This window comes from Panicum virgatum, chromosome 2K (assembly GCF_016808335.1).
Source record: "Panicum virgatum strain AP13 chromosome 2K, P.virgatum_v5, whole genome shotgun sequence".
In the NCBI taxonomy this organism is placed as follows: Eukaryota; Viridiplantae; Streptophyta; class Magnoliopsida; order Poales; family Poaceae; genus Panicum; species Panicum virgatum.
The window spans coordinates 42,148,724-42,217,820 of NC_053137.1; the positions used below are offsets into that span (position 1 = coordinate 42,148,724).

A 69,097-nucleotide genomic window follows, 5' to 3' on the forward strand; every position below is an offset into this window, starting at 1 on the left:
TGATTAATCCGAGGCAGTTATTTTTAAAATGACCGTCTCGGTTAATATTGATTAACTGAGGCGGTTGTTCTAACGCAAAAGCCTCGGTTAATCGATCTATAGAGGCGGTCGCCTTAAAATCCCCGCCTCGGATAATATTGGTCCATCTTGGAGCCCATCTAGGCCCAATATCACCCACTGAATATATATACGGCAACTAGAGTTTCTCCTCTCACTTCTCCCTCCTCAAGCGTCGGCCCTCCCTCCCTCCCCCTCCTCCATCGGGCCGCTCCTCTCCCTCCCTCCCCAAGCACGACGCCAGCGCCCCTACTCCTCCTCCTCCTCCTCGCCACCCGCACCGCTGGTGCCTCCTCCTCCTCGCCACCTGGGCCGCCGGCGCCCCTCCTCATCCTCCTCCTCGCCACCCGCACCGCACGGCGTGTGCGGCAGCCGTGGCGCATGGCGGCCCACCAGCGGCGGATCCAGCCAGGAGCGCCCCCCCCCCCCCCCCCCCCCGTGGCGACGAGCGAGGCCTAGCGGCAGCGAGCGAGACCGAGCGGTGGGGCGGGCCTCTGGCTCGAATGGCGGCAGATCCGGCGAGCAGGTGCCGGATTCGGCCTCCCAGTGGATGGGCTCGGTGGGCCCCTGGATGGGCTTGGTGGGCCTATCCACGGGCTTCCTACTTTTTTTGTTTTTTAATTCGATTAATCGAAGCGGGCAGAGCAACCGTCTCGGTTAACATCACGATTAACTATGATGTTTGCTACTAGGCGGTTGCAAAAACCACCTCGGTTAATACTTTTTGCTCGCCTCGGTAAAGATTTTTGTAGTAGTGTCTGCAAGAAAACACCCACCTCCTCCTCTCTCTTTTTCCATCTGGTGAACTGTGCTGTGCTATACTGGTACTCGCCGGCTCCTCTCCTTGTCATGCACCGAGGAGAAGGGTGGGCGGTATCTACGAACCGTTGTCGTCTTGAAGCCTGTACGAGGGGCAGCAATAAGGTCAGCGCAACTACGCGACCGCTCGAGTTCGATCGACTACATTTTGTGCTGCCTCAACTATGATCTGCACGGTGTTGCTTCTTCAGGAGGACGGAGCGATGATCAGTATGTGCAATGGAATTTTAGATTGTGGCTCTGTGTCAGCGTGAAAAGATTTTTTCAGACACATTTGCAGATGCAGTACATGGTCTGTTTTATGTCTGTTTTAGACACATCTGCGTGAAAAGATTGTGGCTGTGTGTCCGCGCGCGCAATTAATGTCTGTTTTATGTCATTGTAACAAATAATGTTTCTCCTAGCATATTTTCCCAAGATTTTTATTAGATGCAAAATAAAAACCATCGACAGTAGTATTATAGCAGATACTCCTATATTTTAGTCCACCATTTGCAATGGTCCTTTGCTGTTGACTCTTTTTCTTTTTGTCGTCTACTGTGTGTAGAGTGGACAAGAGCCTTCAATTAATTAATCGGCCATCACATTAAACTCCGCATCTGGCACAGTGGCTCACCGCGTCCAATTGGCGGATCAAGCTGCCACCAGCCCACACCCGTGCGCGTGGTCGTTTTCTTGTCCGCTGCTCAGTTTGGACGAACCCAAATGGCACAGCTGCGCCTTGGTCCTTCTGCCCAGAAAACTTTTGGCCAAGAGCCCAAGACCGATGCGTGCGTCTTTGGCGTCTTCATCACCCCGCACAATCCACCAGCAAGACTCCATTTCACGGGTCCACCTCCGCCTCCGTACGCGCGCCCCACAGGCCACAACAGCTCGGCGAGAGGACGGCGACGTCTGTACACGGCCAATGGAGTTGTGTGGACGGTTTGCACGTACGGTGTGGACAGTTGTTGTCTCGCCCGCCTGCTGCCGTGCTGCGGCGAGCGCCTACGAGACACCCCCCGGCCCGGCGCGCAGGGATGTTTACGCCCGGGACATGTGGGATGCATGGAAGCGCAGCTGTGCGCGCTCCGACTCCTCCGAGAGAGCTGCCAGAGGGCGAGGAGCACCTGTGTGCGGCCTCCGGTAGGGTGCCCTAGTGCCCGGTCCTAATTATCGTGCACAGTGAAGACTAACGACTAGTTCAAGGCACATTGTAGGAATGCATGGTAAAGGGGCTAAGTTGGAGTAGGACTGAAACTGGGTCGCAAGTCTGTTGTGCTGTCACACTCGATTTTAAGAACAAAACCGAATGCATATCATATGTGCGCCAAGATCAAGTTTACATACATATGATCGACATCATAAATGAATATATCAAAAACAGTGTCCAAAACATAGGTAAGAGAGAGTAAATAACTTTATTACACTACGATAAATTATAAGCATTCCACCGATAACCTAAACGAGTACTGTAGCAGTGTCTTCTTCCACAGTCAGTCGACTGGTGAACGCACGCCTAGAACTCCTTGAAGTTGTCGTAGTTCTCCACTTCTGTGTTCTCTTCTGAGCGGCAAGTAGGCAAAGATGAGTATACTTATGGTTGGTACTCAGCAAGCGGGGGAAGAATGCAAGGCCATCAAGAGAGGCTAGGGTTTACAGCAGTTAGCATTTTAAGTTAGTCATATTTTATTAGCAAGCACCTATTTACTAGGTATAAGTTTATACCAACCCAATTAAGCATAAAGATATATCATCATAACAAAATCATAGAAAACATGGATTAAATTATTCTTCAAATTCAATTACCATGTGAGGGTCCAGGCCGCTCATGACCGTGAGCACGGTTGATATATCAGTTTTAAACACTCTGTAGAGGTTGTACACTTTACCCACAAGTTGCGTAAAAGTTCAAAAGAACTTTGAACCCAACCACGCTGTGCTGATCAGGCACAATACCACACTTACGAGGCGTGGCTGCATAGGGACGCTACGAGGCCTTTACAAAGATTCCCTAATAAGTGACAATCCGCTAAGGTTTCAAATCAAAGCAGAGCATAAATCTTCCTAATGGTCAGCACCTTAGCAAAGGCTGCTGCCCCAAGAGGACCGGGCTATACTCCATATATGCTTCCCTTCTTGCCCTTTCGGTAAGACTGTCACAAGCTAGAGTTTCTAGTTAATTAGCCAAGACCAGAGCCATGTGGTCCTTGTGGTCGTAATGTTTTCCTGGGTGGTTCTCCATGTTCCAATTAAAGTCAGATGATCTTGTAACATTAACCAAGGTAACACATAAAGCATGCTTAATATTTCTCAAAAGTTCATTAATTTACCATCCCAAGATAAAGCAACTAAGCATATCTACCCAACAAGATTTATTAAACCCGACATTCAAGGTTTTGCGGTAAAAGACTAGGTAATATCCTTAATCGGTGTCCCCTTCAAGTTTATGCAACTTTAACAATGAAGTAAAGTGAATTATCATGCTATTATTAGGACAAAATAGAATCTACAGGAGGAGAAGTCAACTTGTCTTCCTTGCCAAACTGTTGATTCTCTTCCTCATATGCTTGTTCTTGATTTCCCTCGAATGACGCGTTGTCTACACGTTCACACAAACGAAAACAAGAAACAAATAAGAAACAACACAACAAATAGTAAAAGCAGAGAAAGGTATGGTGTTAAAGATGTTGCGCGCGTTGCAAGGATCGCGTGAGCGCAAGAATCGCTGAAAACGGAGCTAGAACGAGAAAGATATAGCTAAAACAATGTTCAGGGGCTTATTTGCGAAGAAACAGAACTTTCAGGGGCTAACTTGAAGAAACCAAGGGCTAAAACCTAATTAAACATAAAACTCAGGGTTAGATTTGAAAGCAGAGGGGTCTTGGACTGCGGGTTCTATTTTTAGAAAGATCAAGGGCCAAACCGAAAGAAAAAGGGCCGTTTTGTAAATACTTTTGAATTGCGGTGGAGTGCGGGTTGATTTATGAAAACCGAAGGGACTCTTTAGCAAAACGGTCCAGGGTTGACTGGTAGGGTCTGGGTTGACTCGGGTTGGGATGGTTCTAATCCATTGGATCTTGATCCAACAGCGAGAGATGGCTCTAGGCGGCTCGCGGCTCGGCTCGGCTCGCAATGCAGGTGGAGGCGCGGCTCGGCGGCTCGGCGGCTCTGCTGGTGGCGCAAAGTGCCGGCGGCATGCGAGCGCGGCGGCGGACGGCCGGACTCGGCCGGAATCGGCCGTTCGGGCTCTGTTTTGGCACGGGGAAATGCCGGGGAGGTTGAGGAGGCAACGGCGAGCTCGATGGGGGCGTCGGGGCGGTGATTTGGTGCGGCAAAGGTGGCGCACGGCGGTGAGGGGTGGGCGTGGCTCTCAAGCGAGGAATTCCCGCGGCACCGGTGCGGGAGAGTGAGGGGAAACGGGTTGGAGACGACGCTCACCACCACGCTAAGCTCCGACTGCGGCTTGACGTCGAGGAAGAGCGGCGGTGAAGGAGATCGACGGCGGTGGTGGTCCGGACTTGGCTCGGCGGCGCTGCAGAGCAGAGGGAGGGGGCGCGAGGTGCGGGAGCATATAAAGGAGCGAGGCGGGGCTTGGGCGCGCCTTTTAAAGGGTTGAGGAAGGGGAGAGGGAAGGCCGGTGGGGAGGGGATGGGGCGCGACACATGGGCGGTGGCCAGCCATGATGGCCAAGATGGTGGCGGCCGTTACTGGCCGAGGAGGAGGGGAGGCGAGGGGACTGCGGCGGCATTGCTGGCGGCATTGAAGGCGGGCTCAGGTGGGGAGGGAGCCGAGTGGCCGCGGGCACTCAGGCGACCGGCGGCGCGAGCAGCATGGGGGAGGAGACGAGCGGCTGGAGGTTGGGGATGACCCCGACAGGTGGGGTCCGCCTGGAAGTGAGAGAGGGAGAGGGAGAGGTGGGATGGGCCGGTTCTTTTGGACTGACTGGGTCGCGCGGAAAAGAAAAGAGGGAGGGAGAAGGAGGTGGGCTGGGCTGGAGAGAAAAGAAAGTTTTCTTTCTCTTTTTTTTAACTCAAACACCATTTGAACAAACTCATTTTTGAAATCAAACCAAATTTAAATTTTGGGTGTTACATGTGCGGAGAAATATTCAAAAGCACATCTATATAAATTATAAAACTGATCGGGTTCCTCTTCTTTGTCACGAAAATTGACCAAGGCGAGAGATGTCACCTTGCCCATCTCCCTTGGGCTCAGGTGGACGCGGCCTCCTGAACTAGAGATCCAATGGTTGTGAAACACATCACTAACGGATGGATCTTCTTCCTTTCATGCCTCGCATTACAATGCAAGCACAAGAATAAAGTAGAATATATACCCAACTATAATGGATTATTCTTTATTATCGGGATATTAATGATTTACAATGAAATCTCCCTTATATATAGTCCCAACTAAGTCTAGAATTTTGGTAAGAATCCATACACACTCGGAGTACACTACCGAAAACGGCGCGGTTGCCGTGTGCGAAATCTTTGTTGTGTGCTCAAAGTCGGGCACACGGCAAAGGGACTCTTTGCCGTGTGCTGCAAAAGAAGCACACTGCAGAAACGAAGCTCATGACAAAAGGCTATTTTGCCGTGTGCCTGGCCCAAGGCACACGGCAAATATGGACACATTGACGCCGTTTGAGCTGGCCGTTAGGGTTTGTCGTGTGCCAGTCTAGGCACTCGGCAAATCAACCAATTTGTCGTGTACTATAGGTGTTTGCCGTGTGCTGGAGTTGTAGCACACGGCAAATTTTTTACGAAAAAATTGATTCCGCACCAACTTTTTCTGGTATACACGTATTGTACATGATTCTTTATGTTAACATCTTTTTGGTCTCGTTGCTATATTTAATTATTTATTTTCATTAAACATATTTGTTGGGGTTAAGTCCAATTTGAACTGCAAATGTAGATCAATATATAGTAGCTTAGAAGTTCTCATAACAGGTTTAATTGATTCAGGAGTTTGATTTGTGTGAGATGGAAGTTGTACAGAGATCAATGAATTTTATTTAGGGTAAAGTCTATTTTTGGCCATCCAACTCTTGCCCGAGTTTGATTTTGGCCATCCAACTCTAAAACCGGGTATTCTTGATCATCCAACTCTCAAAATCGGTCACATTTAGCCATCCTAGTGATTTTGATTGGGGTTTTGCTGACGTGGACGCCACATGGCGGTGGGGCCCACATGTCAGCCCTTCTTTCCCCCTTCCCTCTCTTTCTTCTCTCCTCTCCCCCTCCTCTCACCCTGCATCAGCCGCCGCCCTGCCCCCGCGCGCCTCGCCAGCCGGCGGTGCGGGCCCGCGGCGGAGTTCGAGCGGTGCTGGCAGGGCAGGCAGGGCAGGCCGCCGCCACGCGCCGAGCCCCGGCCATGGCCTGAGCTCGAGGCTGCCCCGTCGCCGCCGCCGCTCGGAGGGGCCGCCCGCTCGCCTTCCCGCGCGTTCCTCGAGGACCTCGGGGTGCCGTCCATGCGTCCCTGCCCCTGCTCGCCCCGCGGGCCACCCTGCTCCTCTATGCCACCGTCGATCCCGGGAGAGCAGGGGGCGGTGGCGGCGCAACCTTCTCCCCCACCGCCGGCCGCCCTCAATTCGTTGTCTCCGGTGAGGTTCCCTTCAATTTCTTGCGCAGGGAGCTTCCCCGTCCTCTCCTCGCCCGATTCCAGTCCTCACCCAGTCGATTCCCCTACCGCAGGTCGTCCTCAGCGGAGCTCCATCGCCACCGCCGCCGGACGTCGTCGACCCACCTCCTCGCCGCCGCTCCCCACGCTGAGCTTGGCCGGTGAGCTTCACCGTGCCCTTGGCCAGCTCCACTAGCCTCCTGGCCGCCTACCCCCGCCGACCGTCGCGCCAAGCCGTCGCGGCGTCGCGCCGCGCGTGCGCCGTGAGCGTGGGTGCTGCGCCACGGGCCGCGCTCACTCGCTGGCCGGACACTACTCTCGCGGCAGCCTAGCGGGCAGCGGCGCCGTTCTGGGCTCCGAGAGGAGCTCGGCTTGGCTCTGGGAGGGAAGAGGGAAGCGGGAGGCGTCGACGCGAAGCGAGGGAGGGGAGAGCTGGGTAGGGGAGGGCGCGGGGTGAAGGGCGCAACGCTCGTCGTGGTGGCCGGCAAGGCCGCGTGCGGCGCGCCGGGAGGGCTCGCGCATGGCCGAGATGTGGCCGAGGCGATGGGACGGGGCGGTGGCGGGCGCAGGCTGGTCGGGGCGTCGTCCTTGGCGTGGCCTGGCCATCAGGCATCGCCGGCCACCTGTGCCGGCGGCCTCTGCCGCGGCACAGAACAGGGGAGGGTGAGGGAGAGGGAGAGGAGAGAAGAAAGAGAGAGAAGGGGGAGAGAAGAGAAGAAAGAGAGAGAAGGGGAGAGGAGGGCTGACAGGGGGGCTCCATAGCCATGTGGCGTCCACGTCAGCAAAACCACACTCAAAACCACCAGGATGGCCAAATGTGACCAGTTTTGAGAGTTGGATAGTCAAGGCTACCCGGTTTTGGAGTTGGATGGCCAAAATCAAACTTCGGCAAGAGTTGGATGGCCAAAAATGGACTTTACTCTTTTATTTATTACGACTTGTCACTTTACAAAATTCAATTGCACAGCCCAGAACGAAAGAATGAGTTAGAACGCGGATCTACGAAGCAGGACACCTCGATGTGTATCTCTCGCGAGAGTTCTCGCACGTTGTCATGCGTGCCGCCCATCAGACCAGCCGCTGGCCACTCCTCGCTCCGTGGCGTTAATCGGAGCGCGCGCGCAGCACGCAGAGCTGGGACTCCCAAACGTCCCTCGCGACACCAGCGCCGCGCCTCAACGCGCCCCCGCCGCCAGCCCTCATGCCGGCGTCGTACCGGGCCTTCCGCGCCGGGTCGGAGAACGTCTCGTACGCGCGCCGCAGCTCGAGGAAGAGCTCCGTGGACTCGGCGCGCCGCGACGGCGGGTACACGTCGGGGTGGCACCGCAGCGCCAGCCGCCGGTATGCGCGCTTGATGTCCGCCGGGCCTACGTCCGCCCGGTGCTCCAGCGACAGCAACTTGTAGTAGTCGCTCATTCTGGTCTCCGAGCAGAGACTTGACCTCGCCGACGCCGTCGTCCCTGCCGCCGCCGCCGCCGCCGCCGCCGCCGCCATCCCCTTGCACCAGCTCCTCCGGCCAACGGCAGCAGTGGTGTTAATCCTGCGGCTGGGGAATCTCGCCATGGGGACGATGGTGCCGGCCGTGTTCATGGCTAGCTTAGCTACCTGAGATCTAGCGCACCAAGCAAGTTAGCTTTTGTAGGTGGAGATGTTGTGACAGAACCGCAAAGTTAAACGGCTTAATTAAACGTAATGGTCATCATTTGAACACATCAGGCGCATTAGCTTAATTAAGTATAACCTGACAGCCTGTTTCCAACCCACACGCCGACCGAAACACACCAGAAGTCTCGCATAACGGCGGGCGCAGACGGTACCGGCATGATATAATTTCACAAAAATAGATAACATAAAAATTTACAAAAACAATTCTAAATTTAGAATTTACATAAAATAAATGACAGCAGCGGAAGAGAATATGACCTGAGAAAAGGAAATTTTATGGAGAACCAATAAAACAAAACAATAACTATTAACACGTGAGCACGTCACATCGAGTCCACTGATGCGAATCCTGGTTAGCTTCTATACCTGAAACAGGGTAAACAACAAACCCTGAGTATACTAATACTCAGCAAGACTTACCCGTCTATGGGTATACTTAGCCCACATATCTAGACATGCAAGGATTTTCTGGCCGGTAGTTTGTTTTGCAGAAAAGCATCTAAAAGTAGATCCTTAATTTCAAAATTTTAGCTCCAGATTATAGCTATAAATTTGCTACACATCTATGATTTGTATATCTATAACAATCAATGTGGAAACATAATTGATTAAATAACATCAACGTATATCATATCATTTCGTTTCATTTCCTTACTACGATGTGACTCGAAGATCAAGGTGCTCATGTCCGAAAGCGACTGACGGCGAATCGATCCGATTTAACCTTGCAAGGTGAACCTAACCAACACGGCACGTATTAGCCCCGTCGGATCATACGGACCAATCATTTCCCTCCCCACTTCGAACTACAGAACCGCCCCACCTACATATAGTCAGCCGGGCTCAACGAGAGACCACCAAAAGTAAACATATGCTTCTCAATTCTCCGCGACTACCCGACTCGCTCTAAGGGGTCGTGATGAGGTTCTGTACTTTCGAAACAAGACAGTACTAGGCTTACCAGTTTCGACTACCTCCTACTCCCGGCATGCAGTTAGTACAGTTCAAACATGATCAGCAGGGCCAACAACGGTACGGTCCTCAGTCGACACAGACGAGGCTAAGACACCAGAAACCCAGTCCTGCTGCCATACATATATCTCATCATCATTCTCCCGTCCGGTCTCAAATTTCCATTCATTCCATATTGTATTCCATATCTCATATACTGGAATATAAAGATAACTATAAATCTCGCGAGTAACCGGAAATTACTCGACTTCTAAACATCTTATATCTCACGAGTGACAAGAAATCACTCGACTTCTACCGGGAACCATTAAGCATAGCATTTCTATCGTCCTATACATACTAGTATAACTCAAGGAAACCTAGGGATCATGCAACTAGGGTTCCAAACAACTCTTCAACCGTACTGCACAAGTAATAATATATATAGTGAGTCATAATTTAAAATAATAGGACATGCACCGAGGCTTGCCTGGGATTAACACTAAGTCAGTGTTAGTTAGATGATACTCGCTTGGCAAGTACCTTCCTTTGGGTCATGCACATCGGGATCCATTCATCCATCTTCTAGATGTGTCCACCATTCACCGTCTTCTGACTCGGCTCCAAAATCATGTGCTTCACCTCCATGCGTTGTACATCTAGCGTACCTAGATGAGATGCACCAATGCGGATGTCTGAATGCATGGCAGTGTAGTAGATGATACAGCAAAAAGGACAAGCGAGGCTGGCACAATGTCACGATTACATGGGCACGAGCATAATGCCATATAATGCGATACGATTAAAAGAAAGACATGACTGGCAATCATTTATCGAGTAAACACGACAAACAAACTCAAAAGACAATTGGGTTGGTGCTGAAATACTAGAGTTCATTTAATTTATTTTAGCCTGAAGTATTTCCTTCTAGAAAGCATTACTAAATTTATTTAGAAAAGCCAAGCAATACGATAAAGCAAGAAGGATTAAACTAGAACTTGATGTAACAAGCGAGCAAGCATAAGCAAGGTAAATAAAGACAAACCACCTTCTGATATATCAGATTTAACATGATTTATACATGAACAAGAATTTAATAACTGAATTTACCATTCAGTATAGTATTTATAAAGAAGTTTGCACAACTAGAGAGCAGACACAGGCAACATACAGAGAGATGCTTATCAATAGTTGCATCAACCCTACACTAGCTTAACACACAAGCACTTCATACAACCAACAGGTCAGAGGTAATTAAAGTGTTTCAAAATTTTGTTAGACAGCTCATGAAAGCTAGCTCCGATGACTAATCACCAATCATGACATCATATGTACAAAACAAATGTTTATTTTCTTCTAAACCTAATATCCATGTTCTTAATATTAAACAAGCCTATTATGTGGTAAAATAGTAACTCGGGATATGAAATTCTTACCTTAAACTACAAACATTATCACTAGTTTACCATGAAATTTCTAAAGCATTTGAATGGTTACAACTTCATTTAAGGAATTATTACAAATTATCCACATAAAGCATTAACAAGCAATTATTGATTTCCAACAAAACATTAAACTAAAACATGTCATATTATCTACCCAAAGCACATATCTAGTTGTGAGGAGCATAATAAAATAAGTTTCGTCACATATGGTTCAAACTATAATTTACTAGACATTAAACAAGTTTAGCACATTTTCTATTTTTACACCTCTCTATTGTTCATAATAATTTATTAAGCACTATCCAACTTAAATCAATAACTCAGTCATGCATGCATCAATAATTCTGAAATTTTTACCACAGAACATACATCACATGAATAACCTACCATAAAAATTTCATAGCAAAAGGAGCAACATAACTACATATATGATTTTATCCCTAACAAACATGGATAATATTCTAGGACAATATTTCTCTACCAAAACATGTCATATTATAGGTTTATTGAATATATCTAATCACAAGGATTCCAAAACATCTTTATTTTATATTTTATGATTTTTCCATGATTTACTATGCATTTTCAAAGTTTACAGCCACTTAAACTAATATTTAAACTAGAGAAAAACTATTTAGAAACTAAAGATCAACTTGTAATAAAAGTTGTAGATCTTAGAACAAGGAATCCAACAAATTTTAGTTTGCATTTTTCTGATTTTTCTATGATTTACTATGATTTTTCAAAGTTTCAGCCAATTTATTGCAAAATAACCCTTCGCAGCACTATTCATACGAGTCCACGGTTGTGCAGATAGGCCCCTGAACTTGTTTCAATTGTCGCACAAGGTCCCTGGTCGCGATTTTGAAGCAGGGGAGAAAGGGGAACGGCAATTCCGGCCATGGGAGGGCTTGCTGGCGGCGAGGGACGGGTGGAGGAGCATGACGGCGACGAGGACTACCTGTAGGTGGGCTTGGTTGGGGTTGGGGGCGATCGGAGAGGCGCCGGCGGCGGTAGCAGCACCTCGGCGGCGGTGATGGCGGCGTGCGGCGGCGCTCCAGCGAGGGAGGACGATGGTGCGGCCATGGAAGGATTCAGCAAGGCCGGGCGGAGTGAGGGCGCTCGGCGGCACAGCACAAGGGCGCGTGCACGCGGCTCGCGGCGAGCAGCAGCATGCCGGCGGCGGCATGGCTCAGGAACGAGCGCGGAAACTTGCGGAACGCGCTGGAACGAGGAGAGCATGAGCTTCAGCGAGTCGAGGAAAGTCGATTCTAGCCTTTGGTTGTCGAAGATGATGACCGGAAGTGGGATTTCACTGCCAAGTGGATCTCGGTGGCCATGGCAGCCGATGGTGGAGCTCGGGCGCGAGCAAGAGAGGCCGGCGTGGTCTGGGAAGGAGAGGAGGGAGTGAGGCACCTGGGTGAAGGGATAAGGGTGCGGCGGGATGGGCACGGCATGGGCACGGGACACACGTCGCGCGCAACACGTACGGGCGGCGTTCGTGGCCAACTTGACCACGGCGACGACGAGCAGCAGACAGTCAAGCCAATTAGTTTTGGTTAAGCACATTTAGGTTTTACTAATTTCGTAGTAACCCCTGGGTGTTACAATGTCGATCGCGTCTATATATAGCTGGTGGGCGTTAGTGCGTACGGAATGAGGACTGGGCGACAAACGAGGCGCGGGCGGTGGTACGCGGTTTGCACGGGTGGCTGCCAACGTTGCCGTCGTCGCCGAGCTGTGCCGGGGCGCGGACCGGTGAAACGGAGCTTTGCTGTTGGATCGTACGTGCTGGGTTGGGGATGGAGACGGCAAAGGTGCACGCATTGGTTTTGTGGGTGAAGATAAAAATTTTGGGGGAAGAAGGACAAAGGAGAGCGTGCGGTGGGTCATGGGTGGCAGCTTTGTCTCCGCTTGTTTGGATGGGTCTCTGCCGGATGGACAGGGTTCGATTCTAACCTGGATGTGAAGGCCGTTGATCCTAGGTTACAATTGATATGTTCAGAATGAAGGACCCCGTCACTGCTCCAGATCGTCATGTGGCCAGCCAATAATGCTGAAGGGGTTGTAACAAAAGACCACTGTTGCCGGAGATCTGAAACTATAGGCTACTACGGCAGACCCTATCACCGTTGAGTCTAAATCGGCATCACCGCCGGTTTGGGTACCCGTTGGATTAAGGTCAACAGTGATGAGGCAACTCATCATCACCGAGTGCACAACCGGCGGTACTGGCGATTAAAACAAAAGGGAAAAAAACTTCTGGTGGCGCCCCATGCGCTGGCCCCGAGCTCCGACGGCTCGCACGCCGCTGTGACCCCACCAGCCTACCCGCGTACCGCCGTGGCTCCTCTCCGACCACCGCCGGTCCTGCCTGCTGTCACGACCTGCATGCCGACAGACTGCGGCAGGGTTGGGGAGGTGGGAGCGGGAAGGCAAACCAGGGAAGGGATCAGAGGAGAGACAGGCGATGGAAGGGAGGAGTGGTGGGGGGAGGAGCGGCAGCGTGGGAGGAGCAGTGGGGGAGTTGCGACGGCATGGGAGCGAGGAACAGAGGAGGAGGGGAGGGAAGGAGCGGCGGGGTGAGACAGAACTAGAGGAGTGGTGAGAGGGAGAGGGAAATAATAGAGTGGTCATCGCATTACGTTGAACCCATCATGAGGTGTTGGGAATGGACCATTTTGCAGTAGTGATATCGCTGGAGATGTGGATCGACTATTCACCTATCGAGATGTACGTTGTCTCCATGGCTCTTGTGTAACACAGGCTGTACCATTTTGATAGTCAGCATGACCAACATGGTAGCGTTACATGCCTACTGATTGTAAGAAGGTACTATATTGCACAATGTGTCGCCTCCTGCATACAGTTGGAAGACCTCTTTGTCATGGCATTCCCACCCATGAGAGTAACCATGTTAGATATGAGGATATTTCTTTTTTTGCAAAACATGATACATATGCAAATGTTCAGGTATGCAACCCTATCTCTACAAGCACATTTGAGAGTCTCAGCTTGCAGACCCTCAAGATTGATAAAATCATCATAGTCATCACGCTCTCGATAAGCACGTCGTCACCTACTGCTAAAAAGTAACACCAGTTGAATTCTTGAATAAATTCAGAAACTACGAGCACCCATGTCAAAGACGCAGACATGCTCCGCCGTAAAAAAACCTATAGCTGAGCTAGGCTTAGTTCGCAGGGACGAGGCCATTTTTGGCACCGAAACATTCATGTATATGATAGTAAATTACTATCTTCCACGGTTCTTGTACAAGCCGCATAAAACAATTTTCTAGAATCGTGACAAATACTTGGTTTCCATGCGCCTTTCACGCATTTAGAAATTAGCTTAGTCGGCAGAAAAAAATAATGAATTCACCATGGCCAGCCGTAATTTTATTCGCACGTTACCTCGTCTCCAAAAAGCGTGTGGTTTTATTTGGCCTGGCCCGGCCCAACAGGTAGCCGGAAGCCCAACACTTCAACACACAAGAAGAAGTTGCCACTCCCGCCCCGATTGGGGGCAATGGCGACCGCGAGCGTCGGCAATCGGCATGCGGCGCCACGTGTAGCTTCCTGAGGGCCTCGGTCGCGTCCATTAATTAGCCGCCGCTACTTCCGCTCCCGGCTTTCGCCTCCCTCCTCCGATCCTACGCGCGAGAGAGTCGGAGGACGCGATGCAATAATCGTCTGCGAGATCGAGCGAGAGAGTTCGCATCGCATCGCATGCAACTGTGTCGATCTGCAAGATTGATCGAAAGGAATCCCGCTCCGGCCACAGCGGCATTGATCATCCATCTCCCAAGGTGTGGATCGATCCTCGGATGATGTCCCGTAGCGCGGGAGCAGGAAGATGTTCGGCTGCGCCTACCGGACGCAGTTCGTCAACGGGCGCAAGGGCAAGTTCGTGAGGCTCGAGAAGGAGGAGGAGGAGGAGGCGAGCGCCCCCGCGGCGCGGGCCGTCATGGAGCACGGCGGGCACGGCCACGGCCACGGCGGGTTCCACATGGACAGCTACTTCTCCGGCAACCCGACCGCGGCGGCGGCCAAGTTCCGGGCGCGGTCGGTGCGCGTGGCGACGGGCGTGATGAACCGGTCGGAGCGGCTCAAGAGCATCGGGCTCGTCTTCCAGGAGGACTTCCGGAAGATGTCCCAGAAGGTGTTCGACCCGCAGGACGCGTTCCTGGCGCGCATGAACCGCGCCTTCGTCTTCGCGTGCATCGTCTCCGTGGCCATCGACCCGCTCTTCCTCTACCTGCTCGCCGTCAAGTACACGGACAAGAACACCTGCATCGGCTTCGACCGCAGCCTCGCCACGGTGGCCACCGTGGTGCGCACCGCCGTGGACGCCTTCTACCTCTCCCGCATCGCGCTGCAGTTCCGGACGGCCTACATCGCGCCGTCGTCGCGCGTGTTCGGGCGCGGCGAGCTGGTGATCGACTCGGCCGCCATCGCGCGCCGCTACCTCCGCCGCTTCTTCGCCGTCGACCTCCTGGCCGTGCTGCCGCTGCCGCAGGTGTCCATCTGGAACTTCCTCAACCGGCCCAAGGGCGCGGACCTGCTGCCCACCAAGAACGCGCTGCTCTTCACGGTGCTGGCGCAGTACGTTCCCCGGCTGGTGCGCTTCTACCCCATCACGTCGGAGCTCAAGCGCACCGCCGGCGTGTTCGCCGAGACGGCCTTCGGCGGCGCCGCCTTCTACCTGCTCCTCTACATGCTGGCCAGCCACATGGTCGGCGCTTTCTGGTACCTGCTGGCCATCGAGCGCCTGGACGACTGCTGGCGCGACAAGTGCCTGAACCTCAACTTCCACCAGTGCCGCACCTACATGTACTGCGGCGGCGGCACCCAGGGGCAGTCGGGGTTCCTCGAGTGGCGCACCATGATCCGGCAGGTGCTGCAGCAGGAGTGCGCCCCCGTGGACCGCACCGGCACGGGGTTCCCCTACGGCATCTACACGACGGCGATCCAGTCCGGCGTCTACTCCACCGAGAACCTCACCGCCAAGATACTCTTCTGCCTGTGGTGGGGCCTCCAGAACCTGAGCACCATCGGGCAGGGCCTGGAGACGACGCACTACAAGGGGGAGCAGCTCTTCTCCATCACCCTCGCCCTCGTCGGCCTCATCCTCATGGCGCTCCTCATCGGCAACATGCAGACCTACCTCCAGTCCATGACGCTCCGCCTCGAGGAGATGCGCCTCAAGCGCCGGGACTCGGAGCAGTGGATGCACCACCGCGTGCTCCCCGACGACCTCCGCGACCGCGTCTGGCGGCACAACCAGTACAAGTGGCTCGAGACGCGCGGCGTCGACGAGGACAGCCTCGTGCGCGGCCTGCCCAAGGACCTCCGCCGCGACGTCAAGCGCCACCTCTGCCTCCGCCTCGTCCGCCGCGTCCCGCTCTTCGCCAACATGGACGAGCGCCTCCTCGACGCCATCTGCGAGCGCCTCAAGCCCAGCCTCTGCACCGAGTCCACCTACATCGTGCGGGAGGGGGACCCCGTCGACGAGATGCTCTTCATCATCCGGGGGCGCCTCGAGAGCTCCACCACCGACGGCGGGCGGACGGGCTTCTACAACCGGGGCCTGCTCAAGGAGGGGGACTTCTGCGGCGAGGAGCTGCTCACCTGGGCGCTCGACCCCAAGGCCGCCGCCAACTTCCCGCTCTCCACGCGCACCGTCAGGGCCATCTCCGAGGTCGAGGCCTTCGCCCTCCGCGCCGAGGAGCTCAAGTTCGTCGCCGGCCAGTTCCGCCGCCTGCACAGCAAGCAGCTGCAACAGACCTTCAGGTTCTACTCGCAGCAGTGGCGGACCTGGGCCTCCTGCTTCATACAGGCCGCCTGGAGGAGGCACCTCAAGCGCAAGGCCGCGGAGCAGCGCCGCCGGGAGGAGGAGGAGATGGAGCAGGCCGACGAGGCCGACGCGTCGGGGGCCTCCACCAGCCGCTTCAAGACCACCCTCCTCGTCTCCAGGTTCGCCAAGAACGCCATGCGCGGCGTGCAGCGCCAGCGATCCGTCAGGGCCGACACCCTCATCATGCTGCCCAGGCCGCCGGAGCCGGACTTCGGATCCATGGACTACTGATCTCGAATTCTCGATTCCAACATCGTCGGTTGATTCGGTGGTCGTCAAATTATTTAGTATGATTACCTGCTGTAAGTTTTATTTGTTTAATATATACACACAACTGATGATTGAAACCAAAAGATCGATCGATTGGTACTCCAATCATGGAACAATACAGAGGTTTATATATATTGTTCTTTTTTTTGCCTCTATATAAACTGCTACAGGAATGTACGGCCTAGTATACACAAGTATATATATTGAGGTGCTAATGTGGTTACAAGAATGTGCCTATCAATCATAATTTATCATACATGTTTTTAGTGGCTATCTTCAGGTGATACAACTACCAGCAATGATAAGACAAGCAATAATTCTTCATCCTACTAATTAGGGGATTTTTTTACCTTCATTACTTTACATAGTTAAATGTTCTATGATTTTGTGCTTTTGGTTATTACATTGTAGGTCACGGGAGTATTGAACATGATGCAGACCGGAAGGTATTTTGAGGAGAAGCAGATATATTTAACAGTTGGGGAGTACATATTTGAATACATTTTGCAGTTCTAATTCAGATAGTTCTACAGATGAAAAATTGTAGATAGATAGATATAGAACTTTTGCAGACCTGAAAACTATGCTCTAAGACGCATGATGATGCATGCCATTTATGTGTTCTTTTTTTTCCATGGGTTTGATGTTGTGTTCAGAACTGTTTGATGACTTTTGTCCGTTGCCTGACATTTGTGTTCTAATTAAGATGGCTGATGATGATGTTTGCCTAAACCACATACCTGATGATGAATGATATGCCTGATGAATGCTTTCTGTTTGCTAGTTAATCGAATGATGCTTGTGCCATTTTTTTAAGCAGCTTTGGTGAATCAGGTGGGTGATGTAGGAAAATATGCAGGGCTTGGGCGGGAGGAACTGGGCAGCTGACGGCATCGGAAGAAAAGGTGCCGCTGTGCGGGAAAAGGAAAAAGCAAAATTGTATATCTAATAGAATAAAAAAATGTGCCACAGTATCGGTCAACTTTCTGAATCGAGGTGGCCGTATGGCCGGCCAAATTTACGGCCGGCCTGGTTCTTAACTTTTTTTAAAAAAAAAATCATCCAGAAGAAAGAAGTACTGGGGCCTTTCAAAAAAAAAGAAAAAAAACTGGGGGTTTGGACTGGGGACAAACACGAAACATCAGTCACGCTCACATTGACGGGCCTCGCGGCACGCCCCGCTGGCACCCCCACACGGGCTGCACGGCACCGCGGCGAGCCAGAGTTGTCCGTCATGCAAGTTGACGCCGTGGCCCCGCCACAGCCTCAATCCCGGGTGCTCGGCATGCTGTTTCTCCCCAAACCCGGCGGCCATCCATCCAATCCAACAGGCAGGACCGGTCGGCTGCCGGCTGCCCATTCATGGCGCGCCGCCCCGTCGAAAACCACGCGCCGCCCACCGTCCGGCGTCCGCTAAGCAGCGGCAGGGGCGCGCCATGCTTAAATATCCCGGCTCCGTGCCCCCTTCCCAGCCATCCGCCGCGTAAGCGCCACACGTTTCCAAGCTGCTGCTGCTGCCGCCACTGCTAGTTTCCAGCACCTCGTGTGATCGTTGGTTGGTGCCGCGCAGGTCGCCCATGGCGTCCATCGTGCTGCTGCTGTCGGAGCTGCTGGGCGGGGAGAGCGCCAGCGTGCTGGCGGCCGACCGCTACATCACGGGCGGAGGCCGTCTCGGCCTGGGGGAGTTCCGCCCCACCGTGACGGAGGCGCCGGCGCCGGGGCGGAGGGCGCGCCCGGAGGAGAAGCAGCAGGGGAGGAAGGAGGAGTCGTTCGAGGACCTCGCCGTGTCCAGGATCGCGGTCGACGTCATGTGGCCTTAGAGCGCCTTGCTGAGCGAGTCATCTGAGCTGCTGCTGCTTCTTCTTCTTTTTTGACAAGGGAGATGGAGATCTCAATTTCCGCTCATGTAAATATGTAAAAGGATTCGTTAATTGTGTCCGGGCGTTGTTCTGAAGCTTCTCTACTGTCATGCTTCCATCTTTTTTGAACAATTAGTCATGCTTCCATCTTGGTTACACGATTCACTCCTCAATAGGAGAGCGCTAGCAGCTAGCAGAGCGGACAGCCAAACCAAATCGTGCACTCCATATTCGATTCTCAGACGCTGCGTCCAGCATAGCCAGCCAGGGAGGGACCCACGGTGATCGCTGGGCTTGATTCACTACTCCCCTCACCGGCGGCGGCCCGCCGGTCAGCTGCAGGCAGCCTGATGGTCGCTGATCCTGACCCGGATTGGATTGCCATGGGAGCCTATAGCCTCGATCCAGAACACGGTGGCGTTAGCAGGAAAATGCCAGCCGGCAGCCACACTAGAGCAGTCGCCTGACGCCATCGAGCAAATGAAAAAGTTTATGTAACAAAAGTTGTAGATATTATTTCATAGAATGCAGAACAGTTGAGTTTGTATTTTTTCCGATTTTTTTACAATTTTATATCGATTTTATAAGTTTACTGTTTAATGCGCCCTGTGCACCAGGACCTTTTTTTTTACATTTAGGTTCTGTCGCCAACTGGATGGGTTAGGGGGGCAACAAGCACCCATTTTTAAAAATTTCTCTATTCAGCATATATTTTTGAAATTTTATTTTTTAAAAAATATAAAAATGAAAAAAAGGCCCGAGGCGAGGGCCGCTGTGGGCTGGGATCCGCCGATTTTCGGGCGGCCCAGCCTGAATGGACCGACAACTTCTCGGTGACATTGCCGTCAATTTTATCTGACCTAAAAAAATTAAAATGAATGGATTACTCGACCTAAAAACCGTTGATTACTTGATTTAAGGGAGTTGGAAACGGCACGCTGTACGCGCACACGATACACCGATACAACGCGCCCACCAACCAAACGCCGCCGGGGGGGAGGTTCCAGTCTGCTGCTCCTGCACGCCCGCCTGGGCCAAGTTGAAGCCGCAGCAAAACAGTTCCCGGGCTGGGCGGCGACCGTGCGGACTGCGGAGCAAGCAGCGAGATATATATATCTTTGCATATACATCATGGAAGGCGGCCGTTTCAGACCGAGGGAGCATCAAAGTTCAAATTCTCGTCAGTAGGAATGCCCACGGTTTAGTACAAAATTTTGGCGCAATCTTGTGCACCAATTCCTCACGCAGAAATTTTACATATTGGCCGGCTAATTGATAAAGGTTACAAACCACAGTGAAACCCCAGCTCTTTGTGTTACCATGATCATGATTGCGGCTTCTTGGAAAACCGCTGCAAGGCTTTTGGGAGTTCCACCCCTTCGCCTATCCGCTGCTTCTTGCCAGGTCGTCCGTCCACCTCCTTTGATTGCTCCAAGAAGGGCCTCTTGGCTCTGAAAACCTCCTCCTCTTTCTTCTTGGCCCGCTTGCTGGGCTTGCTCCTGCCCTTGGTCTTCTTCTTGTGCCCAGTGTTCTTCGCGGCCTCAATAGCCTCTTCCATCTCTTCCTCAATCTCCTTCTTGGTCTTCTTCTCTTTCTTCTTCGGAGCTCTTACAGTGGCTATCACATTTGGATTAAGCATGATACTGTCCGGCGGGAGCTTGTCGAGGAGAGCATGAATTTCCTTCTCCCGCTTCTGCTTGGTAGTCTCCATGGGATTGTCAATAAAGGTATCAAAGTTCGGTTCACCGGATCCTGGAACAAGGATGGACGAAAGGCCCATCGAGTGCCCAATCCCCAGAATATCTTCGTAGGGCCGGAACAAAACTTTCCCAACCTGATAGCCCTTCATCATTCTGTGCTTCATGTAAAGCCTATAATCATGCCCACCGAAATCCCTGAAGATCTCTACTTGAGATCCGTTGCTGCAGGCCAGTAGCCCCTTCTGGCTGAAATCCAAGGATTGAGCACGCGCTGGATATGACTTTATAACCTCATACTTTCTCAGGTCCCAGATTTTTATCTTCCTGTCAACACCTGCTGTTGCCATAAGATGGCCACCCCTGTCGAATGCAACAGCAGTCACAGGGCCATGATGGCACAGCATGGTGACCAGGGGTTTCACACTTGTTGGCTTCCACATGGTAACTTTGCCACCAGCATGTCCGAGGCCTATGACAGCATTATAGGGATTGACCCGCATAACATCAGTTCTCCCCAGACCTGTCCTGTAATTTGCAATCATCTCACCAGTGCTCACATCTTGGTAGTGGAGCTGCCCAAAGCTGTTTATTGAAGCCAAGAGAAAGTGTTTAGTCAGAAACTGGACTTTCAACGCTTTGCCATGTTCCTGTCAACACAGGAGAAAAAAAAAATGATCAGACTAGCAAAAGAATACACCTTCACTGAGTTAGGACTTAGGAAGATACCACATCTACCCACTGAGGAAAGACCAAATGATAAACACCTCTCAAAATCTATGTTGCCAAACTAATTTCATGCTGGTTGCAAAACAACATCATATTCCAAAGGAATTCAATCTAATAAGTTCATTTGAAGGCCCAATGGGATTTCAAAGGAAAACAAAAAGGTATTGAGTTTATTAAGTGACATAATCTCCTGGATGCAGGGTATTTTTACCACTGAACATTCACTATAAGTCGAACCCACAAGTGGAACATAGCCACATGTGAATCTCACAGACAATGGTACATATTTTCCAAGAGCACGTGATCTGCAGTGCTGTTAATTTTCCCAGCAATACTGAATATAGATGTGTGCATATGTTAATAATCAATGAGCATATACTTCACAATTAGCTCATGTGCCATGTTTTCTGTTCAGTGGGATCATCATAAAAATATGAACATAGAAAATAGGAATATTTATATTCTTTTCTATTTTTTCTACAATTTTCCCAACAAGCAAGTGAAAAATCAAAATGTAAATAACAATACCACAGAACTATCAACAACATTCTCCAAGAAAAGTAATTCACGGTGCTTTACCTTCAGACAATGAATTTCCACACCATGTTGATTATATATGTAAGGGTACCTGTTTCAAAATATTCCTGAGTAACTATGAAATGTTAACAGTATAACACAGGAAACACAGAACAACATCCTTCTACAACTGTCACAAACGAATAAAGTATTGACGAAGCATATACACATTGCTTGATCTAGTCTAGTATAAACATTTTGATGCACAGAATCATTAAATGCCTCTGTAAAGCAATCATGAACGGTTGCAGACAAGTAATTCAAAGCTGTCAGAGCTCCAAACTCGGAGGGCAATCCTCAGCTGTTCCTACCTCATGTCATTAATATTCAGATTATGTACAGAAGTCTAATGTGCTGCAAGAAATAGGCTTATTGTTCACAAATGCTGATTGCATGATATAATATGCCCCAGGATATCATTAATATTCAGATTATGTACAAGAAGTCTAATGTGCTCCCAGAAATAGGCTTATTGATCACAAATGTTGTTTGCATGAGATAATATGACTCCAGATATTTCTTTGAGAAAATGCAGAATTTTGAATAATTTTATAGCCTGGTTCATCAATAAATTTAACCATGGTCTTATTTCTGAGACTCTGAGCAACAACGACACGCTACACAGTTCAAGCAAAGTCAAAAACTTACTTTTTTTGAGCGACTGCATACATCTGCTCATTATGTAAGAATGCCACATCGCGAACAGTTTCCCTCACCTGAAGAAATAAAAACCAGATCAGAGAGTGTAATGCATGAAGCACATTAAAAAGAAAAGAGACATCTAGCAACAGCTGTGATCATTAAAAGCAGGTGGAAGTACCCAGAAATGTGTGGCATGGAAATATTTCGATAAAAAATTAGAGATGCATCCCATTAGCCTAAGGCCGCCAAACATAGCTCCACATAAAAACACAAATGATAAAATAGAGGAATAGCCTCATATAATCTCCTACTGTTCTAAGAAAATGAACAGCCTAGACTATGATAATCAATAATCAAAGTTGGTCCAAACTTAGCTGCAACCAGTCAAAGTATATGAAATGAAAAAATAAAAAATAAACCATAATATATAAACGTAAGCTACTAATTGCATCACATGTAGAACTTGCATCTTGAATCTTGATAACTCTTAAAAGTTGCCCAGTTAATTGTTAACCCAGCAGACAGGATTGATGGTTTAGTGCTTACTAATTTACCAGTGTGATAAAGGGGAGCTTGACAAGCATAACTATTGTAACACCACCTTGATACTCAGATATGACTCAACCTCCATATCCATCCATTCCATTCCCCACCCTCCCTCCCAGGTGGTACCACTATCGAGCTAAGAAAGGAAGCAAGGACATAGTGTCACAAGAGAGAAGGGAGCAATGGCGGTGTAGAATTGATCTGGTCAGGCCAAGGGAGGCTGCATCATGGATGTGACAAGGCAGAGGAAGGGTATGGACTGGCTGGTGGGCTGCTACTATTTTGTTATGGTTGCACACCTCTCTGGACCACCTTAAGCACAATGGTGTGAGCAGGCCAGCATATGTTTTTTGGCCTGTAGAGGATAACAGAAAGAAGTTCCGAATAACTTTGACTAACTGGGTCAAGATCCTTGATCTAGTTGCATTTGCATCTATCAAATTCTTATATCGTGTGCAACATGGTGCTAGTGACTCCAATATAAACTATAAGTTCTTTGATCTCCACCTTCGCACAACCGAAAAGATTGATTTTCCTAGTCAAAATTATGACAACATAAAAAATTGTCATTTCTAGGATACTTTATCTTTTGCTCCTATCACTCATTATAGTTTTAGTCTTCTCTAGCATCACTCCCACACTAAAAGAAAAAACAACTCTTCCAAAGTAGCAGAATGAGAACGTGAACTAAACAAGGAGAAGTTTAAATGTTTCAATAGTAAAAGAATTGACCTGAAATTCCTTGATCAGGTCCATATTCAGCATATCCATCATAGCAAGATGGCCTTTTCGTCCACCTACTAGCATGTAGCGGCCATTTGATGTGTACTCTATAGTATAAGGACCAAGTACTGCACAAAACAAGAGCCAGCAACCCATAATCCTCAGTGATCATAATCACAAAAGTTAATAGTAAGGAAAGCGAACAATATAGAATATACGGATTTCTGATCAACAAAAATTGCACTGGACATGCATGAAGGATTTGGCACAGTATTTTGTAGAAGTATCAGCGAGCCTAAATACAAATATTCGCGGATTTCTTAATTCTACAGGATCATGTAGGATCAACAAGGCAATAATATCAAACAGTTAGCAACTGAACTTGATAAGAGCAACAGACAAATTATGTTGACAGAAATTCATAGGACACTAAAATTGGTTAATAGGTTTACCAGGTAAGATCATATCAAATGGTTTTCTTGAACTCAAAAGATCCACCTCCTTCACAATCGATTCTTGTGGAAATCTATATGTCTTCTCCAAACCGTCAGGCTCTAAGAAACCCTCCTCACTAGGCATAAGCCACTGCAAACGGAGTAACAGAAATCAGAAAAGGAATTAAAATCATAGCTCTACATTGGTGTTTTAACAAACAAATTTAAGTTATGCAAGAGAGTCCCTAGGACTTGATTCACAATGATAGTCATTTGGTGTGACAATTTGCTAAGAGCTAGGAGCTGATCTAAGCCAACAAAATTTGTGCTCCAAAGCAAGTATGTTTTAATCTTAGCAAGAGTACTTTCAGGCCAATGAATAGAAAACTACAAATAGATCTTCCTGAGGCTTTGTCCTTTTTTCCAGTAATGTTTCGGTGGCTCATATAATACTTAGAATGCTAACCCTATATTTGCAACTACTCACTTCATCAGGTCATCCAAACTGGATTCCCTTGAAGCAGCTAAACATCAGTTGGGTGGTACAAAAACAAACTATAACAAATCACAGGTTTTCAATATCATACTCACTTATCTCATCCAACTAATGCTCACAACGACCCCCTAAGATTTTTAGTGAGACACCAACTTGCATATTTTGCAATCCAAGTATAAATTTGTAGACATCTTTGCAGAAAATCCACAAGCATGCAAGAAAAAAGGGGCACCTTTTCAGCCTTTGCAGCAGCTTTCGCGGACTGGCCATAGAGCTTCTCTTTTACAGCGAGCTGGCCTTTCAACTTCTTGTCCCTCAGAGCCTATGGCGCCATTCCCAAACCAGACAAGTCAGTGCGCAGTTTCAAGAGGAGCAACAGTAGTAGCATAGCTGGCCGACAAATTCACGCTAAAGTAGCATGATTAGCACTTGTAACATGTAAGAGCACCATGATGGATTACCTTCAGGTCAGCACCCTTCCCCCGCGAATACTTCTCCACCTTCATCTCCAGCTCGTCCATTTTTTTTGAAACATCGCCCATGGCGCCCTGCTAGCGCCATCGATGCAGCGAATGATACAGAAGCATAAGACGACCGCATGATTGGGGAGAAACTAAACACAGATACGCGTATCGGCATCGGAAGGATGCGCCGAAGAGTGCTGTGCTGGAGGTGGTAACTCGTCGTGGGCGAGCGGACGGCCGGCGGCGGCGCCCGTGCTGCTGCTACGGTGGTCGGCGCTCCTTGCCGGCCGGCTGCTGCGGGTGTGGTGTGTGCGGTGCTGATGCGGGCGCTCTAGATCGGGCCATCGGGAACGGGGAGGAGGAAATCAGAGAGGACAACGAGAACGGGAAGGGAGAAACTCACCGGAGATTGCAGCTGGCGCTCCTCCAAGCTGGCTGGCGGCGGCTCGTCGCGGGCGGCGGCGCTCGGGCGGGCGGGCACCAGGTCGGGCTCGGGGGGCGACTGCGTGCGTCCGTCGAGTGCTGGCTGTTGGGGGCTAGGTCAGGGGTTTGGGAGATATACGGTGCTGAAGTGCTTCGTGGGCTGGGCCGTGTCCCAAAAGTGTGCACATACATGTCCGGCCCACGTATCCATTTATTCGTGATTTTCTTTTCTTTTTCCGATACCTCACGGGTACACATCCGCGATGTTTCGGCGCCGTATCCGTGTCCGACACATATCGGACACATGTCCGGTAAGGCGGTAGCAGAGGTGGAAAAATAAGCGAGTCTCTTCTTTTAAAATAAGGTGGGAGCACTACCGCATCTTTTAAGAATAAAACAGTTGTCTTGGCCTCATCCCTGACTAGATACCCGGTTTTCTTGGCCTCCTCGCTCAACAGTTGTCTCTGCGTGTTCGGCTTGTGACCCATCAAACAAAAGCAGACGGAAATAAAACTCACAACAGTAACATAGCGACTCTGCACGTAGAGTGCCTTTGTCTCTGTTTTCATTCTGACCCGACCAGATTCACATATTTGTCTATTACGGCATACCGTTGGATTAACCTAGGCTTCTTGTCGAGAGCAAAAGAAGTTAGATTATGATGTCAGATAAATAAATTTCCGTGGTGTTTGACTTGAATTTTCATTGCATTCAAACACTTTTTTTTATTAGAGGTCAAGCAATATTTGAGACACGCACAATTGGATAAATCGTGTCGTTGCATGGTTGTGCACATGCATCTACGTATTCCATGTAACTGTAGTTGGGCCTAATTCGTGCACTAGCACACCACTAATATCCTTTTCAACGGCCCGAGTGCTCGTCTGCTCCCACTCCACACCAGGGTTCACCTTACCGTTTGTACTGTAGATTTTACCTTTTTTACTGTAGCGGTAACCGTTTTTTGACTTTTGTATTTTTAAATTTTGAATCGGAAAACACCGGTTACCGCTACCGGTAAGTGTTGCCGCCAAGTAACGGTAACGGTAAAAATCACCGGTAACCGGCGATTTACCGCCGGTAAGGTGAACACTGCTCCACACCGCCTCTCGACTTCTCGAGGACTCGCGTCGTTCTTCCAGCTCGACCTCTCCTGGCGTTCCTAGGCGGTTCCTGATCCCTGAAACCCTAGGACAGCTGGCGGCAGCCACGCGGGCGGCAATCGAAAGGCAGGCGCGACGCCGCGAGGTGGTGACCATGAGGTCAGCGCAAAGACCCAGCAGCTGGCAAGCAGCGGCAACAGCCAGATCAAGAGATCCCCGCGATGACTCGATCCTCGCATCCCAAATCCTTATTTCCCCTTATAATTGGTGGTACTTTTCAAGATCCATGAATCTATGTCGTCTCCATATACTATGTAACTTCTTTTTCAAAATATTTTTTCCTAATTTATTTTGTTAGCAGGGAATTCTTCGGTCTGAATAATTTGTGCTTAATCGACTCATGCAATTGCAGAGCGTAGCAGAAATTATCACATCTGAATTGCTTTTTTTAAAAGGAATTTCAAATTTCCTCATCCATAGCATATTTATTAGCACCCACGGCGCCCTTGTTTGGAAAGCCAGGCCCCTTTGGAGAGCTTCGGGGTGCTCCGGCTCCACTACTGTAGCGCACTGTGTGGCTACTGTAGCACCCGGAGCCGGAGCCGAGGTTTCGCCGGCTCCACCTTTTTTTAAGTTCATTTTGGACTTTGATTTTCATTGCGGCTCTTTGCTGTAGTTAGAACAGTATAACTACAGTAGTATTTCCTGTAGGGTGAAGCCGGAGCCCGCGGGGGCGGAGCCCTCCCAAAGGGCCCCAGTGTTCACGCACTCTGAAGTCTGAACTCCCCTCCACGACTCTCACCACTTTTTCTGCTTTTTCTTTACTTAGCAGAAAATGATAAGCAGTCTATTGTATGCTTTACCCAAATCACACCACCCTGGCAGTTGGAGGCCAGCTTGTTACCCCGTGGGTGCGGTGCGGAATACGACGGTGAAGGCGTTCACCTCCATCCACCGAAGGAGGAGCTCCTCGCCCCGTCAGTACCGTGGGAACAGCAGCAGGTTCACCGTGCAGTAGCCGCCGGCGTCGCTGTGGTTGAGCAGGAACCCGGAGCAAGAACCCACCGGAAGCTCTCCCGGAACCCCGACCGCACGCCATCCTTGGTGCCGCCGCCGCCGCCGCCGCCCTCCTCCTCCGCCATCGCGGCGACGTTGCCGGATTGCCCACTCATCGGCGAACGCAGAGCAGCAGCAAAAACAATGAGTCGGCTGAGTGGTGTCTTATGGATGGCAACGGGTACCCGAAACCCGATGAGTTTTTGCTCTATTAGGGTGCAGGTATAGACTAAATTCTATACCCGCTGATTTTTTAATGAGATAAACTTCGTACCCGTCGGGTTTGCGGGTGCGGGTTTGTTCTTCAAGTACCCAAACCCACAAATCCGTGAGTACAATAAACCCAACGACATATAACCTAAAATACTAATGTCACAAGGTTTTGTATCAAAATAAAGTCCAATCACATGCTAAGAGAGACTTAGGCTCATGTACTTCCATTCTCATCGATGATTACCTATTCATAGACTCATTTGGCTATAATGCATTGTGTATTTGTTTATGTTTTCTATTAAATTTTGTTGCTTCTTCTATCGGGTACGGGAAACCCGCGGGTAAAAAAAACTCGCACGGGTACGGGTACGGTCATGAAATCATACCCGCGACGGGTATGGGTTTTTTAACGGGTACGATTTTATTCTGGCGGGTGCGGGTTTGGATTAGTGATACCCGACGGGTTTGTACGCATTGCCATCCCAGGTGTCTGGTGTGTTGGTGCGACAAGTAGGCGGAGGAGATGCGATTGGTAGACAGATATTATGAGGGGGAAAAAAGATAGGTGGACCTAACATGTGGTCCGGCGTAGCAGGTCCGTGACAAGAATGTATAGACGGTTTAAAACATGTAACATGATTTGAAGCTCATACGAAATGATTAATAAGTTCTTTTCAAAAAAAATGATTAATAAGTTTAGAAATTTAAATGTGCATTTTCAAATTTGGGAGATTGAGGTGGCGTCCAAAGAACTAACTTCAAGAACCGATCGTTCATTTTACTTGTATTTTAACTAGCAAAACCAAGGGTTAAACTTAACCCCCGTCGTGGGCTCATCGCCGCGTCGTTGCCCAGGGAGATTAGAAGGAACTAGGTAAATCGCGCGCTACACTGCACCCATTTGAAAATATGGAGGAAAATAATAGCGCCCATTTAAAAATATGGAGCAAAATAGTTGATGTATGCATAGCAGAAAGAGAGGTATGCTAGAGGGCGTGAGTTTATTTGGCTCGTGCAAATGAATGCTTGTGAAGGAAGTGTAATTTTTGCTATGCAACTGTGGCTCCAACATTTTATTCCAATACTATAATTCAAATATCGAATTTAAAATATTTTTGCGGAATTTTAAGACCCTTTACCCAAGCCGCAAAATTCTTTGAAAGTTTAAGAACAACCAAATTTTTTTCTGAGACTAAACTACAAAGTTTTTTTGAGTGATTCTTATTGTGTTGTATTATTCCTCAATTTGTCTTTCTTATGTTAAATTTTGGCGATTTTTAGACATAGGGAAGACCTTGTTTTCAAATTTTGAATCACACCCATTTTTTTTGCGTCTCTCCGTGACCCCGGACCCACCCGTCAGGGTCTTCTTCCACCCTTCCGCGCCTCCCCTGTTCCTCCTCGTGCACCATTGTGCAGCAGGAGCGGCACACCACGCCGGCAGCCGCGGATTCGGCCAGCATGGCCGCACCTCTGCCCCGCCGCCGTGCCCGGCCGCCCGCTCCCCCAAGCCGGCCCCTAAACCCTAGCCCCTCTCCTGTTCTTCCCCATTGCAGCCGCCACCTCCTTCTTCCCCAAATCCGGCCATCTTTGATTCGTCATCTCTGGTGAGCCCTTCTCAAATTCCTCGCAATCAAATCTTCCTCACACTCCCCTCAATCCGTTCCGGCCATTACCCCTTTTTCCCCCAACCCTGCAGGCTTCCCGGCGAGCTGCTCCGCCCGCCGTCGCCTCTGCTCGCCGCGCCACCTCCCTGCAGCGTCGTTTGCCCGTCCGCTCCTTGGGTGAGTTTTGTCCCATCCCAGAACACGCCATGCGCTTGCTCCCTGCTCCGCTCCGGCCCTCCCTGGCAGCTCTCACCGCCGGCCGTTGTGCTGCGCCACGCGCGGGCGCATGCTGAGCCTTGACCGATGCCACCGCTATCCGCGGCTTCCTCTTCGTGCTCCCCATCGAGCCCTGCCGTCCTCACCACCCTCCATATCCGTGCTCCCCGTCGAGCCCGCCCTCCTCGCGGCCCTCCAGATCCGCACGCCGCCACCCTCATCCCCGGCGACGCGGCCGCGGCGCTTGGCATGGAGGAGATGCCGCCGGGGCAGCGGCTGCAGCCGCAGCCGGCGCACGCGTCTCCTCCCTTCCCCACAGCGTCCATCCCGCCACCGTGCGTCTTCTCGCCCACCCTCGCCGCGCGGGGCACCCCAGCCCCCCAGCCCCGGCTCCGGGCCTAGCCACGCGCCGGCGCACCTCAGCACGCCCCCCGGCCCGCCCGTCTTCTCCTCGCTGCTCCCTAGCCCGCCCGTCTTCTCCTCGCTGCTACGCCCCGCGGGCGTGCCCTTCCGTGCACGCGCGGCCTCGCCCGGTCAAGGACTGTCCGCTGGGCCCAGCTGACAGAGGGGGCAAGGCGGTACGGCAGCCGCAGCCCGTGGGCGCTGCAAAAACAGGGCCGTCGTCGCGCGCCTCATTCCATGGGAGGTTTCCCCTTCTCAACGCAGCAGGGGCACGTGGCAGGCCAGGGCGTCCGGCTCCTCACATGCTTCACTCTCCGGGGCCAATAGTATATAGAGTATGAGCTCGGCGGACACGCAGCAGCGAGGCCTCGAACCGCACGCCCGCACGCAGGTTCAGGCCAATTTTTTTTACCAACCGGTCTGACTAAACCGCCGTCCTCCGGTTCCGGTAAACCAGACCGGTTAATTTCAAATAAAAAACGACAGTTCAATCGGTTTCCACCGGTTAGCCGACCGGTTTGACCGGTTTACCGGTCCGGTTTGAGTGGTAACCGGTCGGTTTTAGTGGTAACCGGTCAAATTCAATTTTTTTTCTTTTTGGTTTAAATTCAAATGCCCGCAAAGTATACTAACTGAATGTTTGTATAACATGTTTTAGCCTAAATGAACCCTCGGACCCTCTTTTGTACTACTTTTACATTAATACAATGTATAACATATTTTACATTGTATTTGTATATTTTTGTATGCACGTTTTTTTATTTAACTTTAAATGCTCGCAAAGTATACTAAATGAACGAATATTTGAAAAAAATTGATACTATTAGATTCGTCGCAACTTGAAGTATTTTTAAGAATTTTTTATTTTTTAAAATTTGAATTTGAATTTTAAATTTGGACCGGTTTGAAACCGGTCGGAACCGGAACCGGTCCGGATACCGGTCCCGGTCGGGATTTAAAACTCTGGTTCAGACTACAAGCGCACAAAAAGAGCCGCGAGCCCCAGGAGCAATCACGAAGTGGCGACGATGGATTTACGCGGATGGCTAGGACGCGCGCGCTGCACGCGATTCCGGCCAGCGGCAGCAGCAGCAGCGTCACATGGCGAGCCCCGCGGCGTGGAGGAGGCAGACGGCATGTGGTCTGGTCCTCGGCCAGCGCCCACAGGAACGCCGCGCACACGGCTTTTTTTTTCCCGACACGCATGGTTCTTGACGACGTGCCACAGGTTTGCAAGCAAGTATTACCGGTCAACTAACTTGCAGTGCAAAAAAAGAAAGAAAAGAAAAAGATGAAGAGAATAGCTATTCGATATGGGAAAAGAAGAAACCAATTCACCGTGGACGTTTTGGTTAGAAAAGTCAGAAAACGCCCTCACAACTCGCGAGCGATTCATAGGGGCCGTTTAGTTACAAAAATTTTCACCAAAAAATTTTCACTTCCCCTTTAAATACATGTATGAAACACTAAATGTAATTAAACAACAAAACTAATTACACAGTTTGGATGTACACGACGAGACGAATCTTTTGAGTCTAATTAGTGCATGATTAGCCATAAGTGCTACAGTAACCCACATGTGCTATGATGCGGTCAAAGGCCTCAAAAGATTCGTCTCGCGGTTTCCAAGTGAGTTCTGAAATTAGTTTTTTAATTAGTGTTCGAAAAACCCTCCCGACATCTGGTCAAACATTGACGTGACTACCAAAAATTTTCACTTTTGGGAACTAAACGCCATGTTTAGTGTCAGATGATCCTCCGGGGGTATTATAGAAATAGACACGCCTTCACAACTTGCGAACGAGTTGAAAAAAAAAATCGGTTCTCTAGCATATTCGCGGCGGGGTCGAGGCTGCCTGCCGTCGCACGCCAAACACCATCACCACCCAACGGGTTCCTGACACGTAATCCCGTCACCGACACCAAAGCCGTCGGGCACCCATACGTGGCGCTCCGTTACTGGTCGAACGCGCAGATCACAACGGCACCCCCCGTCGCAGCTCCAACGCATTCCGTTCCGCGCGCCCCCGTGCAACTATGCCATCACGTGGGGCCCGCGGACCGCGGACCGCGGGGCCCGCCGGTCAGTGAACGGGCCCATCATCATCGCTGACACGCCCCTGAAAAGGGCCTATCGGAGGAGTAAGGGCGAAGTAATCCGCAATCACTGCTCCAAAATTACCCCGCCACGTCGATGACAGTGTGGATTAGCGCGGTAAATCCAATGGGGAAACGGCGAGCGAGGCCCGGCTGGCTATAAATGAGCTCCCCGCGCCTCCTTTCCTCCTCCCCGCCCCACCAACACTTCCCACTCGTCCCCCCATCTTCCCACTCGTCCACAGCCAAATCCGCCTCCTCCCCCCCCCATCCAGCGACGGCCACCCACCACCGTTCCAGTGAGTTCGAGCGAGGTAAGCTTTAGATCTGAGCGAGTTCTCGCGCGTCGCAGGTAAAGTTCGCACTCCCGACCCCTCCTCCTCTTCCTCCCCCCTTCCTTTTGTTTGTTCTCTTGGTTCTTGGTTTCGTCTCCATCGAGCAGACAGCGAGGGACCCGGGGCCTTTTCGATCCCGGGCTTCAGATCTGCTGTTTCTTCTTCGGTTTGGTTTTGAGTAGCAAGTCTGGGTTGCTAGTAGTTCGGTAGCCAAGAGGGGTTCTTTTTCCACACCTCCCTTGTGCCAGTTCGTGTGCAGATCTACCACCAGAGGCCACCTGTTTTTACTGCGGCTGCTGGGTTCTGCCTGATCTGTTCTTGGTTTGCTTGCTAGAGAGAAAAAAAACAAAAAAAAGAGTTTGTTTTTGTTTCTTCAGATCTGCTACAGTAGTCTAGATGGCTGCCGCTATAGATCTGTCCGGGGAGGAGCTGATGAGAGCACTCGAGCCTTTTATCCGGGATGCCTCAGCTCCTCACGAGTCCAGTCCGCTTCTCCAGCACCCCCACCCGCTGAGCCCCACTTCGCCCTTCTCCTTCCCCCACGCCGCCGCCGCCGCCGCCTACGGAGGCGGGTACCCGTTCGCCGCCGCGGCCGAGGGGGCGGGCCAGCTAAGCCCGGCCCAGATGCAGTACATCCAAGCCCGCCTCCACCTGCAGGCGCAGTCCTCCTCCGTCCTGGGCCCACGGGCCCAGCCCATGAAGGTCTCGTCGGCGGCCCCGGCGCGGCCGCAGAAGTTGTACCGCGGCGTGCGGCAGCGGCACTGGGGCAAGTGGGTGGCGGAGATCCGCCTCCCGCGCAACCGCACCCGCCTCTGGCTCGGCACCTTCGACACCGCCGAGGAGGCGGCGCTCGCCTACGACCAGGCCGCCTACCGCCTCCGCGGCGACGCGGCGCGCCTCAACTTCCCCGACAACGCCGCCTCCCGCGGCCCGCTCCACGCCTCCGTCGACGCCAAGCTCCAGCAGCTCTGCCAGAGCATCGCCGCATCCAAGAAGGGCGCCAAGAAGTCCGCTCCCGCCGCCGCCACGTCCTCCGCCCCCACCAGCAACTGCTCCTCGCCGTCCTCCGACGACGCGTCCTCGTCCTGCCTCGAGTCCGCCGCCGAGTCCTCGTGCCCGTCCCCGTCGCCGTCCGCCTCCCCCGAGTCGGCGGTGCCGGAGATGCAGCAGCTGGACTTCAGCGAGGCGCCGTGGGACGAGGCCGCCGGCTTCGCCCTCGCCAAGTACCCGTCGTACGAGATCGACTGGGACTCCCTCCTCGCCGCCAATTAAATTAACCACCTTCTTGGCTCCTTACTACTACTGCAGCAGCAGCAGCTGAGGCTTAACGGCCGTTGCGCAGATGGTTTTTTTGACATCTCGCGCGGGCACACTAGTGGATTATTAGCTCTAATCCCGTTCGTTTTGTGTAGATGTTTCAGTCAGGATTCGTTTTTGGTGTTGGTGTCAGTGAGTTGTAGATCTCTGTTAGGGGTCCCATCTGGTTCCCGGATGGGAGAACCAGCCGATGGGAGGGCCGGCGTTTTTGTGTCCGTCGCCTCCCGGTGGTCGGTCGGGTCACTGGTCAGTGGCTCCGGCCGGTCAAGTGTCCATTGCTGTACTAGCTCTGTTTCTTTGGTAGGTGGTGCTGCTGCTCCAGCTGTTCTACGGGTTGTATGAACAGCGGAGCATGATGTGATATTATTATTTCTAGTATGGTGTAAAATTAGCTCGCGGTGTCGAGGACCTGTAATCTGATGAACTGCTATTGTTAGTGCTATATATTTTATCTGGTTGTAAAAAATCTGTGTGCTATTTCTGCTTCCAGGCGAGATCTGTGTTAATCCACGAGCACAGATTTTTTTGTTTTGCATGAATGATAAACTGACATTTTATCGTAATCCTAAGATGTACTACTCGCATGGTCTGATGAAGCCCATACCCATAAGTTAGTGGACGCAGACATCCTATACTTGTATTACACGCACCATTGGTAGCGTTTCGTACCATGGGTGGTGGAACACAGGCTGATTCGAGTCATGAACTGGCCATGACCATGAGTGTACCAAAAGTTCCCAGGCTGCCGATATCTTGAACTGAACCATGACCGAGCAAGACACACTTTGCAGCCGTCCGTCTGCTAATTTAGCAAGCAAACCGTCCGCGTCCGATTCAGTTTCAGTAATCGTTCTCTCCCACAAGCACAAAAAAGCTCCACGCCGTTCAGTGTTCATTAATCGGTTGCGTATCATCCGTCCAACGTCGATGTGTGCGCCCACGCGAGGCGTGTGATCCAGTTGAGCTGGACCTTACGGGCTGTGCGCAATTCATGAACTGGCCAGCATCACGAAGCGGAGCACAGTCTCCATCAGACTTGCTTCATCTTTCTTTTTCCTTTTTGAGGAGGAAGAAGCAGGGTTCACGTATCCGACCGGTGACCGGTAACCGCCGGCCTCCGGTTCCGGTATACCGGTCCGGTTTGGCCGGTTACCGGTCGGAACCGGTGGAATTCAAATTTGAATTCAAACTTCCCCGTTCAACCGGTTCCGATCGGTATGCCGGTCGGTTAGACCGGTATACCGGCCGGTTTGGCCGCTATACCGGCCGGTTTGGATGGTAACCGGCCGGTTTGACTGGTACAGGTCAAATTCAAATTTTTTTCTTTTTTTTTTTTAAATTCAAATGCCCACAAAGTATACTAAATAAATGTTTGTACAACATATTTTAGTCTAAATGAACCCTCCAACTCTTTTTTATACTACTTTTACATTGTATTTGTATACTTTCGTATGCACGTTTTTTTTATTTAACTTATAAATTCCGCAAACCATACTAAATGAACGAATTTTTGAGAAAATTTGACACCATTAGATTCATCACACCTTGAAATATTTTTAGGAATTTTTTGAGAATTTTTCATTTTTTTGAATTCAAATTCAAAATTTGAATTTGGACCGGTTGGGAACCGGTCGGAACCGGAACCGGTCCGGACCGGTTTGACCGGTTACCGGTCAAACCGGACCGGTTCCCACCGGTAAGGTTAACCATGGGAAGAAGCCGACTTGCTCCATCTAGGCGACTACTAGGCGTGATCTGACTGACGGATGGTCCCTAGACAATCCAGTAGCCGTATATTCCGTATATGCCCGGCCAGTTGCGCGACGATTCATCTCTCTCTTGAACACGAACTCAGACCACACCTCTCGCATCGCATCACTGGCGTGCTCCATCGTGTGGACGCTGCACGCTAGCCGACGGCGCGAAGCTTCGCGGATCGTGGGGGCACGGTTTTTTTCGCTGTGATCCGAGAGCGACAGCGCTCGTGGACCGGCCGCTGGTCAGGGCCGTCAGGGGGACGTGAGGAATTTTCATGGGCGTCACGGCGAGCGGGGGTGATGTGATGCCGTACGGGGACGCATCCTTTTCCCACCAGCGGATGCGGTCCACATGCGGCGGATCTCATCATCTCGCGGCATCCGAGCGTGGCCCCAAGGCGGGCGAACCGTGGATTGATGAGAGTGGAGTCTGCGTCGCTACGTGATCTTCTGGTAATCGAAGTTGGCCAATCAAATGATCGGGCCATCTGAGTTTGGCTGCCTCCTCTTTACACCCCGCCGGGGGCGTTCAACTTTTGAACCGAGACCGAGACGGCGGCAGGCGGCGAGGGCGCGCGCGACCGAAGGCGGGCGCGGGAGTGATTTCCCGCCAGAGAACGTTAAACCCTGGTACTAGCAGTAGCAGGTAGGAGTAGCTGCTGCTGCTACGGTGCACGCGATCTCCGGGACGGGGCCGCGAACGCCGCAGCGTGCAGCCATCAATGCCGCCTACAAGTTGCCGAGGACGGATAGCGGTGGCCCCTCCTCGGCCACGCCCTGGACCGCCGGGCCCGGGCGTGCCGTGCCGCCCGTCGCCCGCCGGCGTGTGCGAGTGCGATACGATACGACTACTCCTAGACGAGAGCAGCAGCGCAGTCTTCTGTTTCTGTACGATACGCTCGCCACCGCTGGGGGCAGGCGGCCGGGTCAAAAAGGCAGGGAGGGCGGGGCGTGGATGGGAAGGAAAGCCGCAGGAACAGTCGGACAGAGCCCGCGGCGCCTAATCTGGTGCTGGTGCACCCCCGCTTTGCCTGCCTCGCTGCTTTCGCGTTTTGCTTTGGCATGTGGTAACTGCCAGTGGCCGCCAACACGGCGAGCGTCCTCGCGCCCTTGGGCGAGGCCTCGTCCGTCCGTGGCGGTGTTTGGTTACTTAATTTGTATGTGCACGTTTTTTGAGAAAAAAATCTCGTATGTATGGAGTATTAATAAAATCTATTTGCAAAAATTTTTCAGGGATAGATGTAATTTTTCGAGACGAATCTAATAACGGTAATTAATTAATCATTTGCTACATTGATGCTATAATAACTATCCTCTAATCACACGGTTAAAGATCTCATTAAATTCATCTCGCGATTTACACAGATGTTGTGGAGGTGATTTTGTAATTAGATTTTATTTAATATTTTAAATTAGTAGTCAAAGGAGAGAAAAAATTTCGCAGAAACTTTTACGTGGCAACTTGACTGCGCCGGCGCCCCCCCCCCCCCCCCCCACCCCCACCCCCCACTTACTAGCCTGATAGTGGTAGCTCAGGGAGTCAGGGCTGCTGCCTGCGCCTTGTTAATTGCGAAAGGCGGGCACACCAACCCACCGGACAAAGCACACTGATGACCCCGCTACCGGTGCAGCTAGCGGCTAGCGCTGGCCCCACTTACCTGTCAATGCCATTCCCTTTCCAAGCACGCGTTCTGCTGCCTCGCCGGTTCACCGCACCGCGGACATGACATGAGTTGCTGCAACCTTGAGAAATCAGTGCCAAGTTCATCTTCTCGTTTGATTCACCACGTCGGAATGTTGCAAAATTTAAAATTTCAAAACTATCATATCAAATGATAATATTACATGTATTGAGTATTAAATTTAGAAAAAATAAAAAAACTAATTACATAATTTGCTTGTAAATTACGACACGAATCTAATAAGTCTAATAAAATGTTGAATTGTTCTAGTAGAAAACAGATATATAGGCCATATACGAGCACTCACACACTTTGCCCAATGCAACTCCACGTGCTTAAGAAAAAAGTAGCGGAAATAATTTTTTACCAAAAAGAAAACTTGCCTTGTGGTGTATTGCAGACTTTCTAAAAACGGGAAGGCCGTACGGGTGGGCTAATTTACGGCGGGTTTAGCTAAGTCCATAAACTAAATAGGACATATATTGTCCGGCCACGTAGTCGCGCACTCCTACGTAAACAAAAAACACAAAGAGACAGATGGGCCGGCTCGGTCCAACCATTAGGTTTGGAATATCAAAGAAAAAAGTCATATTTACCTCCTTGAATTATAGGTCGAGTTTACTTTTCCACCTTAAACTCGAAAACCGGATATTTTGCCTCCTCGAACTCGTGAAACCGGACATATGACCTCCCTGGGTGGTTTTTTCTAGTGGTTTTCCTAATTTTGTTTTATGTTTATTTTGAATAAATCTTTGGAAAAATCATAGTAAATAGCAAAAAAAAATCATAAAATAGAAAATCAAATTTTATTGGACTCCACATGAGTAGGTCTATGCAGTAAAAATATGATATGATAAAATTTAATAAAAAATTTATTTTAAATTTTAGATATATATTTTTTTACTATTGATTCATATCTACATTTTGTATGGTCCAATTATGGTGAAATTTTTATGGTGCTATAATAACTAAATTATTGAACTGTAGTAAAAATTTTATACTCATTGGATATTCAGGAGTTTAATTCCAAGCTATACCAGACTCTTCAGTTTGTTAAGAATAAATGATCCAATGACTATGAATTTTTTACTGAAGCTTAATAATATAATTATTAGCTCACCATAAAAAATTCACTATAATTTGACAAAGGAAGATGTATATATGAATTAATTATAGAAAATTATATATTTAAAATTAAAAATACATTTTTACTAAGTTATATATTATAATATGTTAAATGCATAGATCTAATCTTGTGGAGTCCAAAAAAAATTTAGTTTTCCATTTTATGATTTTCTTGTGATTTATTATGATTTTTCAAAGATTAATATAAAATAAATATAAAAGAAAAAGAGGAAAACCACTAAGAAAAACCACTCAGAGAGGTCTTATTTCCGGTTTTGCAAGTTCGAGGAGGCAAAATATCCGGTTTTTGAGTTCAAAGTGGAAATGTAAACTTGGCCTATAGTCCATGGAGGTAAATAGGATTTTTTTCCAATATCAAACGACCCAACAAATAACCAAACTATATGGGCTGTCATGTACATACCACGCACCACATTTAATCCAGACAGCCCAGCAGGCCCATATCTTCCCAAAAGATACGAAGCCTGCTGGAATTTTTTTTATTTCTATATTTTTTTTCGATTTATCAAAAATATATGCGGCTATATTTTTTTTTCAAAAATGTCACCCCTACCGCCGGTTGGTTTGGCGGTAAGGAGTTACCGCCGGATGAACCGGCGGTAAGATAATCAGCCCACGGCCCATGGAAGCTACCGCCGGATCAAACGGCGGTAGCTCCTTACCGCCAAACCAACCGGCGGTAGGTGCTACTGCCGCGCTGTAGCCCGGCTATAGCCGGCTGTAGCAGCCGGCTGTAGCTGCCCTGTAGACGGCAGCACCCTACCGCCGTTTGAAACAGCGGTAGGTGTTCCCACAATTTATTTTTTATTTTTAATTGTTTTATAATCTTTCACTGCTATAATTAATTGTATAATTATTTTAAAGACTGTTTGAACTGTAATTATTTTCTTTACGTTTAGAGATATTTCAGAAAATAATAGAGATAGCGGAGGTTAGGGAAATTTTTTTATAAAATGTATACAAATTAGATTTAACTCTAATAGTCTGTGAAAATATATTTTCATGAGATATTCATGAGTTTCAATTACGATTTCGATGTCCTGTCACCTTGCATCAGATTCTTCTGCACCCCCACTATAATTAAAAATGTGGGAGTACTTACCGCCGTTTCAAACGATAGACATGCGTGAACCATGCCTATAGACCAAATAGCTCCATCTATAAATAAAACATCGCCCCATCTCATATGAAGTAAATAACCATCTCATACGAAGTCTTTAGCCATCCACGCACGGCCACCATGTCTTCCTCTGGTTCTACCTACATTCCGTGGAACAAGATTAGAGAACCTGTGCCTCAAGGAGTGCAGGTTCCAATGTGCTTCTGCGGTTCGTTGTGCAAGCTGATGGAGTCCAAAGTTTTGGGCGATGACTTCGGCAGGAGGTTCTTCATGTGTGAGAACTACGAGTACGATCCGCCAAAGCGCTACGGCAAGGACAAAGCGAAGGTATCACCTCGCACTATCTAGTTTGCGCCTTCGGAGTTCAGTATGTTAATTCTAACTCGGCTTGGAAATAGAGTCCACCACCTCTTTGTGATTTCATACAGTGGCTGGACACGGAGCATTCGACCGAAGCTAAGGAATACGTTGAGCGCCAAGCAAGGTGGGCTGCGGAAAGGTGGTAGCAAATGCTGCAAGAGGAAAAAATGGAGGAGAAGCGCAAGAAAGATAAAGAAGAGATCGAGAAGAGGTTCGCAGAAGTGGAACGTCGGCAGGAGGAGGAGCGTGAAGCTGATAGGGAGAGGAAGCGAGAGAGGGCCCGCCGTGCGTAGGAGGCGGGACCCGAGGCTATTAGGAAGGGGAAGTATCCTCGGTGCACTCAGTAGATGACTATCATGTAATGTTCGAATTTCATATTCCCTAAGGCATGTTAGGTCTAGATGGAACACGACGTTAGCGTGTTCCATGTACATGCCAGTGCAATTGTTATTGTAATTTCAATGTCAACTTAATCGACATTGTGTAATTTGTACTAGCTGCAACTAAATTATTCAGAAGCATTGCCCTACAAATAAACTTTTCAGACCGACACGATGACAACTCCATTGGCATATATCGGCCAGTACACACAATAAAAACAATGAAAACAATCACCGTTCAAACATTGAACACAAATTAAATAGTGGTCCACACAATTCAACGCACAGAACACATGACATGGCATGTCAGGACCTGTTGCAAACTACGGTAACGAGGTCCAATACTAAACCTAACATGCCTTAGGTAATTCGAACAAACGTTACATTATTTATTCAGACGGAGCAGTACAACATAAATCATTCACGGGCAGTAGCCTTATCACGTCCCGCGATGTATGGTTTTGCACGCTCGCCTTTGCGTAAATCTTCATTCACCTTCTTTAACCACTCCATATATTGCTTATCACGATGAGTGATCCATGTGTCAATCTACTCATGGAAATGACACCAATGAGTATGCGTGTCATCACCAGCGTACTTTTACAAACAAGAAACGATTCAAAATTAATAAAAATAATAAAAGCATATTTACAAATTAATCTATACCTGTGATGTTGCACCTCTTTTTTGGACTTCCTCGATATTCTTGCAACACCAATACCTCTGGCCAAAAGTCTCGTAATCACGAGATATGTTCGGAACACAACGCATTTGGCAATAGCAATCGGGTGGCTCTACACCTTTCGGCCATACCTTGCAATCTGTAATACATCTATTGGGATCGTTAGGAGAGGGTCCTAAATTAGCCTCCATTTCCCGACGGAAAGCTGCCCGGGAGAATGAGAAGCTCATAGGTGTTTGGTTGGGCTAATTAAAAAAAGTGGAAACTGAATTGCAAGTATGTGCTCTCAGGAACCACAAGGTGCTCTTTTATAGACACAGGGCTGCTTGCATGTCCAAGCACTTTGAACACAGATATTACCTCTCACTGCTCCACAGTCGTCCACGGTTCTGCACTCGCACGCTCCACAGTGCGCACTCATTCCACTAAAAACAACAAAAGGACCTCTCACTGCTCGTACCATCAGTACTCGCACGCTCCACAGCGTTCACTACTACAACTTTAAACACGGATTATTGCATCGACCTACTCATCGCATCGCCCACTTTAAACTCGTCGTACTGTCACTGCATCGACCTACTCGTGATTATTGCACTGCCCTGACACATCCCATCGCCCGGAACACTACACGGTACCGGCGTAATCGTCACAATGTTAACCATAGGAATTACATCATAATACAACGTTAATGAAACACACAGCAGAAATGCAGTGGCATGGCAGAACCCGTTGCCTTAGGTAATTTAAAAAAACCCAACAAATACAACGATGCAACATGTAACTTGGACTAGGTAGTCCTAATAGCCGTACCCCCACGTAGCAAACTGCGTTGAGCCTTCTCCGCAGTATCCACCCATTGCAGGTTGCGCAGGCGGTGGTGCCAGAGGGCCAGGGCCCTTGTTCTTGTGACAAGGGCAGTTGCAGTAAGGAATAGTGCATGGTTCATCTTGTGAAGCGGCAGCATTGCTGGTATCATCATCTTCGTCATCTTTGTTACCCTCGCTCACTTCCTCGTAATGGTACACCTTGCACTCCAGATCAAATATCTTAATCTAGAGGTACTCGATGAACTCCTGAACTGAATCAATTGGTGCAGGATCGACCCACCTGGTAAACCCACAGTTTTCTGGAGCATCTGAAGACTGCAAAACAAATTTCATGTAAGGTGTCTCAATGAAGATAAAGAAATAAAACAACCGAGCATTACCCATGCGTGAGGGCATTTGAAGAAACGCCGACCGCCATCCATCCCGTCGGTGCACATCTGCACTAAGCAGTCCTCACTATGTCTGCATTTTGGCCACGTTTCTCTACGGTTATCGTATTGTCGAAGAGGAGTTTCATTGGTAAATTCACTCTTGTGCTGTGGCGGAAACTCAAACACTGGTTCCGGAAAGGAATCAGGTCCAAGAGGCCCCTCCCATATTATGGGGTCTCCCTTTCTTCCCCCTTTTCTGTCGGTACCCCAGGACTGGGGTACCCCCTCTTGCTGTGTCTGGGCAAGAGCCTTAGTAGTCATCCTTGACTACAACCAAACAGCCGGACCCCTGCGGTCCGAAGTCCTGTCCTCCCGACAATGGTCCGGACCCGTTCCACGGCCGGGGAAGGTCCGGGGACGCCACGTGTCCCAGGAGAGACAGGCGCTCAAGCGCAAGCAGCCAGGGCTCCGGACCTCCCGAGGAGTCCGGACCCCCGCGGGGTCCCGGACCCCTCATGGGGTCCCGGACCCCCCGCATAGCAATCGGACCCCTCTCCAAGGGAAGGTTTCGACGTCCCGCCTCAGGATGGTCCGGGGCCGACACGTGTATGAGGCCCTTGGTCTCCATATTGAGGTCCACCTACCTTCGCATTCATTGCGGTAGGGGGACGTCCGCATTGATATAGCAGAAGCCGAGGCGTTTGACTAGCCAGGGGACACTATTGATCGCGTATTACCAAGGTAGTGGGGCACTGGCGCCGCCCACGCCGCGTCTGCCAGTCTGCCGTGACAGATGGATACGACGGCTCGGCTTCGCCCTTTATGACGCTACATAATAGCCTCAGCAGGCCTCGCCGCAAGCTACGCTACTCCAACGGGCACCTAGCTGACGGGACAAGAGAAGACCCCCCTGAGTCAGAAGAGCAGCAGTACGCCTATCGGAGGAAAAGATTCGCTACCGCGGTAGCCACAGTCACGTTGGGCCCACCTGTCGGGGCGTCAACGTCCTATGTATCCGTTCCCCCTTGATCTATAAAAGGGGGAGCGCCGCTAGAAGACCTCAGGCTGAAAGAAGGCCAGCAGAGGATAGGTTGATACACACCACCAATAACAATACATCTCCCAGTGGACGTAGGGTATTACGCTCCGGCGGCCCGAACCACTCTAAATCTTATGTTCTTGAGTCCTTGTCCCAGCGTAGATTCAGCCTCATCGCCTAGTACTTCCCCGAGTACTCCCTCACAGGGAATAGGCGGGTGCGCTCCGCCACCCGGCTGTGGGTACCCTAGAAACCCCGCGACATTTTGGCGCCGACCGTGGGGACGACAGGCGTTGGCTGGATCTTCGGGCTTATGGGCCGTGTTCATCCTCTGCAACGACGAGCAAGAAGATGAAGGAAGGCAGGGCCACACTCACTCCACCTGTCTTGGCACCGGCGCGGCAACGCCCTCGGTGCGGCGGCGCACGACAGCGACGCCTGCTGTGCGTCGCCACTGCGACACCTCGGAGCCGGCGTAGCGGCGCACAGTGGAGGCGCCGCTGGGCGCTGCTGCCCCTACGTCGACTCAAGGTTTTCTCTCAAGCAACGGCCACACCTCCTCTGCGGTGGCATGGTGTCGGCTCAAGGCTTCCTCTCAACATGGAGCCTGGAGCCGACGGCCATCCCGGAGGAAGTGGACCGTGTCGTCCTGCCGTCTCCAGCACCGGAGATCCACCTCAGCGTTGCTCGGTGCTGCTGCAGACAGGACCCCGCCGCCTCGCGCGGGGGCCCCTGGCGCTAGCACCAAGGACAAGCCGGCGAACGACCGCACTTCTCCACGCGTCGCACCGGTCCATCTGCTGCGCAAGGGCTCTGGTTTCCATCGGCAACGGCGACGGCAGGGGGAGGGGGCCTCTTCCATTCAAAGCCAAAGAATTTGTCTCATGCCATGTAAGCATGTGACAGCTCTTAGGCGAGGAGGGGTCCCCCGAGCTCCCGAGGTGATGCTGGATGATGCGGTTCAGGCACGTCCAGGGCGCCTTCACCTCCGAAGAAGAACACGCTGTATAGCATGCAGCCGTAGGTTACTCCTAAGAAAGGAATGAGAGATTTTCTCCTTTGTAATAGCGTGGCGTCTACGTGTGTGTCCAGAGCGGTCAAGGTCCGACCTTGTAAACCCGACCTCTGGCCCTATCACACAAACAGGCAAAAGCGGTCCGGAGCGGTGGAGGTCCGACCTCGTAATCCCGACCTCCGATGTATACCGTGGCAACCACAATAATAAAGGAGATTTTCTTTCTCCTAGGCTCCACCCTGATTACATTTATTCGCCTTGGTTTAACTATTCTTTCCTCTTGACCGGAGTTTCCCTTATTGCTAACAATCCAAGTTAAGTTGCTGGCTTGTGGTCAGGTGAAGACACCCCTTCTAGCTGGAAGGCAGTCCGGACCCCTAAGGACCTGCTCTGGAGAAGTGATATTTGTATCCTGGGGTAGAGAAGCTCCGCGTGGCTTAGCCTGGTAATGTACCCTAAGTTTACGTACTTCACTACCCTGTTACAAGTACTCTAGTATCCAGGACTGCTGTCTTTAGAGGTCCCGGGCTCTCTTCTAGTATAAGACTTGGTTTCTTTGCACCTTACTATGAGGTCCGGTAACATGCTTCATCGGATTGTCAGCAACGATCGCTCCAAGTCCACTCCGGTGGCCCGCTCCGGCGGAGACCGCTCGCCACGGTCGCTCCAAGTCCACTCCGGTGGCCCGCTCCGGCGGAGACCGCTCGCCACGGTCGCTCCAAGTCCACTCCGGTGGCCCGCTCCGGCGGAGACCGCTCGCCACGGTCGCTCCAAGTCCACTCCGGTGGCCCGCTCCGGCGGAGACCGCTCGCCACGGTCGCTCCAAGTCCACTCCGGTGGCCCGCTCCGGCGGAGACCGCTCGCCACGGTTGCTCCAAGTCCACTCCGGTGGCCCGCTCCGGCGGAGACCGCTCGCCACGGTCACTCCAAGTCCACTCCGGTGGCCCGCTCCGGCGGAGACCGCTCGCCACGGTCGACAAAAGCCGGGTCCGGGAAGTGGTGCTTGCTCCCTGAGCGATCCGAAGTCTGTGTAGCCGCTTAGCTTGGTTCCGTACCCTAAGCCTACACCTTCGTCGCCCCATGGAGAGCGCTCTAGTACCTAAACCTGGCAACAGGCATACCGGCCTCAGGGGTCCGGGATGCCTGCACTCTCCAAGAGCACACCAACGCAATCAAGTTGCGTAGGAACACATCACGGTGGTGGCCCCACCCGCGGGTTCGTACCTCTCCCGAGGTGGGCCCGGGGGCCACTGTCGGTACCCCAGGACTGGGGTACCCCCTCTTGCTGTGTCTAGGCAAGAGCCTTAGTAGTCATCCTTGACTACAACCAAACAGCCGGACCCCTGCGGTCCGAAGTCCTGTCCTCCCGACAATGGTCCGGACCCGTTCCACGGCCGGGGAAGGTCCGGGGACGCCACGTGTCCCAGGAGAGACAGGCGCTCAAGCGCAAGCAGCCAGGGCTCCGGACCTCCCGAGGAGTCCGGACCCCCGCGGGGTCCCGGACCCCTCATGGGGTCCCGGACCCCCCGCATAGCAATCGGACCCCTCTCCAAGGGAAGGTTTCGACGTCCCGCCTCAGGATGGTCCGGGGCCGACACGTGTATGAGGCCCTTGGTCTCCATATTGAGGTCCACCTACCTTCGCATTCATTGCGGTAGGGGGACGTCCGCATTGATATAGCAGAAGCCGAGGCGTTTGACTAGCCAGGGGACACTATTGATCGCGTATTACCAAGGTAGTGGGGCACTGGCGCCGCCCACGCCGCGTCTGCCAGTCTGCCGTGACAGATGGATACGACGGCTCGGCTTCGCCCTTTATGACGCTACATAATAGCCTCAGCAGGCCTCGCCGCAAGCTACGCTACTCCAACGGGCACCTAGCTGACGGGACAAGAGAAGACCCCCCTGAGTCAGAAGAGCAGCAGTACGCCTATCGGAGGAAAAGATTCGCTACCGCGGTAGCCACAGTCACGTTGGGCCCACCTGTCGGGGCGTCAACGTCCTATGTATCCGTTCCCCCTTGATCTATAAAAGGGGGGAGCGCCGCTAGAAGACCTCAGGCTGAAAGAAGGCCAGCAGAGGATAGGTTGATACACACCACCAATAACAATACATCTCCCAGTGGACGTAGGGTATTACGCTCCGGCGGCCCGAACCACTCTAAATCTTGTGTTCTTGAGTCCTTGTCCCAGCGTAGATTCAGCCTCATCGCCTAGTACTTCCCCGAGTACTCCCTCACAGGGAATAGGCGGGTGCGCTCCGCCACCCGGCTGTGGGTACCCTAGAAACCCCGCGACATTTCCTTTCCCAAAACCGTAGTAATTCTTCCCGCTAGACCCACCTCCAGACATTGGGTATACAATGAGCTTTGGTGTTTGAGTGGTGCTGGGAGTTCACAAGCTTGTGAGTATTTATAGGCGCACAAAGGTCTGATACCCGGAGTGTGGAGTGTAAATGCACATGAAGAGCCTACTGTTCTACGATTTTGTATCGTAATAATTTATTTTCGAATCACTAATATTTCTACACATAACAAAATAATTTCTACACATGAAACTATATTCAAATAATTACACGCTAAAAATTATTTCTACACATAAAACTATATTCAAAAACACTAATATTTCTAATTCTAATCTACCAACTATTATTACTAAAATTAAAATTTAAAATGTACCTGCGAGCGCCGTCTCGGTGCGGTGGCCGGGAGAGCGCTGCGAGCGCCCCGGCGCGCGTGCGGGAGCCGCGCGGGGGGCGGGCGGGCGGCGGCGCGGGCGGGCGGCGGCGCTGGCGGCGGCGTGGGCAGAGCGAGCGGGCGGCGGCGCTGGGGGACAGGCGCGCGCGGTTTAATACGCCGGACCTTACCGCCGGATCATCCGGCGGTAGGTTCCACCTACCGCCGTTTCAACCGCGGTAAGGCTCGGCCCACCACGGCCCACCGCGGAACGATCCTACCGCCGGTTCATCCGGCGGTAACAATCTTCCACCGGATGAACCGGCGGCTGGGTGACATTTTTTTAAAAAAAATCTCGACATATATTTTTGATAAATCAAAAAAAATATAAAAATAAAAAAACTCAAGCTTGCTGCACCTCTAAGTCAACACCGACACCCAACCCGACCGGCACAACCACCACTTGCGCCACGACACGTCCACGACGTACGTGACCCCAAGTACAAAACTGTCGCGCAAGCAGAACCAGCCCAGCCCCGGTCGATCAATTGGGGAACCTGCAGTCGCGGCGAACCTCGCCGCCGTCGTCCGCCGTCCTGACCCCGACCCTGCCGAGCCTTGTCATGGCCGCGGCGAAGTCGTCGAAGAAGGCGCCCTGGTCGGCGGCGTAGCGGTCGACGGTGCCGCGCGACCTCGCGTCCGCGTACAGCGCCTGGTCGGAGGCCAGGAGCCCCCTCCCGGCGCGCAGGTTCCGGTAGTACTCGTTGTCGAACCGCAGCGGCGTCGCGGCGTCCAGGAACGCGAACCCGCCGCCGGCGGCGCCCGGGCAGCTGCCGCGCAGCTGGTCCGCGAACGCCGGGTCCATGGCCGCGTCCGCGCCCACCCGGTACCCGAAGAAGCCGCACGACGCCGCGCCGATCGTGTGAGCCCCTGCTTTGAGCCGGCATGCCACGACGCACGACACGGACACCCACACGCAAGAACGGCCGTTAGCAGCGGACACGATCGACACGACGCCACCAAACAATCTGGCAAGTAATGAAGTGACTAGCAATCTACTAGCTAGCATGCTCTTCGCGTGTTCTAGCTAGCAGCTGTAGCTGGTAACATTGACTTATGTAATTATGCACGTGCAGTTAGTTCTTGCTAGCTAGCTACCTGAGAGTGCGATCATGTCGGCCTGGGAGAGGCCGAGGCCGGAGAAGAAGCCGTTGAGCTGGTCGAGGTCGAACGAGCCATGGGGGATCAGGACGCTGGCTTCAGTCGACACCCGGCCGTCGTACCGGCCCAGCTCCACCTGGTAGTCCGGCCCTCCGCTCTGCACTCGAGACCCGATCACGATCCGGCGCGACAAGCAAGTGAGCTCGAGGACGACCGATCAAAGCCAGCGGCACCTTTATTACCAGGAAGACGGCGTCCCTGGCGGCGAGGGCCAGGATGTCGGCGCACGACACCATGTTCCGGCACTGCGGGTCGCTGTCCACCGCCGCCTTGGCGCTCATCACCGTGTTGAACCCCTCCGGCTTCAGCGTGATGCCATCGAGGCTCCGCCACTCGTCGTCGCCGTCGGGGTTGATGAGCATGATCGACGCGTCGCAGCCCTTAATTAGTCGATTCATCACAAGCAGACCGATCATAATCGATCGCACGGCATTGACAATTTAGTAATCACAAGGCGGCATCAACAATTAGTACCCTGACAGCGCAGTCGTGGAAGAAGAGCCGGAGCGTGGCCGGCGCGGCGACCGGCGAGTGCGCCACGGACATCCGCACGGCGTCGCGGACAATGCGCTCGAGGTCCGGGCAGACGTCGGCGTAGTAGTCCGGCGCTAGCTGGGCCCCGGCCATCGGCGGCGGCGGGAACACGTCGAGCGCGAGGAGGAGGAAGGCGGCCAGGAGCCGGAGGCCCCTCATGATACTGAGGAGTTGCCGCTCTTAAGGCCGCCGTTTGTTTACTCATCTCTCTTAAATTAGCCAAGGCCGTTAAACTGCATGAGCTCGGGGTGGTTTGCAGGCGATGACAGCGTGGGTTTATATAGAAGGGAGGACGAGACGTGGGTCCAGAACAAATGGGATACTCACAACAACGGTGCACGCAATTAATCCAGGCTTCTCTCTGTGGTCCAGAGCAACAAAGAATAGAAAGGAAGGCACCAGCATACCAGCGAATGGCAGCCAAGAAGAACCCCAATAAAAACCTTCAATAGAAACACAAGAAGTAAACTTGATATGGTGGAAAACAGTATTTTTCTTAGAAATTTGAAAAAATCAGGATAAATGTTGCGCACAAGCTGATTTACTTCATGCCACTAAAGCATCGCTGCGAACTTTGTAATTAGAAGTTTTATACGGAGAGCACAATTCACTTCACCACATTTACCATAGTTTTTTTTTCTAAGATTACACAGTACAACTCAGACACTTACGACGTACGCATTCTCACCCCCTATGAATACACGTGCGCAAACCCTACCCCTATGAACATCTTCGAAGACTGAGCCGGCAAATTCTCGAAATTGACGAAGTCACCACAGGCGCCTCACTATCGACGAGAACGTCGCCTACCACTTAATGCTCAACGTCGTTAAATCCTAAAATATTCGCTCCCATGGAGAATCGAACCCAGAACCTCAGGTGCTACCGAGACTTTTGTAACCACTAGGCTACAGACCCTTTCACCCACATTTACCATAGTTCATATGCTTCTATTAGAACGTTGACTTTTTCACCATTTTTTGCTAGCAAGAGTAAAGGGATGCCGAGCCAGATAAAGAAGAGAGTTAGATAAAGAGTCTGTTGGATCTAAATTTCCGCATGATTTATTATTTTTTACCTAGCTCAGTGTTTTCATTTCGAATAATATCGTATCGCTTTCGTTTTCGATAAAAAATTATAAAAGTGATGGAGCGTTTCGCCGATCTTTTCTAACTGTTTTCATCCCTAGGTCACACCACCCTGACTGCTCTCTGCATAGCAAGATATCCATTGGTGATCACAAAAATAGGATGCTTCTGAACATTAGCTTTAGTAAATGTTTTTGGAGCCACGCATATGACTCAATATTCGCATGAGTAATAATTCCACATCCGGAAATAACTATGCAGTAATGGTGATTCACCCCCAACAAAAGGCACAAGGGTCTTTTCCCGTCAGTCATGTACTTATAAAAGAAAATTAGAATCTCTATTTTGACGTTCCCTCAGGTGACTGATGACTGTTTGAGCGTCACCACCAGCAATTATCTCCCGCTTGTAGTACGGAAATTATATAAGTCCCTTGATGTATAGCCAACCTTGTAATACACACCATACTTCATTTACACATAAGTTGGCCACGTGTGGGTTGTATGGAGGTGCTAAGCCGTGGCTATGCACATAAGTTACCATTATTCACACTAGCAACTCGGATATGTATATTGTAGCACGTTCTTCAATAACCTTCAAACTTAAATTTACACGTAAGTTGCTAATAGTGCAAAACATCAACAAATCGTATATGTGTGGGGTCTAATTTTATTTGTTTTGTCCACAATAGTGCAATCAATTTATCGAAATAGATATCATATTACAATATACATATATAAAGTGTTAATATATAAGTATCAGCTTACTTGTATAGTATGTAAAATTAAAGTTGCTAGACAAAAATAGAATCTATTATAGGGTAGCAACTTATATATGTACATCATAGCAATTTCTTCAATAATATAAAAGCTCAAATTTATACATAAGTTGATATACATAAAAATATCTTCAAAATACATGCAACTGAGATCTAGTTTTGCTCGTCCCGTCATATAGAACACAATAGTGCAATCGGTATTTAAAATGAAACTAGTACAAGCAAGATAAAGTATTTTTACGAATGAACTTATTCAAAAAGAGGACATGCAAAGGAGCAAACGAAGAGACAAGAGGGAGCCGGTGGGGCTTGAAGGCACCGACCATGTGCATAGCTGGCGTGGCTAGATCGCTAGATATCATACCAATAAATTTTATCTTTTTAAAATTCAAATTAAATAAACAAATACAGTACAGTTTAGCCTAATAACTTTAGATGGGCCGCAGCAGGTCGTGCGCTTGGCTCGAGCGCGACCTTTTCCAACTATTACCACTCGAGTGTCACGCTGGGGTGACGCCGTGACGGCCCAGATGGGGTGACGGCCCGAGAAAGAGGGCGAGTTGGCCCCTCGGCTTTAGCAGCCCGTTTGAGCTCAGCAGGCCGGGGCGCGCGCTTGCTTCGGCGCAGGCGGCCCAAGGTACATGCTGCTCTTGTTGTTTTTGTTTTGTTTCTCGCACATGCATTAGTTCATTAGTATTTGTTGTTACTAATACTTGTTAATTTGCATTCTTAGTCAAGTATTTAGTTTTGCTAATATTTTCATGATTAATTAGCTAGTCTTTAATTAGATTTTATTCTTGCAAATTTAGGTTAATCTATGTGTTGGTGTCCCGACCTGGGGGCCTGGATCCCAACTAGTAAATGCTACGTGTTTCCTCGTCCCAGATGATGATGCAAGAGGCAATCACAGTAACGCACGGTTTTATCCTGGTTCTGGCCGTGGGGCCGTACGTCCAGCAAAGGGGGTGTGCGAGGGCAATGTATTATCTTGCACCCGGAGTGCTTGTAGTAGGGGATACAAGCGAGACGAGAGAGGGAGGGGAGCTCCCAAGTCTCTGCTAGGAGTGGAGTCGGTTGAGATGAGTGCTCAGTAGTGCTGAGAGTTCTCTTGAGAGATAGAAAACAGAGAGACCAGCAGACTAGAGTCTTGTTAGAGCCCAGAGAGGCTTAAAGAGGGTCCGCCTCCTCCTTTTATAGTCACAAGGAGGGGGCGGCGTACACGAGTGTAGGGCGCGGAAGTCGTCGTTTTCCCCCGAATCGCGGGTACAGTGGTCGAACACTGTAGGAAGTACACTGTGGGAAGGCGGCGCGCGTTGCTGTTGTCCTGGATTTCGTCCTTGGTCCCGCGGGGATGGCGCCGGTCGTCCTGCAGTGCCTCGGCGGTAGTAATGGCGCGAGTCGGCCCCGGACCCCCTGTCGGAGTGCGGGTGTGCACACTAGAAGGTCCGGGGGACACGTGACGTCGCCGGACCCCTTCCTCAGTGGGGGGCGGGTCCGGAAGGTCGGCGGGAGCAGTACCGAGCCTGTCTTATCCCGCGTTGCAGGTCCCAAGGCGCTGCTACAGTGTCCGGGATGGCGGAGTGATGACCAAAGTCAGCGGATGGGACCCCGGTCACATCTACTGTGGGAGTGGCGGCCGGACGCCGCCCGTCCTTTGAGCCGTGGTGGAGCGGCTGGCTTTCAATGCCTTCGTACGGCGAGCGGTTGGGCGGCGGGGCTGTTTGTCCCTTGTGCCGAGGGGTGGCCTCGAGCGAGGCGGAGATGAGTCACCCGCTCGAGGGTAGATCCGCTACCCTCGAGCGAGGCGGAAGTGTGTTGCGCGGTCGAGGGTCCCGAGGGGGGCCCTCGAGCGAGGCGGAAAATGAGTCACCCGCTCGAGGGTAGATTCGCTACCCTCGAGCGAGGCGGAGATTGTCCGGCGGGTTCAAGGGGGATGCAAATGGGCCACATGCTGAGCTCCTTTGAGTCCTTTCCTTTCTTCCGGATGGGAAGCAGGCCGTGGGTCTTCGTGGGCCCAGTTGGCTTAACAGGTGTTTTTGTGTTTTAAAGCGATCTTATCACCCCAATTAGGGTGTCCCTAATTGTGGCACCCGACACTATGCATGCTTAGTTAGAGTGTGTATGTTTTTATTTGTCGTGTTTTCCGTGTTGCTTCCGTTTTGTGTCAAGAAATTCCAAATTGTTTTTAGGATGAGCATATCACTAGTTGATTTGTGTCATCTTGGCGATTAAAAGAGAGATAATTTTAGATAATAAATTGGAGTCGGCTTTTCAAATAAATTTTGAAGGCTCCTATTCGCCCCCTCTGGGAGCCTGTTCCGGTCCCACAAAAATATTTGGTATTTGCGTCACCTTCAGCAATGTTTGTGATGCCAGAGCGTTGTTGGAGAATCGTGCGTAGCATTGAGGCTAGTCCTAAACAGTTTGCCTTTGCTTTTCTTCTGAGCCGAAGCTCGTGAGCTGCCAGTGTTCGACTTTCCAGCGCCACGTCAAATTGGAGTACTAGCTCCTTGGCAACGGCGAGTTGCAGACGTACCGAGGGACTAACTTTGTAGTGGTTTTGCTATATTGCACAGCTTGTAGTCAAGCACCCGAAAAGCATCCGTCAAGGCCATGGACAGACCCAAGCGGAGACCGGTGGTGCGTGCTAAAGCAATAAGGATGATTAATTATATTAGTTTTGCTAAAGTAAACAAACACACATGCACATTATTTGTGACGATGCTTGCTTGGATGCTTGGTTGGCACACCATATGAAATGCTCCGTGCCTCTCCAACCTTGATAATGGTTCGGTGTAAAACCGGATTTCCCAGTTCGGTTTTGTTATTTGGGCCTACATGATTTGGGTGGGAATAGATTGGAAAGTCTAATGGGCTAGTCTGGTTTGGGGTAGCAGCTATATGGATTGGTTGGATTTGGTGCAAATAATTGCAGACCATGGTTTAGCGCGTGGTGCTTTGTGGTTGCTGATTCATTTAATGATGTTTTGGGCTTCCACAATAGAAAGCTCCCCATGTGGTTGGAAACGGTTTTGAGTTTGCAAGCAACTCGGTTCAGTTTGGTTTTGGCATGCGATGGGTTGGTCCAACTGTCCAAGGCGGTTTGAGTTGACGTTATTAAAGAAAATGGTACAGTTTGGATTTAGCGTGGATTACAAACTATTAGCAGCTTGAGTCCCCATCCGTTGGTTACCATACGTATCCATGTGGTTATAAGATCTATTTATGACCTACTTTTGCGCCCACCATACACTACCTACTGTGTATTTTACTCTGTTGTTGACATGCTCGTATCGAACAAATTAGCATTCTGTTACATGACTGTGAGGCCAGGATATGGTTCTGGCTTTTCTGGTGAGCTAACAAATGCAGTAAAAGGCATATAGGCGTTATCATTTAACTGCACCTATCTAAGGTCCTGTTTAGTTCAAAAAAATTTCATACAGTACCCGCCACATCGAATATTCGGACATATGCATGGAGCATTAAATGCAGTTGAAAAAATAACCAATTATACAGTCTAACTGATTAGCACGAGATGAATCTATTAAGCCTAATTAGTCCATAATTGGACATCATTTGTCAAATAACAACGAAAGCGCTGCAGTGTTAAAACTCAAACATTTTCGCGAACTAAACATTCATTCTTTGCCCCCACAGAGAGCGGAGTGTATGCATACAGTAGTGTTTTATGAAAGGTCACTATAGCTAGTGGTTGTTGGTGCCCTTTGTTTAACTCCCACTTGCTAGTTGCTAGTACTGCTCAGACCATACATACATTGGACCAAGTACAAGTTGCACGGCTCCTTTCCTCTTCCTTTCGTTAAAGCCTGAAATTCTGATGAAGAGTTGGGCAAAAGGAAATGCACTTACGGAGATCCCTTCGCTAGGTAACGAAAAGTTTAGAGGTAGGAAGCATAGTGGCGCTAATCATATACTAAGATCAGATTTGGTTAAGATTAAGGTTCTGCGCTGCGTATAAGGCCAGTCTCAATGGGAGTGTCATCGACACAGTTTTCTAGACTGAAATCTTAAAAATTGTGCCAGTAGAGGGTCATGGTGATGACACTCCTCTCACATCGCATGACACTTTTTTCTCTCTCTCCTCATACTATTAGTACATGTTAGTAAATTTAATATATATGACACTCTTATGACCCTCCCACTAAGATTGGTCTAAAGTTCTGCGTTTGATTATATTGATACTCTCTTTTTTCGAGGGGATTAATGCTTCCTTTGAAATAGCCTTTGCTCGCAGCAGACGAAAAGGTGATAGGCATGAGCAAATAGGATGGATGTTCCCTGAGTGATCAGCACTTCTGGCCAGTACACTGCTCCCGTCATGTAAGCAGTTACGTACTCCCTCCATTTAGATTATTAGCCGTTTTAGTTTTTGTACATACATAAAATTTACTATGCACTTAGACATATATTATATCTAAGTTGCATAACAAAATCTATTAACTAAAAAGGTCAAAAGGACTAATAATTTGAAAAGGAAGGAGTATTTGATACGATTTAACAAACGACTCACACAATACGTTGTCTTCTTACTCACCTCGAAGTAATAACACAATCCTTCAACAGGAATATAGAACGATGGAAATTCATACGTTGGAAAGCAGTAACGACTTGACGAATATCTCTGTCGTGTTTTCGGGCTGCATTCACCAGTGCCGGCCACTATGGGTGCCAATAGGTGACCCTTAGAGGCACCTTTAACTCTTTTTAGTTTAAAATATTATACTAGTTTTTCAAAATAAAATATCATTTTGAAGTAGTACAAAATTTTGAATTGAAGAGAGTTGGAGATGCTCCTAAAGATCACCCATTGACACCCCTGCCGGCCACCGACTAGCTCCATTCAAGATCGATGGCATAAACCCCCGTGATCAGTCGATCGAGCTTCCATGTGAGCAGGGGGCGCCGGCCGGCCGAGGCCAACGGTCTTCTATAGCTAGTTAGCTACTAGCTAAAGATACGCCATATCGGAACCGAGCGTTAGCTCGGGCGGCTAGCGCTCCGGGTGTGGAGTAGGGATGGAAATTCCACCCGCGGATGCGGGTATCCACGGATTTTAAACCCGATGGATGCGGGCGCGGGTCTGATATTTCACCCGTGGGTGGACCCGCACCCGCACCCGCATATTACGGGTGCGGGTGCGGATTTGAGATTCCACCCGCGGGTGGACCCGCATCCGTCTGGAAAAAAAAAAACACAACCCAACCTACTTAGATAAGGTCCATCCCAACTATCCTAACTACAGAATGAGCACATAACTTATGAATTTATTGTTAGTTTGTCTTTATTACTTTGAACTAATGGATTTGTTGCTAGTTTGCTCTTATTACTTATAGAAATATGTTATTTGACTGTTTAAATTGATGAATTTGTATATTTTTATTATATCTGTTGTTAGACCCGCGGGCACCCGAAACCCGTCCGAAATCTGCGGGTGCGGGTGTCGGTTCAAAAATGCACCCGCGGGTTTGCTCGCGGGCGGGTTTTTTCCAATCCCGCGGGTTTGCCTGCGGGCGGGTTTTCGCCAAACCCGCACCCGCACCCGCGGGTGCCATCCCTAGTGTGGAGGCTGCCGATCGTGGGTTCGAGCATCGCTCAACCCACGATTTTCATGGGTACTGTAGTATGCGTGTGTGGGGTGAGCTTGTGTGGGGTGGTGTGAGTGGTGCAGTATAGCGCGTTCCGAGACTACTCGGACAGCCTCGTCTGCGTTGAGTCCGGTCAGCGTGGGCGTCCAAAATCTTACATGACTCCTCAGTGCTCCTAGGTGCTTTCAAAAAAAAATACGCCATATCTATAGTCCAATTGGCGGGGGAATCTGCCTCTTTGAATCGGTGAATGGGGGAAGAACAGCCACAAATCTAAGCGCGCGATCGAGCTTTATACCACCACAAATCTGCCTTAACAACTTGCATGGCTGATAAGCTCCTCTCCGCCCACAGCCACAGGCCGGGACCGGTTTCAAAGTACAAGATTTAATTCAATCTACAACGAACAGAGCCTTCCCCTGACCGGGATTCTTAATTATATTCCTTCAATTTGTTCTAGCTATGATTGGCACCCAAAGCACGAAAAGGAAGTAGTACTTGTTGCCGCGCACCTATTGGCACAGACCAGATTCTGCTTGTGTGTAAAATATCTTTCCTGGAAAACCTGCTTTGTGTGAGCTGTTGGAAAGTCATGCGGTTTGGCAGCAATTTGACCGAAATACTATGTCTAAGTGTTATTTTTTTCTTTTTAGAAAGTAATTTGTCCTAAATCAAACTACCTTTAGCTAGTTGGACCAAGGTTATACAACAAAGTATATAATATCAATATTTCTCTTTATGACATCGTATATAATGACGTTGTTTAGAATTTAGAAATGGTTACAGCACTTGGACGATAACACAAAGACGATGTTTCAATTTTCAAACAAGCCAAGGTTGATGCCGGTTCTCCCTTGTCCGTCCGGGGCGCATGCGCAACCCAACTGTTGAGCAGCAGCGCAGGTATCAGGGACGCAGTGACGCGCTGGCCGCCGCACCGGCACTTGAAAGTCGCAGCTGCTGATCGAGGCGAGCCCTTTTCTTTTTGCGAGGCCGTCCTACGTTGGCACCTCCCTCTAGTAGATGCGGCCGGATGCCGCTGGGATACGCTAGCTGTCGACGGCGGGCCACCGACGACGGCCCGGCGGCGACAGCGATCCCTCCACCCTCCTCTCCGGCCTGTGTCGACATGTTCCATTCCACCCCAGCGCGTGGTGGCACTCGGCCGCCGAAGTATAGGTGCCCCGGGCCGGCAGCCGGTTTCGACGGCGCGCGGTTTTGCTGGCGCCCCCAACCAACCGCGCGCGCCCCTGTTTCGCTTGGCCGCCCCCGGGACCTCGGCAGCGGCGGAAAACGACCGGAACATGGCCCCCGGCCCCCGGCCCCGCCCCGCCCCGCCCTGCAGCTAAATTAGTTCGGGGTCGGGGCAGCATCGCACTCGCACCGGCTTCGACGTGGAAAGGGGCTCGCGGCTCCTGGCACGGTCGAGGCAGGCTGCAGGTCGCGTCCTTTTCCCGGCCGGGGCTGGAGCTGGACCGCCCGTCCGACCAACTACGCTACGAGCGAGATGCAATGCACCGCGCCGCGCGGGTTCCTGCTGAATATGGTTCGCTCCCACCAAACCTGATCAAGTGGCCTGTATTGTACCGACTTAGGCCAGTTTTAATTGAAATTTTATAGATGATTTTATAATATTAAATATTATCAATTTGCTGACTTGGTAAGTAGAGAAAAAATTGGAGTTTTATGGTATGTCGCTATGTGAGGAGAATTTTATCACTATGAAACTCATCCGACACAGCATGAAACTTCCACTGAAATTGGGCTTAGTTACGAGATGTGATATCCAACTAGTTCCTACTGGCTACACTATATATACTGTACTAAGAACCAACCGCTAAAGGCAGATGGACCATACTCGATCGAATAGAAAATATCAAACCGGAAAGGAAGCGGTGGGACCATGTTTGTTCGAATGGAATACCCGAAATCGACAGTTACATGCATGCTCGAATGAATTTCAGTGCCAGTTCGGATACTGCCCTCCATTCAAGTTGACTTGACGTTTCAGATTGCAAAACCAGCTTGTTTTTACTTTTTTTTTTTTTGCTTGATTTCAAAAATCCAGTCTACTTGATTGGCTGGAGGTAATACGATTGTGCTGAATTTCAACCAACACTTTAAAATGAGTACATTCCCATACCGATACAAGCCCATATATTATACTAAATACACAAATATTAAGCCCATTACAATACATATTTTATTCATTGTTCTATGCCTACCTTATTTGAACGCACCTAACCAGTGATGCAAGCTTCTCCACACTTACCTTTCACATTACAAATATTGTGCAAATCCAGATACTCACACAAACATACACCACACCACGTGACCATGCACACAAACTAATTATGAGAGACTATAAGTAGAGCAGGACTAAAACTCGTAACTCATTAGCTTGCTCGGCTCGGCTAAATAATGAGCGAGTGAGTCGATCTGGCATCTTAGCTCGTTTATATAACGAGCAAGTTCGAGCAACTCGCGAGCCGGACATCGCAGCTCTCGTGGCCACCTCATCGAGTAATCGTGCTTATGGACTCTCACTCTCCATCCTTCCAACTCACGCATCCGACCCCGGCCCCGCCGCCGTCTGTGTGATGCATCGGTGCCGCCGGCGGCGGCGCACCACGGCACCACCGGTTTCTGCAAAGTCTAGTCATCATCCGCATCTCCGGCTCCAATGCGCATCCCGCCCAACAACCGGCCTCACCCACCTCAGCCTTGCGCCCTCCTCCCCTTCGGCTCGCGAGCCAAAACGACCTGTCTCGAGCTACCAACGAGCCAAACCGAGCTGTGTTTTCGGCTTCTTTAGATAACCAGCCGAGCAAAGCTAGCTTGTTATCTAATGAGCTAGAGCCAGTCAAGCCGAGCTGAGCCGGCTCGACATCCACCCCTAACTATTTTTTGAAATAAACCACTCCTAACTACAACTGTGGTGGTATGGTAGATATCAAGATTGACTAAGTTGTTACAAGCACACCCTATTAATGAGCATGTAGCCTACCACTAGAGTAATAGCCAGGTTAATCCATATTTACTCGGGTAATGATAGGTATATAGTATGTATTGCATATCGTGTACAACCACGGTTTTTTGTTGACACCACTCAAACAGCATGTGACCTTAGGCTTAGTAAGAACTTATGTGCCTTAGCAAATTGGTTTGGCAAAAAAAAAATCATTGTCGGAACATTGCCTATCACTGAATGCACAATGCTATTAAATTTTAGAATATTCGTTCCCCGAAGGAATATGGATCTCTAGACTTGATAATTGGTTTTCTCGAGATCCAAATATCTCCAATCAGTATTGGCCTACCTATGAAGTACGTACCCCCTCCGTTCTAAATTATTAGTACATACATAGATTTTACTATGCACATTAACATAATATATATGTAGATGTATAGCAAAAATTATGTATCTAGAAAAGTCAAAACGACTAATAATTTGAAACGAGGGAGTAGCATCCATTTCACCTAGATCTTTCAACTCGTTAGTAATGTCATATTATTCTAAGACTACAAGTGAGCATCAATAAAACACACATGTCATCTCGGCCCCTATGCCACTAATTGTATGTTAATTAATATTATTTGAACGTTAAGCGGTGTAATTAACATATCTGTAAAATAACACCATGACACCAATAAATAAGTTTGAGGATCGTGGTTGCACTATATCTTAATTTTATGCCTAGGTCAAAATCAAGTCGTATTTGGTAAGTAATAAGTTGTACGTAAAATTGTATGATTCTATTTCCTCCAAAAGTGACCCATCATGGCATCATCCTAGCTTGTTTGTATTCAGGTTATTAAGAAACTTCGATTAAGATTGAAACCCCGAGCAGAAAACATCTCATGTTTCGCTGAATCAATAATAATAACGCACGAGTTTCAGCCTACTCCCGGGACAAAACAAGCTCTAGCTGTAAAGCTGGAACGGCACAATAACAAACAGCTTGCGTTACCACGACGACTCGACGAGTGAAGAGCAGCTTTGTCGTGGAAGTTAACGCCAAGGTGTCACGCGCAGGAGGCCCACACGTACACGCCGCGGCGGGCCCGGCACGTGCACGCGCGGGCCATCTGGCGCCGAGCTGGGCCGCGCGACGGCGGCCGCGTCCACGGCGCTCCGGCGGGGCCCGGCCGCCCGCAGTGGCCCACGCCGGATCCGCGTCACCCGCGTCGCCTCCCTCCGCGCCGCCGCTGCTATAAATAGCCGCCTCCGAGCCTCCCCACCGCCCACACCAATCATCGCCGGCCTCGATTCTCTCCGGTCACTGCCTAGTCAGCGTTCTTCTTCTTGTTGTTTCCTTCCGTAGATCGATCACGATCAGCACGTGAGTTCCGAGCGATGGCGAAGCCGAGCGTGGGAGTCTCGGAGGTGGGCGTCTCGGCTGCGCCGGCGCAGGCGGCGTGCCCCTGCCCGGGGACGCTGTTCCCGTACCCGCCGCCGCGCGGCGCCGGGATCGCCGCCTCCGTGCGGCGCAAGTGCCTGCAGGTGGAGCTCGGCGCCGGGGCGGGCGGCGCGTGGGGCGCCCTCGAGTCCATGCGCGCGTCGTCGCCCACGCACGCCAAGGCCGCGGCGGCCCTCGCCGCCGGCGTGGACGTGGACGACGAGCGCGCGGCGTGGATGGCGCGGCACCCGTCGGCGCTGGGCAAGTTCGAGGAGATCGTGGCGGCGTCCGAGGGCAAGCGCATCGTGGTGTTCCTGGACTACGACGGCACCCTGTCGCCCATCGTCGACGACCCCGACGCCGCCTTCATGAGCGAGACGGTGAGCTCGGAGTGTAACTCTTCGCCTGTCAGCGTTGCGTGCCCCCGGCGCCACCGCATGTCCTCTTCCCTGCAAACGATTGCCATCACCCGCCTCTGCTCACACGTTTGTGTTGATTCTTGATTGGGAACAAGCAGATGAGGATGGCCGTGCGCAGCGTCGCCAAGCACTTCCCGACGGCGATCGTCAGCGGCCGGTGCCGCGACAAGGTACGCACGCCAAAGCCATCAGCTAGCATCCCCCATTGCTGCCATCATCACTCACCATCCCCGACGGCAACTAATTAATTAGCCGCCCTTTTTGATTAACAAGCAGGTGTTCGAGTTCGTGAAGCTGGCGGAGCTCTACTACGCGGGGAGCCACGGCATGGACATCAAGGGCCCGGCCAAGGCCGCCTCTTCCCGGCACGCAAAGGCCAAGGTGACCACTCGCTCCGCAGCCCACCTCGCGCGGCCTCTTCCATCAGGCGGTTGGTTGTGGTTCACAAGACTAAAGGCGCCGCTTTTTGGCTCCCCTCCCATCCATGATTATTTCCGTGCAGGCGAAGGGCGTCCTGTTCCAGCCGGCGAGCGAGTTCCTGCCGATGATCGAGGAGGTGCACGAGCGCCTGGCCGAGGCGACGCGCTGCATCCCCGGAGCCAAGGTGGAGAACAACAAGTTCTGCGTGTCCGTCCACTTCAGATGCGTCGACGAAAAGGTTGGTTATTGCTTCTTCTTCTTCTTTCGTTGCCCGCCGCCGCAAATGGCCGTCGCTTTCCTCCTTTCCGTTCCGATCGATCCCCCACACGCACGCACTGCCATTATCTCCGGCGAATGGCAACTCCAAATCATATCCACCTAATTTTATACATGTACGCTGCAGATGTGGGGCGAGCTGTCGGAGGCGGTGAAGGGCGTGCTTCGGGGTTACCCGAAGCTGCGGCTGACGCAGGGGCGGATGGTGCTGGAGGTGCGGCCGGGCATCAAGTGGGACAAGGGCAGGGCGCTCGAGTTCCTGCTCGAGTCGCTGGGCTTGGCCGAATGCGCCAGCGTCCTGCCCGTCTACATCGGCGACGACCGCACCGACGAGGACGCCTTCAAGGCCCTGCGGCGGCGCGGGCAGGGCGTGGGCATCCTCGTGTCCAAGCACCCCAAGGAGACGGCCGCCTCCTACTCGCTCCGGGAGCCCGCCGAGGTCATGGACTTCCTGCTGCGCCTCGTCGAGTGGAAGCGGCTCTCCAGGGCGAGCCTCAGGCACAGGCTCCTGCAATGACCACTCTTCTTCGCTCTTGTACCCTATAAGCCTGGACAATGCTACCACTGATTGTCAGTTTTTTTTTTGCGAGGGCTGATTGTTAGTTGTACCATCTCGTGGAGTGCGCGAGAGCTCGATCTGTTTTTATCTCTATTCTTCTTGTTTCCCGAGGGCCCGATCGAACGGGTGTATGATGACAAGGAATGTACATTATGTAGATGATGATATTATAAATATACATACTCCCTCCGTTCCATGAAGAATGTAATTCTGAAATTTTTTTGACAGATTGGTGGTAGCCTGAAAAGACTCTCGTACTCTCATTTATTTGCCATATGATTAGTTTTGCCATGCAATTCAAATCCGATCACTTAATTAGACAGGTAATTGAGAGAGATCTAATCTCTAGAATTGCACTCTTTGTGAAATTTTTTTCAAAACTTAGAATTGCACTTTTTATGGGATGGAGGGAGTACAAGAGGAACTATACGTGTCCCGTTGCAATTCCTGTTCAGTTTCTCTGAATGGCAATTTGCGTTACTGATGATGCATGCATGTTTAAGTTATTAAACTTACACTTTCTGAATCCAGTACTGAGCTTATATAATAAGATCACAAATGGTTGAAAGAAAAACGTCGATCTGCATCGTTCAACGGAACTGCGATTCTAACAACCATGTGAAAAATAATTGTTGTTGCACGGCTAATTTGGCACCAATCCGCCAAGTTACACAATTGACCCTGTTGTTGAAGGACAGCTAGTACCTTTGCTCACATGGTCGGAACACTGCGGCGGGCGGCGGCCCTGCCTTTTTCTGATGGATCCGACGTGGGTTCTCGTTTCTGTCTTCTTGCCATTATCTGTCATGGTCCCTGAACTGCCATCGTGTACGGTCACTGTGGGTACGGTCCGTTCAGTTCGCGGACCGCTAATTTGTTTGCCTCTATCCACCCAGGACGAAACTTCAGTCATTATCACGGTTGCTTCGTTCTATCTCCACCCCCCCCCCCCCACACACATACCAAAAAAAAACAAGAAGAAGAAGCACCATGCATTTGCAGACAAGTACATATAGGTAGTGGAGTTCACCGAACCTGTAGCACCATTTCCAAATGTTTCAATCAGAGGTAGCCGCGGCTGAATCATCTTGATGGGACTCTTCAGACATATGCAAGCACCACGCCACCACCTACCCAAATCACGATATCGACAAAACAAGGTCTCGCCTCCACCCGCCTGCAACTGCAAATAATTCCCCACATGATGGCTCCCCCCATCATGTTCAGGAACCTCGTACCTCGGCAGTACAGTTTCTTGGATGCCAAAACCTCTCTGAACTTTGCGCTGTGCACTGCACCGTCCACAGCGGGGTGAGGAAGGACTAAACTCCGCAAATGATTGTGCAATAATAATAACCAAAGCCAGTGTTGTGCAATACCATGATTCGATCTGGTTGTTCTTCCTAACGACACTAGTAATAATTAAGCTAGTACAGTCCAAGTACAATTATTAGCTAGCCACTGATATTTGCCAACGAATGAAAGGCGAGCTGCTATCTACAAGGGATCCAAAAAGGGTACATGCATGTTCCTCTTTGTTAAGCAAAGGTCCAAAAGGAATTAACTAGGGAAATTAAAGAGAGGTGCCACTGCCAGTAGTAGTTCCTTTCAAGTTTCACCAGACTAAAGTCTCAGCTACACTTAGTATTTGTTAACTGTGATTTGTGTGAAGAAAGCAAGTCACAACCAGCGCCACTGATCCGGTCACTGTGGCAATCTGGGGTCCGGCAAATCTGGACGCAATTATCTGATAGCTGCCCTACGCCCTACCGCATATCAAAAATATCAGCGGCACTAGAGAAAATTTCAGATAAACATACGCGCGTGTCCCCCAACGCCAGGTCCCTTTCATCGCCCGACCCGACCAGTGGGATTAAGCACAAGCCGATCGATCCTTTTAATCCGCGGCTGTTTGCTGATTTGATCCAAAGCTGGCCTGGCCTGATGGCGAGAGGCGCCCCAGCTTTGCAGCACCATTGGCCGGTACCGCATCGAGAAGACGAAGGTCACCAACGATCAGCTAGCAGGGCTGGGCGATGGATCGGAGGATGGAATCTTGGATAACGCATGCCAACAGCGATGCGCGCGCGCGCGCATTCTTGCCATTTGAGGATAATGCTCTTGTGCGCGCGCTTTGCGTGCCGCTTTGGAGCCAACGCAGGCAGGCAGGGCCGCGAAAGGGATCGGAGCCACCTCCACACTAGCTTAGCTGCGGGCTCTGGCAGTAGTTAGTGGAGATCGGAAGAGCACGCGCCATCCGATTGGAGAAGCCGTGTGTCTGTGCGAGCCCGTGATGATGGCGGATGACGAGGCGCGGCGGGGGATCGGGTTGGATTCCACGTCGGAGATGGGGAGGATGGCCGGCCGTGCGTCGTCGTGCTTGCAATCATGTCGTCCAGTGTCATGTCATCTCGGAAGATGGGGGTGGGCGCGCTGGAATTCGATCGGATTGGCTAGCGGCTTTATTTGGTTATCTTCAGAGCTCGGTGTAGATCGAGTTGCTTCATTTCTGCAACTGCTGAGATCCTGCCTTCAGGAGTTTTGGGTCATTCCTGACCCATAGTGTCTATAGGTGGTGTCTAAATAAAAGAAAATAAGAAACTATGTTTATCTTTTTTTTCTTATTAATTCACTTGTCATATCATCAAATTGGTTACGTGGCATACTCATTAATGCTATGGAAACCATTCTTGTCAATTTAGTCACTTGAAAGCAGGCCTGTCCAACGGCTCCCCGCCACGTGCAGTGTGGCAATTACTATCTGTCATCTTAGTTATCTGAAGATGGTGGATCGGACTCACTCTTGTCAATTGTTTTTGGTTGGGGAAGTAGTGTATATATCCATCTTTTCAGCGAAATAATTTTATCCACCATCCAGTCACAAAATTAAAGTGGCACTTATGGATTTATGCACCACAGAGAGTCATTTTATTACTCATCTCGTCCTCCATGGGTACTTGTCAGACTAAATTGTGAGGCGACACATGATTGAAAGCCGGCCCATCTTTACTAAGTAAAGGTAAAATAACTGATTTGATCTCTCAACTTTAGCCTCAAGCTCAATAAAGATAAAATAGACAATTTGATCTCTCAACTTTTGCCTCAAGCTCAAATTCATTCCTCACCTATAAAATTGACCAATTTCACCCTCAAACTTTCCATTTTGACCTCAGTTTCATCCCTAGTTCTATGTAGCTTGCCATGTTGGCATGCCTAGTCAACAATAGGTGACGTAAAAGTGAGTCAATAGAGGGGCAGTCTAATTTACGGGTGACCGTATGGAGGGTTCCGTACGGTCGATTTCCAACCATTTTTTTCCATTTTTGGTAATTTTTTTGTCGTTTTGTGACAAAAAATTTTTCAAAGAAATTCTAAAAGAAAATATTTTCAAGAGAGAAATGGGAAAGATTTTGTGAGAAAAAATTTGAAACAAAATTTTTTCGAATAGCTGAAAAAATTTGAAGAAAAACTTTTGCATCCAAATCTAATGAAAAGAAGTTTGGAAAAAATATTCAAGAAAAATATTATGAAGAGAAAAAAAGAAAAATGATGAGAAAAAAAACTCTATCTCCCTCGCCGCCGGCGCCACACCGCCGACGCCGGGCCTCCCTGCCACCGAGCCGCGCCTCCCTGGCGCCGCCGCTGCCCTCCGCGTTGTGCCACCCCACCCCCTCCGCCGCGGGCGCCGCGCCTGCCCTGCCCCCGCCGCCATGCCTGCCCATTGCCGCCGGGCCTTTGTAGGATCAAGAACACCGACTAGAGGGGGGTGAATAGGCGGTTTAAAAACTAAAGTCAACAACACTAGAGAAATTTAATTAGTAATAAAGGAAAGCCCTATGTCATGCTATTTGCTATCTCTAGATAGGTTTGCAACCTAGGGTGACAAGATACAAAACAAGCTCTAGTAAAGTAAATTGCTCAAAGTAAAAACAAGAATTAAAGTGAGCAAGAGAAGTAACCAAGCTTGACACAAGAATTTATCCCGTGGTGTCGATGACTTGCCGGTCACCCCTAATCGACGTTGAGGTGGATTCCAAGAATCAACCGCTCCTCTATCAAGAACCTCTTGATCTTGAGCTGGCTTGAATCAAGGAACCGCTCCACACCTCGATTCCACTAGAGTTGCTCTTCACCACTCCGGTGAGGTGAGCACAAGACCTCTCACAATCGAAATCGGGGCTCCTCAACAATCTCCTTGGAGGAGCTCCACGAAATCTTCTTCTCCAAGCCGTCTAGGGAGCGGCAACTCCCAAGAGTAACAAGTCGATGACGCTTGCTTTAAGTTTCCCTAGTGCCACAAAGCTCAAATTCTTGATGCAATGCACTAGGATGCCCTCACACTCTCAAGAATGCAATCTCTAAGCAAGTGTGTGTGAGAGAGGGATGCCTTAGCTCTATGAAGTCAAGTATGCAGTCCAAATGGCCAAGAGAGCCACCCAAAGCCCGGGCAATGGGTATATATAGACATCCCTCCAAAAACTAGCCGTTACACTCTTTTCTGCGAAGTCGTGGACCGTCCGCATTTCAAAAACCGGACCGTCCGCCGTTATAAACCAGTGAGTCAGAGTGCATTTAATGCGTGTCAGAACTAGCCGTTAAACCCAGGCGGACCGTCCGCGCCCCAGGGGCGGACCGTCCGCAGTTAAGAGATCTGACTCACCAGAGACAAACAAGCTCTCTGGTACAAATTCGAATTAGCATGCGGACCGTCCGCGCCCCAAGGGCGGACCGTCCGCAGTTCACTTTTCAGCCCAAACCAGAGAAACAACCTCTCTGGTACAAATCTAAGATTAGCCGGTGGACCGTCCGCGCCCCATGGGTGGACTGTCCGCCGTTCAACTTTGAAGCCCACCAGAGAGACACCCTTTCTGGTACATTTTTGAAATATAGTGGCGGACCGTCCGCCCACCTGGGCCGGACTATCCGCCAGCCCACCAGAGCCTCTGCAAGCTCTCTGGAACGGGTGCGGACTGTCCGCCCCTCGGGTGCGGACTGTCCGCCGTTACTCAGTCAGCTCTCAAACTTAGTCTTTTTCAAATCTTTTCAAAACGCCGTTAGCCCTCATGCATGCAACTAGACATTTTGAGCAAAATGGCACTAAAGACCCGTCAAGCACGAGTACACAACCCCTCTTGATTGTTGTAGCGCATCTAGGCCGATAGATGCTAATGGTAAGTTTCGGTGATTTATGACAACCGTATGTGACTAACGTGTGTTTTAAAGGAAAGCTCAATAACTGGATTAGTCTCATATGAAATATGAAAGGAGACCCCTCAATTCGAAACAATCATGCGTACCAAGGACTCAATTTAAAAGATTAAGGACCTTTCTAGCTCAAGTGTCACAAGGAGTTGAAGGACACTTGATTTAGTTAGGTTTTATAGTTTCTAGTTCTTGATCGTACTATTAAGAGGGGTTCATGAGTTAGTAGCTTGATCAAACTTGAGTTGGCCTTAGAAATCTTGCACACTTGCTCAAAAACAGCAAAATATGGTCAATAGAAGTTAACACAACTCTTGGAAGAAGAAACAATCAAAGTCACATTCGAATCCAAGTCAATTCAGCCGAAAACAAAGAAAAACAGCAGCACCGGTTGAACCGGTGCCCTAGCATCGGAGCATCCGATGCATGGCGGAAGGACCAATGCCCTGTCGGTCTATCTTCTCTGGAAGCAGGCAGAAATCAAGTCAAAAACTCTATAGCACCGGTTGAACCGATGGTCCCAAGAAAAGCACCGGTGCATTAGAAGTACTTTGTTCCGGAGAGCATGTTTTGGTGGACTTCAACTTCTCTTCAGCACCGGTTGAACCGACGCTTCAGAATCAAAGCACCGGTGCATTGGATGTACTTTGTTCCAGAACGCTTGTTTGAGTTGATCAGTGAACCTCTTCAGCACCGGTTGAACCGATGTCCCTACGGAGCATGCACCGGTGCAATGACGCAAGCGTGGATACTGTGTCAGAACTCCAACGGTTACTAATTGGACACAGAGAGACCGGTTGAACCGATGCCTATACTTTCTACACCGTCGGTTCTTCCGGTGGTCACGGTTTTTCTGCAGAAAACTTCCAACGGCTATGTGACCTTCTTCACTCTATATAAGGGTACCCCCTGGCTCATTTCAGTTGCCTTTGACACCTTGAAAACCTGAGGCCACCCTTGAGAAGAAGTGAAAGAGCTTTGAGCAAAAGAGAGAAGATCTTGTGCTTAGTTTGTGCTTCAACCTTGAAGAACTCATCCTTTGCAAGTGTAGCAAGTGTGCTTAAGCTAGGGCCAACTGAGTGTAGGTCAAGTGAAGGCTTAGGAGCTTGTTACTCTTGGTGTTTGGCAGCACCTAGACGATCTTGGTGATTGGAGGTGTTTCTTCCGGAGCTTGCCAAGGATTGTGGGAGCTCGAAGAAGTGTGTACGTGGCTTGAGCTCCACCACGCCGGGATGGTGAACGGAGACTCTTAGTGAGCGCCCAAATCTCGGTGACATGGGAGGTGACAAGACTCTTAGTGAGTGTCACAATGTGGATTAGGGGTGTGTGACAACACATCGACACCACGGGAAAAATCCGGTTGTCTCTTGCCCACTCTTTCATTTCAAGCATTTACTTTCATGCAACTTTTCATGTGCTCGACATTAGAGATCATAACTTAGCTCTACCTTGCTTAGTTTCTTTTCTTTAGAAGCTTGTGTAGTTTGCTTAGTTAGCCGGTTGGTGAATTGAGCCTCATTAGCATTGCATAGGTTAAGGTTGTTTTTATTGCTTTAGAATTTTGAAAAAGGCCCAATTCACCCCCCTCTTGGTCCATCGATCCTTACAATTGGTATCAGAGCCTCGTTGCTCATTTGGATCATTAGGCTTCACTGCCTAGAGCTATGGCCAAGATGGGAGGTTCGCCGCCTCACTTCGAGGGCAAGAACTTTGCCTATTGGAAAGTTCGTATGGCCGCATACCTTGATGCGATTGCCCCCGAAGTGTGGTTGGCAACAAAGACCGGGTTCACCGGAACTCCCACCTCGGAGCAATTAAAATGGAACGCTAAGGCTAGAAATGCAATTTTTGAAGCCATTAGTGAGGAAGTCTTTGCTAGAGTAAATGGCATGGACTTAGCAAGTGATATATGGAAAGAGCTAATTGAAATT

General features: G+C 50.2%; 7 protein-coding genes across 9 annotated transcripts; 4 read left to right on the forward strand and 3 right to left on the reverse strand.

The window, feature by feature from the left end:
• Positions 1-7,378: 7,378 nt before the first annotated feature.
• LOC120677813 (chaperone protein dnaJ 20, chloroplastic-like) lies at positions 7,379-12,039 on the reverse strand. The gene is made up of 3 exons (XM_039959018.1): positions 11,506-12,039; positions 9,643-9,767; positions 7,379-8,514 (listed from the first exon to the last, which is right to left on the reverse strand). Exon 3 carries the CDS (start codon positions 8,071-8,073, stop codon positions 7,588-7,590), a length of 486 nt encoding a protein of 161 aa, XP_039814952.1. The 5' UTR covers positions 8,074-8,514; positions 9,643-9,767; positions 11,506-12,039; the 3' UTR covers positions 7,379-7,587.
• Positions 12,040-14,181: 2,142 nt separating this feature from the next.
• LOC120677823 (putative cyclic nucleotide-gated ion channel 7) lies at positions 14,182-16,805 on the forward strand. Its single transcript, XM_039959029.1, has one exon. The coding sequence runs from the start codon at positions 14,403-14,405 to the stop codon at positions 16,632-16,634; it is 2,232 nt and encodes a 743-aa protein (XP_039814963.1). The 5' UTR covers positions 14,182-14,402; the 3' UTR covers positions 16,635-16,805.
• A 1,119-nt stretch (positions 16,806-17,924) lies between these two features.
• LOC120677832 lies at positions 17,925-18,690 on the forward strand. The gene is made up of 2 exons (XM_039959038.1): positions 17,925-18,156; positions 18,244-18,690. The coding sequence occupies exons 1-2, from the start codon at positions 18,110-18,112 to the stop codon at positions 18,491-18,493; spliced, it is 297 nt and encodes a 98-aa protein (XP_039814972.1). The 5' UTR covers positions 17,925-18,109; the 3' UTR covers positions 18,494-18,690.
• Positions 18,691-19,657: 967 nt separating this feature from the next.
• On the reverse strand, positions 19,658-25,363 carry LOC120677840 (probable U3 small nucleolar RNA-associated protein 7). Of its 2 annotated transcripts, none has more exons than XM_039959047.1 (8): positions 25,243-25,363; positions 24,837-24,923; positions 24,608-24,697; positions 23,898-24,030; positions 23,455-23,573; positions 22,183-22,250; positions 21,538-21,586; positions 19,658-20,879 (listed from the first exon to the last, which is right to left on the reverse strand). In XM_039959047.1, exons 2-8 carry the CDS (start codon positions 24,915-24,917, stop codon positions 19,857-19,859), a joined length of 1,563 nt encoding a protein of 520 aa, XP_039814981.1. In that variant the 5' UTR covers positions 24,918-24,923; positions 25,243-25,363; the 3' UTR covers positions 19,658-19,856. The 2 variants fall into 2 exon arrangements, with proteins under 2 accessions (XP_039814981.1, XP_039814986.1); XM_039959052.1 differs by having other exon boundaries at positions 19,857-20,879; positions 24,837-24,926.
• Positions 25,364-32,153: 6,790 nt separating this feature from the next.
• Positions 32,154-34,074, forward strand: LOC120677854 (ethylene-responsive transcription factor RAP2-4-like). Its single transcript, XM_039959060.1, has one exon. The coding sequence runs from the start codon at positions 32,688-32,690 to the stop codon at positions 33,561-33,563; it is 876 nt and encodes a 291-aa protein (XP_039814994.1). The 5' UTR covers positions 32,154-32,687; the 3' UTR covers positions 33,564-34,074.
• Positions 34,075-47,117: 13,043 nt separating this feature from the next.
• On the reverse strand, positions 47,118-48,633 carry LOC120696044 (peroxidase 45-like). Its single transcript, XM_039979205.1, has 4 exons — positions 48,356-48,633; positions 48,064-48,261; positions 47,819-47,978; positions 47,118-47,590 (listed from the first exon to the last, which is right to left on the reverse strand). Exons 1-4 carry the CDS (start codon positions 48,572-48,574, stop codon positions 47,205-47,207), a joined length of 963 nt encoding a protein of 320 aa, XP_039835139.1. The 5' UTR covers positions 48,575-48,633; the 3' UTR covers positions 47,118-47,204.
• An 11,489-nt stretch (positions 48,634-60,122) lies between these two features.
• LOC120677864 (probable trehalose-phosphate phosphatase 7) lies at positions 60,123-62,191 on the forward strand. 2 transcript variants are annotated; one of them, XM_039959072.1, is made up of 5 exons: positions 60,138-60,670; positions 60,808-60,879; positions 60,986-61,090; positions 61,212-61,367; positions 61,533-62,191. In XM_039959072.1, exons 1-5 carry the CDS (start codon positions 60,248-60,250, stop codon positions 61,920-61,922), a joined length of 1,146 nt encoding a protein of 381 aa, XP_039815006.1. In that variant the 5' UTR covers positions 60,138-60,247; the 3' UTR covers positions 61,923-62,191. The 2 variants fall into 2 exon arrangements, with proteins under 2 accessions (XP_039815000.1, XP_039815006.1); XM_039959066.1 differs by having other exon boundaries at positions 60,123-60,670; positions 60,986-61,367.
• The last annotated feature ends 6,906 nt before the right edge of the window (positions 62,192-69,097 follow it).

Coding starts and splice junctions, on each gene's coding strand:
- LOC120696044 (XM_039979205.1), bottom strand. CDS start 48,574: ATGAGGGGCCTCCGGCTCCTGGCCGCCTTCCTCCTCCTCGCGCTCGAC. Junction 48,262..48,355: donor TCCACGACTGCGCTGTCAGG/GTACTAATTGTT, acceptor CGACTAATTAAG/GGCTGCGACGCGTCGATCAT. Junction 47,979..48,063: donor CCAGGGACGCCGTCTTCCTG/GTAATAAAGGTG, acceptor TCTCGAGTGCAG/AGCGGAGGGCCGGACTACCA.
- LOC120677832 (XM_039959038.1), top strand. CDS start 18,110: ATGCTTAAATATCCCGGCTCCGTGCCCCCTTCCCAGCCATCCGCCGC. Junction 18,157..18,243: donor CCTTCCCAGCCATCCGCCGC/GTAAGCGCCACA, acceptor GGTGCCGCGCAG/GTCGCCCATGGCGTCCATCG.
- LOC120677854 (XM_039959060.1), top strand. CDS start 32,688: ATGGCTGCCGCTATAGATCTGTCCGGGGAGGAGCTGATGAGAGCACTC.
- LOC120677840 (XM_039959047.1), bottom strand. CDS start 24,917: ATGGGCGATGTTTCAAAAAAAATGGACGAGCTGGAGATGAAGGTGGAG. Junction 24,698..24,836: donor GGAAGGGTGCTGACCTGAAG/GTAATCCATCAT, acceptor ATGGCGCCATAG/GCTCTGAGGGACAAGAAGTT. Junction 23,574..23,897: donor ATTTGATATGATCTTACCTG/GTAAACCTATTA, acceptor TGTTTTGTGCAG/TACTTGGTCCTTATACTATA.
- LOC120677823 (XM_039959029.1), top strand. CDS start 14,403: ATGTTCGGCTGCGCCTACCGGACGCAGTTCGTCAACGGGCGCAAGGGC.
- LOC120677813 (XM_039959018.1), bottom strand. CDS start 8,073: ATGAACACGGCCGGCACCATCGTCCCCATGGCGAGATTCCCCAGCCGC.
- LOC120677864 (XM_039959066.1), top strand. CDS start 60,248: ATGGCGAAGCCGAGCGTGGGAGTCTCGGAGGTGGGCGTCTCGGCTGCG. Junction 60,671..60,807: donor CCGCCTTCATGAGCGAGACG/GTGAGCTCGGAG, acceptor GGGAACAAGCAG/ATGAGGATGGCCGTGCGCAG. Junction 60,880..60,985: donor GCGGCCGGTGCCGCGACAAG/GTACGCACGCCA, acceptor ATTAACAAGCAG/GTGTTCGAGTTCGTGAAGCT.